This window comes from Ovis canadensis, chromosome 13 (assembly GCF_042477335.2).
Source record: "Ovis canadensis isolate MfBH-ARS-UI-01 breed Bighorn chromosome 13, ARS-UI_OviCan_v2, whole genome shotgun sequence".
NCBI classification, from domain to species: Eukaryota; Metazoa; Chordata; class Mammalia; order Artiodactyla; family Bovidae; genus Ovis; species Ovis canadensis.
Window position 1 is genome coordinate 97,012,233 of NC_091257.1, and position 70,987 is coordinate 97,083,219.

At 47.9% G+C, this 70,987-nt stretch overlaps 1 protein-coding gene and 1 non-coding gene across 2 annotated transcripts; one reads left to right on the forward strand and one right to left on the reverse strand.

Moving 5' to 3' along the window:
• The first annotated feature begins 814 nt into the window (after window positions 1-814).
• Window positions 815-13,324, forward strand: PFDN4 (prefoldin subunit 4). The gene is made up of 4 exons (XM_069548852.1): window positions 815-1,122; window positions 10,219-10,326; window positions 11,198-11,338; window positions 12,939-13,324. The coding sequence occupies exons 1-4, from the start codon at window positions 1,099-1,101 to the stop codon at window positions 13,068-13,070; spliced, it is 405 nt and encodes a 134-aa protein (XP_069404953.1). The 5' UTR covers window positions 815-1,098; the 3' UTR covers window positions 13,071-13,324.
• Window positions 13,325-24,285: 10,961 nt separating this feature from the next.
• Window positions 24,286-24,392, reverse strand: LOC138417956 (U6 spliceosomal RNA). Its single transcript, XR_011248367.1, has one exon. It is a non-coding gene; the product is annotated as a U6 spliceosomal RNA (small nuclear RNA).
• Between the last annotated feature and the right edge of the window lie 46,595 nt (window positions 24,393-70,987).

Genomic DNA, 70,987 nt, shown 5'->3' on the forward strand with positions numbered 1-70,987 from the left:
CCAGTGTTCTTGCCTGGAGAATTCCGCGGACAGAGGAGCCTGGCGGCTACAGTCCATGGGGTTGCAAAGAGTTGGACACGACTGAAGCAACTTAGCCCAAATCCCCATTTCCCAAAGAGGAAACTGGGGCTATGGGAAATGACACTTGTCCAGAGCAATTCTCAAACTTGTCCCTGAGATTTTTTTCAGGGGATCTACGAGGGCCTCCTTTTTCTAACTTCATATCTGTGTGAGATCAGGTTTTCTTCATCTGTGTCAATTAAACAACATTGCCAGGAAGTGCCCCTAAAGAGATTTGCAAGAATGTATATCTATGCCATTCTTCTTAATATTCCTTTTTCTCTTGGAAAATATGGTTCTTTTAAAGTGTTACTTATGATAAATATGGAAGGGATGTTTTATTATTTTAAATTAACAAGTACATTCAAAAATTCTGTTTTAATTTCTAATGTGGTAAGTATCGATGACTATAGAACAGAAGTTCTCTGGGATCGTCAACGACTTCTGAGAGTGTAAAGACTCCCCCTCTCCCCCCTCAAAAAAAAAAGGACATTGAAGAGCCGAGAGGCGCACGTGTGCACGTATACAGTAAGCGCAGAATGAATGAAGCCCGGCAGGGCAGGCCCCTCCCCGCGCCTAGCCCGGCGCTCGTCTGGGAGGCGGCTCCGCGCGTCGGGAGGCCGCTCTCCGGGGCCCGCGCCCGGCGCCCCCTGCTGCCCGGCGCCCCCTGCTGCCCGGCGCCCCCTGCTGCCCGGCGCCCCCTGCTGCCCGGCGCCCCCTGCTGCCCGGCGCCCCCTGCTGCCCGGCGCCCCCTGCTGCCCGGCGCCCCCTGCTGCCCGCCGGCCGCGCCGCAGCCGCGCCGCCCGCGGTTTCTGTCGGCCCACAGGCGTGCCTGCCCCTTTAATTGGCGCGTACCAAGTCCTTCCCGGCCGCAGGTCCCCCCGAGCCCGGGCGCGAGCAGCCGGAGGCCTGGTCGGGGGGATGCGGAGCCGGCGCTGCGTCCGCCGCGGGGCCGGGCCGAGGGCGAGCGAGGGCGGGCGCGGGGCCGCGGGTGCGCTCGGCCGCCGTCCCCGCCTCGCGCCGTAGCGCAGTCCCAAGATGGCGGCCACCATGAAGAAGGCGGTGAGGGGGCTCGGCGGGCGGCCGGGGCCGGGGCCGGGGGACGGGGGCCGGGGCGGCCGGGGCGGGGGGCGCGGGGCTCGGCGGGCGGCCGGGGCTGGGGGCCGGGGCTCGGCGGGCGGCCGGGGCCGGGGCCGGGGGACGGGGGCCGGGGCGGCCGGGGCGGGGGGCGCGGGGCTCGGCGGGCGGCCGGGGCTGGGGGCCGGGGCTCGGCGGGCGGCCGGGGCCGGGGCCCCGGGGCCGGGGCGGCCGGGGCGGGGGGCGCGGGGCTCGGCGGGCGGCCGGGGCCGGGGCTCGGCGGGCGGCCGGGGCCGGGGACCCGGGGCCGGGGCGGCCGGGGCGGGGGGCGCGGGGCTCGGCGGGCGGCCGGGGCCGGGGACCCGGGGCCGGGGCGGGGGGCGCGGGGCTCGGCGGGCGGCCGGGGCCGGGGCGGGGGAGGTCGGGGCGCCAGGGCTCGGCGGGCGGGCGAGCGGCCGAGCGGCCGGGGCCGGGGGCCGGGTTGGGCGCTCGGCGGCCGGGGCGGCTCCCGGCGCCGCGGGGTCCCCAGGCCCGGCCGCCCGCCCTGGAGGAGCAGGGTCCGCCCGGCGGCGCCGAGGGCCCTGGAGAGGCCGGGGCCCCGCCTCGGGCTGTGGCCGGAGGGGCCGACTGCGGCCGGCGTGCAGCCAGCCCTCGCGGGGAGCCCCGGGAGCCGAGGCCCAGGGCTGGTCGGCGCGCAGGCCCGGAGCCCGCAGCCCTGGCGCCCGTCCTCGCCCCGCGCCCCGCAGGCCCGGCCGCCCGCATGTGCCCTCCGCTCCCTCCAGTCTAGCCGGGGACGGACGGAGAAACAGAGCCGTGAGCGGCTTCCCGGTGACTCAGCTAATAAGCAGAACCCGTGTGCATACCCAGGTTTAATTTTGTCTTTCCCCAAAGCCCACCTTTTATCCTACTAAGCAAGCAAAGCGCCTGTTCAGGGCTTATCGCTCTGTAAGTCTACGGATGCTTGCTACCCGCGTGGAAAGAAATGGACACGGAGACGGGCAGGGCAGAGAGCATCTGCTGCCCGGAGGCTGTGCTGTGCGCCTGCCTGAGCACATTCCGCACGCTGTGTTAATCTTCTGTTCCTTTCAGGGTCATGCTGCGTTTATTTTTATTTTGCAAGGGAAGAACCTGAGCCACAGAGGCAAGGTTAGGGTTGAAATAAATAAACACGGACGTTCAGCCTCCAGAGGCCGTGCGTTTAACTTCCATGGTGTCTGATGCGAGTCCGCTGGCTGAAGGCACTGGCTCCGTAGGTTTCGTCTGGTTCCTTCAGTCCACTTCTGAGACCGCGTGGTAGTGTGCTTCGATTGCTTTCGGCTCCGCACCGCCTCACAGCCTTTAGCCACCTGCTCTTGGTGTAGGGTGACCAGTCCGTTCAGGGTTGCTGAAACCGGGACAGCTCCAGGCAAACCAAGACGAGTCGCTCGTTCTACTGGTCTGTCCTCCACAAATTCTTGTTGGGCTCGAGAGGAGAGTTTAGGGCCTTGGTGATTGAGAAACTGATCGGGATTCATCTGGCCTGTTTCCTGTTTGTATGGAGCCCTCTGTCTCGGATGACCTTTAACTCCACGGAAGATAGTAGTTGTGGTTCCCCCTCTTGACAGATGTAGAAACTGAGGTACAGAAAAAATAAGCAAATGTCGAGGAAATGGTCAAAGGATGCTTTGAACCCTGGGCTTGATCGCAGAAGTTCTGATGAACAGCACTTTCCTTTCATTCATTCAGTAGACTTTCTGAGGGTGGTCAGTGGCCGACTTTCTGTTCTGGTGACCGAGATAAGGCTGATGAGCAGTAATGACGTTTCTCTTTTCAGTTGGCTGTGGGGGCTTTGTTGCGGTAGCGGGCTTTTCTCTAGTTGCAGAGAACAGGGCTACTCTCTATGGCAGCGCAGGGGTTTCTCGTTGCCGTGGCCTTTTTCTTGTTGCGGAACGTGAACTCTACAATGTTGGGGCTTTAGTAGGTGCGACACCTGGTCTCAGTGGCTCTGGCTCCTGGGCCCCAGAGCACAGGCCCAGAAGTTGTGGCAAACGGGCCCTGTTGCTTCGAGGCGTGTGGGATCTTCCTGGACCAGGGATCGAGCCTGTGTCTCCTGCACTGGCAGGCGGATTCTTTACCAATGAGCCACGTGGGAAGGCCTAGCAATGATGTTTTATCTCCTTTTCCCTGTAGCTTTGTAGAATGACACCCTTGGAGAGAGGCAGGTGTTAATCAGCAGTCACACAGAAAGCTGTTGAATTTGCAACTCTGAGCAGCACTATGAAAGAAAGGGGCTTGTGAAATGAGGGCTGGAATACGTCTGTCTTGAGGTCAGAGAAGGCTTTCTTGAGAAGATGTGGTCTGTCGGATTCCATGAGGAGGGCAAGAGGAGGTTGGGAGTGCCTCCTGTCGAGGCCTGGGTGCATTCAGTGAAAAGATGGCCAGGAGGGAGGGAATTGGGCGGGAGCAGGCTGAACTGTGATGGCAGAGGGCTCTTGGAGGGGAAGGTGACGGCCCAGACTCAAGGCTCTTTATCTCAGGAAGGCTCTCACAGGTGCAGCATCTTCCTGTGGGTGTATCTGGCACTGGGGACAGTTTCTAACAGGTTAGCGACACGTGCGTCTTCCTCTCTGCTGACTCTCAGAGAAGACAGATGCCTGCCACATGGGTGAGAGCAAAGTATCGTAGGACAGCCCTCGGAGTTTAAGCAGAGCTCCTTGCAGTCTGGAGTGCTTTACGCTGAGCATTGTAACATCCACTGGGGCGTGACTGTTCATGGTGAGAAGTTGAGATGACGATTCAGTCTAACATCTCCAAAGTTCCCCTTTCTCAGACCTGGTTCTTGGCCTGGGTGGGGACTGCAGTCTGATTTTTGTTTATGCATCCTGAGGACAAATGTCTCCTCCTCAGAGAAGCCACTGTTGACATTTCAAAGAAGCCCTCCAACACTCCCCCCCCCCCCCCGAACTATTCTGCTTTCACTATCACAGGTATCGCTATCTAGCAGAAAGTCTTACTTCTCACCTAGCTCCTCTATTAGAATGGAAGCTTGCCAGTGCTCATGAGAGGGGACTCACATTACCCTGTTGCTAAGCTATGTTCGTCTCTGAGACCCCGTGGACTGTAGCCTGCCAGGCTCCTCTGTCCATGGGATTTCCCAGGCAAGAATACTGGAGCGGGTGGCCATTTCCTACTCCAGGGGATCTTCCTGACCCAGGGATGGAACCCAGGTCTCCTGCGTTGGCAGGTGGATTCTTTACCACTGAGGCTCCAAGGAAGCCCTCCTTGCGTTTAGGAAATGCTAAATTAATGAATGCCTGTTCATATGAAAGATGAAAAAAAATGCAAAATTTTGTACTGTAAAAACTGGGTAGGTAACCTTTAATAACCAAAAATTAAAGCAGATTAAAATTAGCCAGAGTTTCCCTGTAGGACTTTTGGAACCCTAGGGGCCCAGCTGTGGGTCCCAGACTCAGGGCGAGCGCGACTGAGGATGGGTCCCTTCCTCCCGGGCCCGGGCGAGGCTGATGCTCCCAGCAGGGGTGCAGCCCTACTGAGGGTGGTTAATTCTCACCTGAAGTCGTGAGCGGTCCCATTTCTCTTAGGCCTAGCAGGATTGCCTTGATCTGGGTCTGTTCTTTGTAATGATTTTTGGCAAACATTGTTCAGAAAATCCCTTAGCTGTCGTTCACGGGAAGGTGACTCCATCCCCACTCCCTCTGCTTGGTTCTGGCTCTTCTGGAAGGTGGGAATGGCTTCCCCGTTTCACAGATGACGAACCTGAGGTGGCTCCAGAGAGCTGAAAAAGTCACCCGGGGTTTGCGTCTGCTTGGGGTGAAGCCACTGCTACTGCTGCCACCAGTCTGCGCTGCTTCCGATACTAGGAAAGTCTGCTTCCTCCTCGAGTGATTTTGGCTTCGTGAACGGTAGTGACTACATCTGGCTTTTCTCCTGACCTTTCGGGGCGTGGGTCCCTGTAAGAACAGATGAAAGCCCCGAAGACCCTTCCAGAAGAATGCGCACGTCACACCGCGTGTCATACGCAGAGTCGGGGGGCAGATGGACACCTCGCAGCCTGCACTCCCGGTTTAGAATTCTTCCCTCCCTGCCGAAATGGGGCCTCCAGCGGCAGAGGAGTGGTCTAGATCAGTGAGACAAAAACAGGAGCTGCAGTCAGGGAAGGTGCTGACTTGCCTCTTTCCACCGCGGGTTAGGCAGTGGGTGTTGGCCTCACACCCTGGCTTCAGCCCTTAACCCCTGGAGAAAACCACTGTTACAGAAGTGAACGCTGGGGTCCGGTGTGCTGGGGGCTGCTGCTCGCTGAGGCTACAGCAGGAACCACCTGCTTTGGAAAGATAGAAGGCGGGTGGCCAGACTCTGCAGCTTTTTAGAAAGCCCTTGTCGGTGAGTCTGAACCTGCTTCAGATGCAGCCTCAGAAACTGTGTTAAGCCTCAGCTGTGTTCCAGGCGAACCCTGTGCGGGGTTTCCCGGGGATTAGCCTGTGAAAGTCTGCCCGTGATAGGTGATCTGTAAATACATCTTCACCCTTTTAAAGACTCAGTGTTTACATTCAGCAGAAGCGGGGACTCTAGAATCTCTGTTCCCTGTTGGCTCAGAGAGTTGAAACTTGTTTTTTTTAATTTAAATTTATTTATTTTTAATTGGAAGACGGTTTCTTCACAGTATTGTGATGGTCTCTGCAGTGCATCAACATGACTCGCCCACAGGTGCACACACGCCCCTCCCGCTTGAAACCACCTTCCCCCTTCCCTCCCCTTCCCGTCCTGTCCCACTGCTCCCGGTTGTCACAGAGCCCTGGGGGTGAGCTCCCTGCGTCACACAGCAGGCTCCCTCTGGCTGTCTAACTGAATAGATGGTAGGGAGTTGAGACTTCCTGTGCGGGGAGATGGCTTGAATGCCAGCATATCTGTGTGTGGACTTCGCTTTAGCTTCTATGTTGTGTAGCTCAGTGTTGCCCAGCTTCCGTATTCATAAGAGTCACGCACCAGGTTGAACATTCAAAGCAATGTGCATATCCCATTGTAAAGGACTTTTTTCCAAGATATCTACTGGGTCTCTGAGGAGGCTGATGCATGTTTATTGGGCGATGGGAGCCTGGCTTAGGGGAGGACTGAGTCCTAGGAGTCTGCATGTCTGTTCTGACCGCTAAGCTCCCTACTGCTTGAGACAACAGGTTGCCTGTCAAATGAAAGAAATAAAAGTCACTGGTCATAAGAGACCAGGTGGAAAGACAGGGTGTGGTGTGGTAGTTGTGAGCCGTTACTGGAGACGGAGCCCACAGTAGCCCTTGTTGAAGCCGAGGCAGTCTGTTTCCTCCTTTAAATTGTAACCGTGTGCCCTTGTTCCTGTCTTTTAAATGAGGGGAAACTCTAAGGAATAAAAATCTTTAAAAAATATGTGGTCCCTCGTTAATCACTGGACTATCCTCCAATATAAAATTAAAACATTTTTTATTTAATAAAATAAAAATTAAAAGAGATAAGTGAAATGGGGAAGGAAGCAAAAAAAACAAAACATGGTCCCCCTTTGAAACTCTGAAGCCAAGGACTTCCTGCCCCTTCTGGATATGTGTGGTTGCATGTTTAACACACACTCACACACACACACTTCTGCCTTTAATTTCTGAGTGCTGGTGGGTCTCTCTCGCTCTGGAGCCAGATGGCTCGGGTCGACGCTGAGCTCTGCCGCTTGCTCACTGTGTGGCTTTGGGCCCCTCGACCTCTCTCTGCCACACTTTCTGTAGAATAGTGGTGCTAAAGATCCTGCTTGCTAGGGCTGATTGGAGGACTGGCAGCGGCAATAAAGCACTCAGAAAGCCCTGGGCACGTGGTGAGGGCTCGGGGAACGTGGCTGCTTAGTCACTCAGGCGTGTCTGACTCTTTGCCACCCCGTGGACTCGCCAGGCTCCTCTGTCCATGGGATTTCCCAGGCAAGAATAATGGAGTGGGCTGCCATTCCCTTCTCTAGTAAATGTTAGCTATTACTAATGTGATTTCATACTTTGTCATGTATGCTGTCTAATTTTATTTACCGATTTAACCGCATGAATCACATCAGTTCAGTTCAGTCGCTCAGTCGCGACTCTGCAACCCCATGGACTGCAGCACGCCAGGCCTCCCTGTCCATCACAAACTCCCGGAGTTTACTCATGTCCATTGAGTTGGTGATGCCATCCAGCCATCCCATCCCCTTATCTTCCCACCTTCAATCTTTCCCAGCATCAGGGTCTTTTCCAGTGAGTCAGTTCTTTGCATCAGGTGGCCAAAGTATTGGAGTTTCAGCTTCAGCAACAATCCTTCCAATGAATATTCAGGGTTGATTTCCTTTAGGATTGACTGGTTGAATCTCCTTGCAATCCAGGGGACCCTCAAGAGTCTTTTCCAGCACCACAGTTCAAAAGCATCAATTCTTCGGCACTCAGCTTTCTTTATAGTCCAACTCTCACATCCATACATGACCACTGGAAAAACCATAGCCTTAACTAGACGGACCTTTGTTCATAACTTTCCTCCAAGGAGTAAGCGTCTTTGAATTTCATGGTGGCAGTCACCATCTGCAGTGATTTTGGAGCCCTCAAAATAAAGTCTGTCACTGTTTCCACTGTTTCCCCATCTGTTTGCCATGAAGTGATGGGACCAGAAGCCATGATCTTAGTTTTTTGAATGTTGAGCTTTAAGCCAACTTTTCCACTCTGACTTTCATCAAGAGGCTCTTTAGTTCTTCACTTTCTGCCATAAGGGTGGGGTCATCTGCATATCTGAGGTTGTTGATATTTCTCCCAACAATCTTGATTCCAGCTTGTGCTTCCTCCAGCCTGGCATTTCACAGGATGTACTCTGCCTATAAGTTACATAAGCAGGGTGACAATATACAGCCTTGACATACTCTTTTCCGTATTTGGAACCAGTTTGTTGTTCCATGTCCAGTTCTAACTGTTGCTTCTTGACCTGCATACAGACTTCTCAGGAAGCAGGTAAGGTGGTCTGGTATTCCCATCTCTTTCAGAATTTTCCAGAGTTTGTTGTGATCCACACAGTCAGAGGCTTTGGCATAGTCAAGGCAGAAATAGATGTTTTTTCTGGAACTCTCTTGCTTTTTCCATGATCCAGCGGATGTTGGCAATTTGGTCTCTGGTTCCTCTGCCTTTTCTAAAACCAGCTTGAACATCTGGAAGTTCACGGTTCACGTATTGCTGAAGCCTGGCTTGGGGAATTTTGAGCATTACTTTGCTAGCGTGTGAGATGAGTGCAATTGTGCAGTAGTTTGAGCGTTCTTTGGCATTGCCTTTCTTTGGGATTGGAATGAAAACTGACCTTTTCCAGTCCTGTGGCCACTGCTGAGTTTTCCTAATTTGCTGGCATTTTGAGTGTAGCACTTTCACAGCATCATCTTTCAGGATTTGAAATAGCTCCCCTGGAATTCCATCACCTCCACTAGCTTTGTTCATAGTGATGCTTTCTAAGGCCCACTTGACTTCACATTCCAGGATGTCTGGCTCTAGGTGAGTGATCACACCATCGTGATTATCTGGGTCATGAAGATCTTTTTTGTATAGTTCTTCTGTGTCTTCTTGCCACCTCTTAATATCTTCTGCTTCTGTTAGGTCCATACCATTTCTGTCCTTTATTGAGCCCATCTTTGCATGAAATTTTCCCTTGGTATCTCTGATTTTCTTGAAGAGATCTCTAGTCTTTTCCATTCTATTGTTTTCCTTTATTTCTTTTCACTGATCGCTGAGGAAGGCTTTCTTTTCTTTCCTTGCTGTACTTTGGAACTCGGCATTCAAGTTTTTTCATTTTACAGTGAATTACACCTTATTCACAGAGAAGGCAGTGGCACCCCACTCCAGTACTCTTGCCTGGAAAATCACATGTACGGAGGAGCCTGGTGGGCTGCAGTCCATGGGGTTGCTAAGAGTCGGACACGACTGAGCAACTTCACAACTTCACTTTCACTTTTCTGCATTGGAGAAGGAAATGGCAGCCCACTCCAGTGTTCTTGCCTGGAGAATCCCAGGGACGGGGGAGCCTGGTGGGCTGCCATCTATGGGGTCGCACAGAGTCGGTCATGACTGAAGTGACTTAGCAGCAGCAGCAACACCTTATTCATAGTGAAGACACGTAAGTGCTACATTAAAGCAAACGTGAGCTTTTACTGTGTGTGTGTGGACTGTAGTCACTGAAATGCATAGTGACCCTCATGCCAGTGTATCAGTCGGATTGAAAATTCAGTGCGTGAGCTCTGCCTGGTGCTCTGTGACAGCCTGCTGGGGTGGGAGGGAGGGTCACGGGGAGGCGGCGTCTGCATACTTGTGGCTGGTTCACGGTGTACAGCAGAAAGCAGCCCAACCACGTTAGGCAGCTGTTGCTCAGCCACTAAGTCATGTCTGACTCTGCCACCCCAGGAGTGCAGCACGCCAGGCTTCCCTGTCCTTCACCGTCTCCCGGAATTTGCTCAGACTCCTGTCCATTGAGATTGTTGGAACCATCTCATCTTCTGCTGTCCCCTTCTCTTGCCCTCAATCTTTCCCAGCATCAGAGTCTTTTCCATTGAGTCAGCTCTTTGCATCAGGTGTCCAATGTAAAGCAAGTATCAATCATCCAATTAAAAATAGATTCTAAAAAATTATGGAAATGGTCAGACTTCCAATAGCCTCAATAAGCTTGAGCAAGTTTTAACTCTTAGAGAATAAGCTAGTCTGAGGCATTTACCAAAATCAGCTAGCACATCACTTTTGCTCCCTGGATTATCTTGATGAAAGAATGTTCCAGCTTGAGAAATTCTGCTCCAGGTCAAAAGTTGACTGGCTTGATCCAGGATTTAGTCTCAGTTGTTTATATTTGAAATGTTTTTGCAGATTAGACATTCCATAGCATATCGAGAGAGGGCCTGGGCCTCACGAAGAACCCTAAGCTTGCGGCACTGCAGCTTGGTAGGGTCTGTGTCTGTGACAGCCGCTACCTCTTGTAGTCCTGAACTCCGAGGACAAGCAGTTTATCGAGACGTTTCAGAATTGTGCTAAAAGCTAACCTCTGATCTCTCCATTCGGATTAATTCTACAGAACATTTCAATGTTTTCTCAGGCTGCAGAAGATGTCCATGTCACTTTTGAGGATCAACAAAAGATAAACAAATTTGCACGGAATACGAGTAGGATCACGGAGCTGAAGGAAGAAATAGAAGTGAAAAAGGTATTGAAACTGGGTCTTATTTAAGAACCATGAAAGCTCTTCCTGCTGTAGCTTTTTATAACTAAGTTCAGTCATGTGTGGTTGTAGCAGTCCTGGGCTCCCCATTGTGAGTCACATAATACACTCCAGTTAGTTTAAGAGGGAAGGTGTTAGTTGAGGGAGGTGGGCGCGGGCCGATTGTTGATGGGCGTGCCTTCTGGCTGAGGGTCGAAGAGCAGGTCCCAGAGCCTCGCACGGAGGCCTGGGCCGGTGATGGGGCTGCTGCTTCCCCGCTGATGCAGAGCCGGCTGCGCCCTCCTCAGGGGGGTCTCTGCCCCGCCATCCTTGGGACTCTGAGCTGCTACCCACCCCTGGCCTGCGTGTCAGAGCCCGTTTCTCATGGCAGCTCGCCTGGGCTGAAGGCCAGGTCAAGTGTCTTTGATTAAGGGAATTTATGTCATTATTCGCTTGCATCAAGCAGAGCTGAGAAAGGCAAGTTTGTGTTCGTGTTTTTAGTCTGCTATTGGAAGGCAGAATCCCCACAGTGAGAAGCAAAGTAGGAGGCCTTCCGAGTGGCGTGGATTCCCCCATGGTGTGCTCGAGGGGCCGTGGAGACCCCCACGGTGCGCTCAAGGGGCCGTGGATTCCCCCTGGTGTGCTCGAGGGGCCGTGGAGCTATCTGGAGCTATCCAGAGGACAGTGTGTTCGTGTGCTCCTGTGTGCTTCTGTGGGAAATGCCGTCCAAAAATTGTGAGACACTCTTATTTCAGTGTGATAATTCCTTTGTGAAAGGGTCTCTTAGAGTGTGGGTGTCCCAAATGACAAGTGTGTTTTACCCTCTATTAGGTAATTTTGAATGCATTGTTCATTGCTATTCACTTCTGGTATACAGAAACAACTCCAGAATTTAGAAGATGCCTGTGAGGACATCATGCTTGCAGATGACGACTGCTTAATGATACCTTATCAGATTGGCGATGTTTTCATTAGTCATTCTCAAGAAGAAACACAAGAAATGTTAGAAGAAGCCAAGGTATGTTGAAATCTCTCCCTGGAGGGTGAAGTTGAACTCTTAAATTAGGGTTTTATGTCATTATAAAGAATGTGTAATTATAGGTGTAGGGAAGTAAGGAATGCTAGCTCACCTCTCATGGACCCTTCCAGTGTCCGAGGCCTTCTCTGAATGCTGGTGAACATGATTTTGTTTAATCTCAAGGATGACTCTGTGGCATATCTGTGGGAATCCCAGTTTAGAGCTGAAGAAGAATAGAGTCTTAGAGAGGTTATGGGACTCACTCAGAGTGACCAAGGGAATGCTCTTTTGAGCCCAGAAGCTGTGGCCTAAGTTAATAGTTTCCAGAAAGTACAGAATATCATACAACAGGGAAAGACGATCACTCGTAATCCCAGAGTTACTCACCCAGGACAAACAGTTGCCTGTGTTTCTTTTATGCTCTCTTCCTCTGCGTAGTTTTGCTTCACATTTTGGTCAGTTAGCATCCTAGTGGGAGTATCTCATTGTTCCACTCAATGTTCATTTATCCAGTAGGTCTTCCCCGGGAGCCTGTTGGGGCCACATGTGTGTTAAAAGCATCACTTTTGATGACTGTTTGATGTCGTGTTAGAGGACTTTGATTCAGCTCACTGTCCTCTCCTTACATTAATTTGTTTTCACTATTTTTCTGTAGGAATATTGTGGTGAACATTCTTATTAAATCTATGGTCACCTTTAGGAAGTTTCTTTAAGGAAATAATCAGAGAAGTGTAATTACTGGGTCAGAGTATGGATTCATTGACAACATTTGGGCTTGTTACAAATTCAGATTATTGAGTCCAGCGCCAAGAATTCCTTATTCTCGAGGCCTGGAGTGGCGCCCCGGTGACCTAGCGAGTGTCCAGGTGGCCTGGGGGCCCCCCTTTGAGAACCGCTGGCCAGGCGTCTAGCAGGCTACCAGTGCTGCTCCTAGACATTCGTCTTTCCCGAGGTTGACGGGTGTGTGTGTTCTTTGTGTGGTTCCATTTTTTCTTTGTCATATTTAGGAAAAACCCTTTGCCCCTGGCCAGGAAGGGATTTCTGACGTCTGTGCATTTTGTGTGGCGAAGCTCCTCTGTCACAAATGAGACTCTCATTGTGGGTCTTTCGGAGTCTGACTCCAGGGGCCTCGTAGTTAGGGGACCTGCCGGATTCTGACGAGTGGTTACTCATAATTATCAGTGGGATGTGGATTTTTATCCTTTCCTCTAGCTCCCTAGTTATTTTTGTGAAGTTGAAAGAGGCTGTGTCAGACGGCAGGCCCGTGGTAAACTGTTTCCCTAAAATATTTCTAGATCATTCTTTCTTTATTGGGATATGATCATCCATTTCATTTTACTCTGTTCTTTCAAGTCAGCGAGAACTGAGGAGAGCCTGACTTATTCTCTAATAAGCAAATACAGATCATACCCACAACCGGACTTCTGGTTTAGATTTAATCATTATCATTTAGTATCATCAGTATCATTTAGCTGCATGTCCAAGTTCAGGAAGCGTTTGACCTAAAATTCTTCCCAGATGTTACTTCATCCACAGATGCTCAGAAATCATCCAATTGAATAGAATCAATTTAAACTAATTTTTTTTTTTTTTTTGACAGAAAAATTTGCAAGAAGAAATTGACGCCTTAGAATCCAGAGTGGAATCAATTCAGCGGGTGTTAGCAGATTTGAAAGTTCAGTTATATGCAAAATTTGGAAGTAACATAAACCTTGAAGCTGATGAAAGTTAAACATTTTATAAAATTTTTTTAATTTGTTTAATAAACTTGAATATTGTTTAAAATGATAATTTCCCTTCTTCAAATGAAATGGAAAGCAAAACTTTTTTTAAAATTTTCATTTATTTAATGGAAACTTGCCTATTTTCACGTCTTGCTTATTTATTTTATATTTTTAAAAGAAGGCTATTCATCTATGTATTTTGCAGAACAATTATATCAAGTGTAGGGGCTTCGTGTCATGTTATTAAAATCAGTTAAGCAGACTTCCACGTTTCTATTTGTCATTTAGAATATTTGTGCCATTTTTACTCACAAGAAGATTCTAACAGTCACTCGCATCACGGTGTGTATCTGTGTCTGTTTCAGCCGCCGCTTTGAGATGATGAAACCACTGCTTTCATCCCATGGTGCATCTATAGCTGTCTCTTTTTACTCACTTCCCACTGACCCTTTGTCATATACTAAAACACATGCGTATGCTTTATTTAAATATGTGCAGTATATATCGCATCTTAGTATATGCATTTCTTACATGTATTGGTTTAAGAGTCCAGATGATGCAGAAACAAGTTGAGGCATGTTGAGCTTCATACATAGAGCAGAACAGCCGAAATGAACCAGAAGAAAGAGAGGTTAGGTTCTTTTTTTAATTACATTTTAGACTTTATTTTAGTGCTTTCTAATTAACTGTGGTTTATATTGATAATGATGTGGAAGTTAAGCAGCTGTGTATTTAAAAATAAGGCTTTTTTCCTTAAAGAGTACATTTACTCCCCCCCCCCCCCCCCCCCAAGGTAACCCTTTTGGGATTTAGAAGACTTAATTATACTAACTTTCCAGCAGATGGCACTGATATGCCAAAACACCAATGGAGGCCTCATAATGCAAAAATGAGCAGATGTCCAAGATTAACTGTCCAGAGTTTTAGAGGGAATGTCATTTTTTAATTCTCAAGGCTAAACACTGAATATGTATTTTTTGGTTAAATGTTTAGAAACAGTTCAGCCTTAAAAGTAGGGAGAGAGAGAGAGTGTGTGTGTGTGAGACTCAGTCACTCTTCTCAGCCTCATGGACTAGAGCCTGCCAGGCTCCTCTGTCCATGGAATTCTCCAGGCGAGAGTACTGGACTGGTAGCCATTCTCTTCTCCAGGGGATCTTCCCAACCTAGAGATTAAACTTGGGTCTCCTGCTCTGCAGGCAGATTCTCTATTGTTTGAGCCATCAAAGAAGCCCAAAGGTAGAATGCATAATTCTAAAGTTCTTCGTGACCTAAAGGCATACTTTCAAGTTGCTGCAAATTTTCTCAAATAGTATATTCAAATCCTAGAAAATGACTGTCACAAGGATATTTTTTCTTCTGTGCACTTGGTTGCAATTGTGAGACTCAGCAATGTACCAGGAAGTAGATAACACCCTGAAGTTCGAGTTTCCCTTGTGGCTCAGATGGCGAAGAATCTGCCTGCAGTGTGGGAGACCTGGGTTCAGTCCCCAGGTTGGGAAAGTCCCCTGAAGAAAGAAACGGCAGCCCCCTCCAGTGCTCTTGCCTGGGAAATCCCATGAACAGAGAAGCCTGGTGGGCTACAGTCCATGGGGTTGCAAGGGTCAGACATGACTGAGCAACCAACACTCACTCTCCCTCAAATGAGGAAAGTTGGAGAAACTTTGAGCCTGGTTCCAAAGCTGGAGGGTAAACACCAGGAGTGTGGTGTCCCCACGGGCGTCGGGGGAGGAGCAGCCACCACCTTCACTCTGGGACCCGAGGCAGGGCTGCCTTCGTTTGACGAGAGGTGCAGCTGGCCCGGGACATCCCTGCAGTGATGGAGCGTGGACTGGTCACTGACCTCACTCTCCCTCCAGAACCCAGCGGGCACCCACCATTGGCAGCCGGAATCCACAGGTGGTCCATAGAAGGCAGTCTGTTCCGGCGCCCATGGGGAGATGGATGGATGGGTCTGGAGGGCCAGTTGGAAGACCCAGCAGAGGCTGGCTGAAACTGAACTGTTCAGAAGTTTTAACAGCGAAGGCTCAACTGACTGATGTGCGGGAAACGGAATCGTGTAACCGGCCAGGATTGAGAATTTAGTCAGAGCGTTAGCAAATAAGCCTAACACGGGAAAACAAAGATTTCACGGTGGGGAGGAATGGCTAACTTTCTACCTTGTCTTCAAAGTTCACCTGTGAAGTAAATTTATAAAGGACATCAGAAATATTTGGCTCCCATTTTAAGTTCATTTCTGAAGTGTCCCTCAGCCTTCTCTTAGTTTTGTTAGTAACCTCACTGGGTTGGGTGAAGGCTGCAGACAGAACTCACTGCATCTCACGCTGAGCCCTCCCTCCACTTTAGACCTGTTGATCTGAATCGTCACCATGAACTTTTTTTTTTTTCAGTTGGAGTGTAATTGTGTCACAACGTTGTTAGTTTCTGCTTGCAACAAAGGGAGTCAGTTGTATGCAGGCATGCGTCCCCTTCCCTCCTGAGCCTCCCCCCACCCCACCCCACCCCCCAGCCGGCCCCACCACTGCCCTCCTCTAGAGAGAAATCCTGATTTTTATGTACAATCACTATTTTTAGAAAGTGCAACCTTTTTTTTTTTTTTTTTTTTAAAGCAATGCAGGGTAAACGAAAGATACTTGTGGAATAAAATGGACCAGCAGGCTGCCAGTTTGCAAACTCCTGCACAATATGCTACATCCTATCCAGGCCTTGATAGGAAGTAGAGAACAAGTCATTTGGTCTAGGAGATTGCGCCGCTGACTTTAGTTTTTAAATACTTCTCAAGTCTACCCATTTCTTTCCATCTCCACAGCCACCAGTAGCCTTGTCCAAGCGATAAGAGCTCTAGTCAAAACCCTGACTAACTGGGGGGTGATAGGGAGTTCAGGGGTTTTGGAGAGGAACGTCATTTGATACTGAGTTTTGACAGCTGGAAGCCAGGGGCAGTCTCCGAGGGGCTTTGAACAGAAAGGTGGTATATATGGTTGGAATGGGATTTTAGAATAATTGGGCAGTTGTTCGGTGGTTTTCCTACAAAGTCGTGGAGGAAGGGTTACCGGAAGTTCCTGCACTTTCTTTGGTACGTGGATCCAGTTGGCAGGGGAAGAAAGAGCAGGAAGCGGGACCTGGAGAGCGGTGAGAGCTGCCGCCTTGACAGTGGCTGGAGAGCTGAAGGGGCAGGTCGGAGGGGAGAGCCAGGGAGAACGTGGTTTTAGCGCGCAGGCTGAGCACAGCCTGCAACAGCTTTTCTTTGGCTCTCATAGTTTAAATTTTCTTCTTTAACGTTGCTGGCTGCAATAAAACCGAGATCTCGCGTGAGGATCCAGTTTGCCAACAGAGATACTTCCAGTTGCACCTGTAGCCGCTCACCATCGGACGGGGCGAGGGTCCAGCTAACCTGCCCCCCTCATTTGCACAGTTTGGGGTCCTGCTCGCGCTGACTCTGCAACGCTCCCTCTCAAGGGCGCACAATCCCCAGGGAAGCCTGTGCGACCCTCGGCTAACTAAGGCGGCCTAGTCGAGAGTGTTGGCTTATCCTGCGAGGAGGGGAGGAGAAGGTGCTGGCTTTGAACGCTTGGCTGTTGGAAAGGTGAGTTGAGACCTTTTTTTCCCCAGGGCCAGAGGGGCAGCACAATCCCGGGCCCTGCTGCCTCCCAGGAGAGGTGGGGCCGCCCGAGGTCGGGCCTTGGGAGCCGGGAGCCGAGGTGGGTCTGGGAGCACCTGCCCGGCAGCGACCTGCCCTGGGTCCTGGGAGGCAGCCGGGCTCAGAGGGGCCCAGGTACTGGCACAGAGGTGGGGTCTGCACTTGAGCCTCTACTTCCCGGGTCCCCATGAGCCCGGGGCAGTCTCTGGACCGCTGCTGATGCTGGTCAGTTGCTGAGTCACGGCCGACTCTTTGCGACCCCAGGGACTGTAGCCCATCAGGCTCTTCTGTCCGTGGGATTCTCCAGGCAAGAACACTGGAGTGGGTTGCCATTTTCTTCTCCAAGGGATCTTCCCGTCCCAGGGTTGGAACCTGTGTCTCCTGCTTTGGCAGGTGGATTCTTTACCACTGAGTTACCTGGGAAGACCTCCATGCAGGGCTGGGGAGGTGTACTTTAGGGCAATTTTCATCCTAGAGAATGCTTCTAATTGCGGTTACCAGGGATCTTGTTAAAACAGGTTCTGGTTCGGTGTGTTCAGGCTGGGGCCTGGGATTCTGCATTTCTAACAAGCTTCCAGAGCGTTCCGCTATTGCTGGTCGGTTGGCCATACACTGGTCAGCCTAGATGGCTTGTCGTGGAAGAGAAGAGGCTTAGAATTCAGGTGGGAGGAAAAGAACCAGGAAAGGAGGCAGAGTCTGACTGGTCACAGATGGAAAGTTTTCTGCAGGACTAAATCCTGAAAAATAGTTTTCTCCATTAGGCATGACGTTGAGCATGTGAAGGATAGAATAGTTGCCTTCAGCAACTATTTATAGAAACTGGGGGTGGACCTCAGTGGTTTAACAAGCGTTCCAGGTGGTTGTGATTCAGTTAAAGATCCCTAGGCTTAAGTACAGAGAAGGCAATGGCACCCCACTCCAGTACTCTTGCCTGGAGAATCCCAGGGGCAGGGGAGTCTGGTGGGCTGCCGTCTATGGGGTCGCACAGAGTCGGACACGACTGAAGCGACTTAGCAGCAGCAGCAGCACCAGCAGTGAGATACTGGAGCACCCAAGAAGAAGCTGACCGGCCTTGCCAGGGGTGCTGGTCGCTAGGGGTGTCCGGCTCGCTGGCTGGCGGTGAGCAGCTTATAAGGTTAAGCAGTGGGTCATGGAGGTGTGGAGGCAGAAATGAGAAGTGTTTTTACAAGAAAATGAACCGTGGAGGGAAGGTGGTAGACTCATTTAATGCCATTACTGTGCAGCCAGAAGGGCCATTTGGGGTTTTCGAAGATCAGGGAATATATGAGTTCATGTAGGAGTAGATGGGGAGGAATCCAGGAGAGAAAGTGATGAAAAAACCAGGGGACAAGAGATGAGGAAGCTCAGCAAGGGAAGGGTCCGTGCGAGGGAAAGGATGGCGTTAGGCTTCTCCAAACAATAACCTGGAAAGACGCCCAGTGCAGGTCGCACTTATGCAAGCTCTTCCTTGAGGAACAAATGACAGAAAAAATCAGGATGGTGACTGACTCTGGAGGGGAAGAAAGATGTGGTCGGGGAGACCAACCCAGGAAGCCGGTCATCGGTTGGTTGGTTTAGTTGCTAAATCACGTCTGACTCTTTGGGACCCATGGAATGTAGCCTGCCAGGCTCCTCTGTCCATGAGGTTTCCCAGGCAAGAATACCGGAGTGGATTGCCATTTCCTTCTCTAGGGGATCTCCCTGACCGTAGGATCGAACCCGAGACTCCTGCATTGCAGGCAGAGTCTTTACCGCTGAGCCACCAGGATACCTAGCTATTTACTTCAGTGTGTTATATTCAATGTGAATCCTTCGTGAAGTCATTCACAATAGCAAGTTTTTATAAAATTCTGTTAGTTCTGGCAAAAACCAAATATAATTATGTGTTGTAAGGTTGTTGGAAGTGAAATGAAAGTTGCTCAGTCATGTCTGACTCTTTGTGACCCCATGGACTGTGCAGTCCATGGAATTCTCCAGATCAGAATACTGGAGTGGGTAGCCTTTCCCTTCTTCAGGGGATCTTCCCAACCCAGGTCTCCCGCATTGCAGGTGGATTCTTTACCAGCTGAGCCACCAGGAAAGGCCTTGCAAGGTTGTTACTGATACTTAACTCCATCGCCTTCAGCATTTTCTTGTGTCATTTGACATAAAACAGAGTAGTGTAACTTGATTTTAAAAGGTAAAAAATAGTTTACCAACTAAAGGCACAGTTCTTTATTAAAGATTACATGTGTACAGATACACAGACATACACACCCACATGTGCTAGAGAGAACTTAACATTTGGCTTCAAGATTCGGTATAAGAATGTTGGAGAAGGGTAATTAGGGTCGGTTTGTTTGTAGGTGTTTTCCAGTAATTAATTTTCTGGTAGAGTCTGCATTCTGATCTCCGAGAATAATTCTAATGATACCAAGAACCAGTGCTGTGGGCTTATGTGCTGGCGCTGTTCTGAAGGCCTTTTATGTATTAAATCTTTTCTCATAATAATGCTGTAGATTCTGTTATCACTTCTTATGGTACAGATGTGGTAAAAGGTTTATGAAGAGTAAGCAGTTTGCCCCAGGTACTATAGCTTAGTGAGCAAACGGGCTGTTGTTAGTCAATGTACAGACTGTACTTCTGAGATTTCTTTGGTGGTTTTATTTGTGTCCTTTTACTGATGAAAAAGAATTTCAGAATTTTCACATTTCATATAAATGTATATGTGAGTGTACATATAAAATACAAAGATTAAAAAAAGAGGGAAGGGACTTCCCTGGTGGTCCAGGGGCTAAGACTCTGTGCTGCCAATGCAGGGGGCCAGGGTTCGATCCTTGGTCAGAGGACTAAGTCCTACATGCCACAACTAATTCCCAGCACAGCCAAATAAAAGAATATTCAAAGAGAGAGAGGGAAAAGAGGAAGGGTGGGAATGAGCAAAAACGAGAATAGTGAGTGCATTGGCACAGAGTCCACACATTAGGTTAACACACTTGAGATTCTGGCGGTTAAGGCAAAGAGAGAAAATGATGTGTGCTAACCACGTTAGAAAGAATGGAAAGAAATGAAAGAACGAAAACAAAAAAAGTTTTCAGAGGATTAAACCCTGACAAAAATCTTCCCCTTTGACTTTGAGCAATGCAATAGATGTTAACTTCAACACCGATTCAAAACAAATGCAGGAGCAAAATTCACATGGCCAACTCTCATAGCCACTTAACACTTAACCTCAGTCCACTGGAAGGAAATCTGAGAGAGGCTGTTGATAACCAGCCAACATCCGTAGAGCTGGCACAGTCTGAGCACGTGACCCTCTAAGGAACAGGCTATTGTTATCACTGCCTCCATTTTACAGATGAGAAAACGGAGGCCCAGAGAAATTAAATGCCCTGCTAGAGGTTCCCCGGTCTTCAGTGGAGCCGAGACTCAAATGCAAGCAGTGGGGCTTCAGTCGCTGTACCTAACCCCTCGAGGGCAGTACTGATACACAAGTGTATAATCTTGGAGCAGTCCCTGTGGATCCGAGGACACACGTAGGTCGTTTCACATTCAGAATTTCCCCTAGAAATGGGTAGGAATTAGAGAGCAGAGTACTGACAGCCTTGGCTCTGAGCCATCATAAAGGACCCCTCTCCCTGGGAACCCATTCCAGTGCCATCCTGTGAGATGAAGGGAGGTCTCTGGTTGCGCCCGTGGAACAGCTGCAGTCTTGGACTTGGCCTTGCCCACCCTGTGAACTTGGCCAGTGTGCACGGGAACATTGGGTGTGTGGGGAATGGGCATTGCTGTTGGCAAGGAACAGCGAATACCGGTCGTGATTTCTCATTTATTTTTAATAATATATGCAGCATTCACAATTGTGTCACTGTTTGGAATAACATTGGAATTGTTGGTAGAGTTTGTCTGGTGGATGTCAACAAAACTCATGATGACACAGATGTCGATAAGCAGAAGCATTAGGAAATGGAATTAAATCTTCCTCAGGACATGATGGCAGTGGGAAACAATGGGCCTGAAGAGCACTTGCGTTGAATTAACCATCTGCTAATTATCTTGAAAGTGATAAGTGAAAGGGTTGGTCACTCAGCTGTGTCTAATTCCATGTGACCCTATGGACTGTAGCCCTCCAGGCTCCTCTGTCCATGGGATTCTCCAGGTAAGAACACTGGAGTGGGGTGCCATCCTCTTCTCCAGGGGCTCTTCCAGACCCAAGGTCTGAACCTGGGTCTCCTGTATTACAGGAGTACTCAACCATCTGAGGCACCAGGGAAGCCTAATTTTCTTAAATCAGCTCAAACTCCTGAAGTCCAAATTACAGCAGCTGGCAGTGGCAAAAACAACTGTAATTAAATGAGCCCCCAAATCTGATGCGATGCTTCCACGATGCCTTGATTTGGCCCACTTTCTCCACCGTGGTCTCCACCTCGGTCCAGTGGTCATGATGGGTCACGTGGGCTCTTGCTCATTTCTTCTAATGAGACTCCCTGCCTCCATTCTTTCTCACACACACTCCCTTCTACCCATATTTTAACCCAGTAGCCAGATATACTTTTCAGATTACAAATCTGATTTCCCGCCCTTCAAAAAAAAAAAAGAGAGACGATTCTCTTGCAGAGTGTTCAGTTCAGTTCAGTCACTCGGTCGTGTCCGACTCTTTGCAACCCCATGAATCGCAGCACGCCAGGCCTCCCTGTCCATCACTAACTCCTGGAGTTCACTCAGACTCACGTCCATCTAGTCCGTGATGCCATCCAGCCATCTCATCCTCTGTCATCCCCTTCTCCTGCCCCCAATCCCTCCCAGCATCAGTCTTTTCCAATGAGTTAACTCTTCGCATGAGGTGGCCAAAGTACTGGAGTTTCAGCTTCAGCATCATTCCTTCCAAAGAAATCCCAGGGATGATCTCCTTCAGAATGGACTGGTTGGATCTCCGTGCAGTCCAAGGGACTCTCAAGAGTCTTCTCCAACACCACAGTTCAGAAGCATCAATTCTTTGGCGCTCAGCCTTCTTCACAGTCCAACTCTCACATCCATACATGACCCCTGGAAAAACCATAGCCTTGACTAGACGGACCTTTGTTGGCAAAATAATATCTCGGCTTTTGAATGTGCTATCTAGGTTGGTCATAACTTTTCTTCCAAGGAGTAAGCGTCTTTTAATTTCATGGCTGCAGTCACCATCTGTAGTGATTTTGGAGTCCAAAAAAATAAAGTCTGACACTGTTTCCACTATTTCCCCATCTATTTCCCATGAAGTGATGGGACCAGATGCTATGATCTTCATTTTCTGAATGTTGAGCTTTAAGCCAACTTTTTCACTCTCCACTTTCACTTTCATCAAGAGGCTTTTTAGTTCCTCTTCACTTTCTGCCATAAAGGTGGTGTCATCTGCATATCTCATGTTATTGATATTTCTCCCGGCGATCTTGATTCCAGCTTGTGTTTCTTCCAGCCCAGCGTTTCTCATGATGTACTCTGCATATAAGTTAAATAAGCAGGGTGACAATATACAGCCTTGATGTACTCCTTTTCCTATTTGGAATAGTCTGTTGTTCCATGTCCAGTTCTTCTTTTTTTTTTTTTAATTTTTAATTTACTTTATTTTACTTTACAATACTGTATTGGTTTTGCCATACATTGAGATGAATCCACCATGGGTGTACATGCGTTCCCAAACATGAACCCCCCTCCCATCTCCCTCCCCATAACATCTCTCTGGGTCATCACCGTGCACCAGCCCCAAGCATGCTGTATCCTGCATCAGACATAGACTGGCGATTCGATTCTTACATGATAGTATACATGTTTCAATGCCATTCTCCCAAATCATCCCACCCTCTCCCTCTCCCTCTGAGTCCAAAAGTCCGCTATACACATCTGTGTCTTTTTTGCTGTCTTGCATACAGGGTCATCATTGCCATCTTTCTAAATTCCATATATATGTGTTAGTATACTGTACTGGTGTTTTTCTTTCTGGCTTACTTCATTCTGTATAATTGGCTCCAGTTTCACACATCTCATCAGAACTGATTCAAATGTATTCTTTTTAATGGCTGAGTAATACTCCATTGTGTATATATACCACAGCTTTCTTATCCATTCATCTGCTGATGGACATCTAGGTTGTTTCCATGTCCTGGCTATTATAACCAGTGCTGTGATGAACATTGGGGTACATGTGTCTCTTTCAATTCTGGTTTCCTTGATGTGTATGCCCAGCGGTGGGATTGCTGGGTCATATGGCAGTTCTATTTGCAATTTTTTAAGGAATCGCCACACTGTTCTCCATAGTGGCTGTACTAGTTTGCATTCCCACCAACAGTGTAGGAGGGTTCCCTTTTCTCCACACCCTCTCCAGCATTTATTGCTTGCAGATTTTTGGATCACAGACATTCTGACTGGTGTGAAGTGGTACCTCATTGTGGTTTTGATTTGCATTTCTCTAATGAGTGATGTTGAGCATCTTTTCATGTGTTTGTTAGCCATCCATATGTCTTCTTTGGAGAAATGTCTATTTAGTTCTTTGGCCCATTTTTTGATTGGGTCGTTTATTTTTCTGGAATTGAGCTGCATAAGTTGCTTGTATATTTTTGAGATTAGTTGTCAGTTGCTTCATTTGCTATTATTTTCTCCCATTCAGAAGGCTGTCTTTTCACCTTGCTTATATTTTCCTTTGTTGTGCAGAAGCTTTTAATTTTAATTAGATCCCATTTGTTTATTTTTGCTTTTATTTCCAGAATTCTGGGAGGTGGATCATATAGGATCCTGCTGTGATTTATGTCGGAGAGTGTTTTGCCTATGTTCTCCTCTAGGAGTTTTATAGTTTCTGGTCTTACATTTAGATCTTTAATCCATTTTGAGTTTATTTTTGTGTGCGGTGTTAGAAAGTGATCTAGTTTCATTCTTTTACAAGTGGTTGACCAGTTTTCCCAGCACCACTTGTTAAAAAGAGATTGTCTTTACTCCATTGTATATTCTTGCCTCCTTTGTCAAAGATAAGGTGTCCATATGTGTGTGGATTTATCTCTGGGCTTTCTATTTTGTTCCATTGATCTATATTTCTATCTTTGTGCCAGTACCATACTGTCTTGATGACTGTGGCTTTGTAGTAGAGCCTGAAGTCAGGCAAGTTGATTCCTCCAGTTCCATTCTTCTTTCTCAAGATTGCTTTGGCTATTGAAGGTTTTTTTGTATTTCCATACAAATCTTGAAATTACTTGTTCTAGTTCTGTGAAAAATATTGCTGGTAGCTTGATAGGGATTGCATTGAATTTGTAAATTGCTTTGGGTAGTATACTCATTTTCACTATATTGATTCTTCCAATCCATGAACATGGTATATTTCTCCATCTATTAGTGTCCTCTTTGATTTCTTTCATCAGTGTTTTATAGTTTTCTATTTATAGGTCTTTAGTTTCTTTAGGTAGATATATTCCTAAGTATTTTATCTTTTCGTTGCAATGGTGAATGGAATTGTTTCCTTAATTTCTTTTTCTACTTTCTCATTATTCATGTATAGGAATGCAAGGGATTTCTGAGTGTTGATTTTATATCCTGCACCTTTACTATATTCATTGATTAGCTCTAGTAATTTTCTGGTGGAGAAAAATACGGAACGTTTCATGAATTTGCGTATCATCCTTGCTCAGGGGCCATGCTAATCTTCTCTGTATTGTTCCAATTTTAGTATATGTGCTGCTGAAGCGAGCACCATGTCCAGTTCTAACTGTTGCTTCCTGACAGACTTCTCAAGAGGCAGGTCAGGTGGTCTGGTATTCCCATCTCTTTCAGAATTTTCCACAGTTTATTGTGATCCACCCAGTCAAAGGCTTTGGCATAGTCAATAAAGCAGAGATAGATGTTTTTCTGGAAGTCTCTTGCTTCTTTGATGAACCAGCGGATGTTGGCCATTTGATCTCTTGTTCCTCTGCCTTTTCTAAAACCAGCTTGAACATTTGGAAGTTCACGGTTCACGTATTGCTGAAGCCTGGTTTGGAGAATTTTGAGCATTACTTTACTAGCGTGTGAGATGAGTGCAATCGTGCGGTAGTTTGAGTGTAGTGGAAAAGAAAACCCCTCTCACAGCCCACGTGGTGTCCACCCTGCCTGCCTCTCCCTGCCCCGGCCTCTCTGCACGAGCCAAACCGGCCTTCCCGTTCCCCATGTCTGTCAGTTCCTTTCAGTCACAGAGCCCGTACGTCGCCCAGATCACATCCCCTCAGTCGCCTTCGCAGCCCACCCCCTCTCCTGTGTAGCACGTGTGGCCAAAACACTAGTATTAGTAGTTCTCTGTACAAACTGTTGGTGTGTCTTCCTTCTCAGATGAAGTCAGGAGCCATATTGATCTTGTATCCTCAGCCCAACCAACTGTGCAACCTGGCCCACCCTGGTACTCAGTCTTTATCACGGCCCAGCAATTCCACTCCTCGGGAGGGATTCAATAGACAGGAGAGGTTGTGTCCCTCAAAAGACATGAGTAGAAATGCTCATAGTGACTTTAACAGCCAAACCTCGGCAACAGCCCAATTGCCATCAACAGGAAAATGGATACATAAACTGTGGTCTATTCAAATTAATACAATGAAATACTACACAGCAATTTAAAAAAGAGCAAATTAGTATGACATGAAAGCAAATGGATGAATCTCACAGACACAAAGTTCTGTGAAAGAAGGAAGACACAAACAGTGTATTTTTTGTGATTACTCTCATAGGAAGTTTAGCAATAAGGGAAGTCACCTGTTAGAGAAGGAGAATGGTTAGGAAGCATTTGCTAAACACAGGCAGCCTGTAGAGCCCTTGGCAAGCCTTGACTCACACACAATCCCCAAACCCTGTGACGCTGATTCTTTTTGGATCCCGTTTGTCAGATGAGGGAAGCTCTGTGAGGAGTGTCAACTTAAAAAATAGTCACCACCTGAAAGCTGAGAGTGACGTTTTATCTGGAGGGGTTTTTAAGACTTCAAGCCTGGGAAACCGCATCTCAAGGGACCCTGAGAGTACTCTCCCCAGGAGCTGGGGGGCTCAGCTTACAGAGGAATCTGCAGGGAGGGGCAGGCAGTCTGAACATCAAAATAGTACTGTTAACTAAAGAAAGCCAGTTATCTCACGGAATTTAGCTCTCTTCCATGTGTGCTAAGTGGCTTCAGTAGTGTCCGACTCTTGGCAACCGCAAGGACCGTAGCCCGCCAGACTCCTGTGCCCGTGGGATTCTCCAGGCGCAAACACCGGCGTGGGTGGCCAGGCCCTCCTCCGGAGATCGAAGCCGTGTCTCCTCATGTCCTGCGTTGGCAGCTGAGTCCTTCCGCACCAGCACGGCGGGAAGGTGGAGTCGCGGCTGCCTGAGATCTCTCCTTCCACAGGCACCTCGCCTGTCTGGGGCCAGCGCCCTGCTTTCACATCCTCAGCTCCCTTTCCTCAGGGCTCCTGGAGGCATGGCTGCCGTGACGGCTGTAGGGCGGCAGGCTCTCTCCTCCCTGAGCTCGCGCAGGGCTCGCCGGCTGCCTCCAGGGAGGCTCGAGGCCGTGGCGCCCTCGTGTGCTCCGCCTCCCGGGAGGGACACCGGCCGGGACCACACGTGCTGAGGGCGGAGCCCCTGCTCCTCCCGGGGCCCGGGCTGCCCGCACGATCACATGCGCTGCTGCGCAGGAGCACGCCGCGGGGCCGCTGGGCCAAAAGGCCGCGCGAGACGGCGAACGGCGCGCGTTCCCGCCCGGCCTGCGGTCCCGCAGGGCTCGGGCCTCCCGAGATTCGTCCCGTGGGGAAGCGGAGGCTCAGAGCGGCCGCTCGAGGCCGTGTAACTACGCAGCATTGCCTCTGCACGGTTTAGACTGAATTCTGCTGTGCGGGTCGATTCTAAGTGACTTCCATAGTTTCCCTGAACCACCGCGCTGTGTAATGATGTTCATGGTCGCTGAGCCCGTTTGCCTTTCTGAGCCTTTCCCTCCATTAGACATATGATAAAGTATAGTTTATGGTTGCCTTGGCATAAAGATAAATGTAACTCAGGCTGGATTAGTACATTCAGTGTATATATTTTTTCTTTCTAATTTTGAAATAATTGAAAATGTTTTCGTGGGCTCCTAAGTTACCATCTAGTCCCCAGGCATTGTGTCCACTGGGCCTAATTGGGTTGGATTGTCCGTGCCAGTGGTGAAGATGGTGGGTTTCTTTCGGTGAGTAAGGGAGGAAAATGCATTTGAAGGCAGAATTCTTTTTGGATGGGAAGAGATTCTACTTCTTTTTTTAAAATTACCATAGTTAGTATAAAAGATTTAGTTATTAGCATGAAATGACATTTGAGTTCAAATGATAGTGAAAACGATGTAATAATGAAAAAGCAGAAAACGGCCTTTAAAAAAAGAGACCACAGCTTACTGAAATGGTGTTTTGTGTCATTTTATCTGATTTGGAATGGGGGGGGAGAAGCAATTGATGAAACACTATAAAATGCTGGTGTTTAAATAGGCCTTGACATAAATAATGAGCCACGCTTTCCGCCTTCAGAATATACGATTCTAGTTTCAGGTTGAATAATAGTTTATTGGAGCCAAATAAATACATGGAAGACGATCGCATCGAGTATTGCTCAGAATACAGGTTTCCCTGAAAGTTTTGTGTTACCCATTTGCCTTGAGTCTGACCATTCTAGAAGGCCTTTGAAAAACCACAGAAGGAAGAAAAGAAATCCCTCAGGCAACTTAGATGGTATTTGTCCCTGGGACTTGAATAGCTCTTAGCTAGTAACCGGTGTTTGTAACTGCTTGTGGAGGTCTTTAAAAGCGCACAAGCACATAGGAATGGGGCACTAAGGTAACAGAACGCACCAGCTCTGACCGTTGCTCGGCAGGGTCCTCACGCATCCTCATTCTGCGCACTCACCCACGGCCATGTGCGGCAGGACAAGGGGAAAGTATGAAATATGGGTGAATTTTGGGGTTACAGCTGCCATGGACGCAAACCAGGACGGCAGAAAGGCAATAACGCGCCTTCCACTCCGTCAAGAGTGGTGGGTGTAGGGCTTCTGAGGAGCAGGTCCTGGGAGAAGAGATGAACGTGAGCCCAACAGGAGGCCGCTGGGAAGGCCCAGCAGACGGGTTACCCCACCGCGCAATTGTCCCAGGCTTCTGGCCTCATGGTGATGAGTGAGGTAGTCTCACCCCGAACTAAGGTGTGTTCAGACTGGAAACGGTGGGCCTGGGTCTACCCTGGATGGCCCCTCAGCAGAGCTCCTGCAGGTGGAGGAGCAGCTGCTCTCTTTAGAGGCGGCAGAACTGGCTAGATCCCCAGGCCTTATTATCTCCTCAACCATCAAGTCACTGAGGCTTTTATGGAAGACGGATTTCTAGCCGCCTTGCTTTGGGCTAACACTGTCATTGTTAGAACGCTTGGGAGGTGGGGAGGTGTCTGTGACAGTTGAGGGCATGCCCCATGTCGGGGAAGAAATGACTCAGCTTCAGCCAGCTGTCACCATGTTGGAATTTGGGCAAGGGTTGTGAAGTGTCTGATGGTCCAAAAAAAAAAAAAAAAAAACCCAGAAATCGAATTTCTTTCAGTGTGAGATCTTCCTATTTAAAATGTTTCCAGGTCATTGGTCAATTTAAAAGCCAGTCCCTTGGACAGCAAGAAGATCAAACCAGTCCATCCTAAAAGAAGTCAACCCTGAATACTCATCGAAGGATTCATGCTGAAGCTGAAGCTCCAATACTTTGGCCACCTGATGCAAAGAGCTGAATCACTGGAAAAGACCCTGATGCTTGGAAAGATTGAGGGCAGGAGAAAAAGATTGAGGGCGATGGAGGATGAGATGGTTGGATGGTGTCACTGACTCAATGGACATGAATTTGAGCAAACGCTGGGAGATAGTGGACTTTCCTGATAGCTCAGCTGAAAAAGAATCTGCCTGCAATGCAGGAGACCCTGGTTCGATCCCTGGGTCAGGAAGATCCGCTGGAGAAGGGGTAGGCTATCCCCTCCAGTGATCTTGGGCTTCCCTTGTGACTCAGCTAGTAAAGAACCACCTGCAATGTGGGAGACCTGGGTTTGATCCCCAGGTTGTAAAGATCGCTTGGAGAAGTGAAAGGCTACCCACTCCAGTATTCTGGCCTGAAGAATTCCGTGGACTGTATATCCATGGGGTTGCAAAGAGCTGGACGTGACTGAATGACTTTCACGTCACACTGGGAGATAGTGGAGGGCAGGGAAGCCTGACATGCTGCAGTCCACACCCTGCAAAGAGTTGGGCATGACTAAGCAACTGAGCAACAACAACGAAGGACAGAACCGTAAGGCACAGACAACCATTGTCTACAAGCCCCAGTGCAGAGGCTGTCAACTTGTGGCCAATTCCTAGGGGAACGGAGACATCACTGGGGCCTCCTGAGGGCTGACGTAAGCCCTTAAACTAATAGCGGAAAAGAAAAAAAAAGTCTCATCTTTCCTTTGGAGGTTTACACTCCACAGTTTGAACATTCTTCAACAACGTGTTCCCTTTCTTCAACCCGAAGAAAAAGTTGGTAAATATAAATGGCAGGGATGTTTTTTGCAACATGGCTAAATTATTTAAATGTGGTTTTAGTGGCTGACTTAGTTTCTGTGATGGGTTAAAAGTGAGTTCACGTTGTTCAAAAAAAATGACATTTCTCCAGTAGATGAAAAACCAGTACTGGACAGAGATTTTAAAAAAAAAAAAAAGGTCAAGAAAACAGCTAAATGATCTCGAATACTACCGGAGAGTGTTCGCCAGCAAGTCAATAAAGCAAAAGGGTTATTAACCTCGGGACAGAGCTGCTGTTGTGATCCCAGGAAAACCATCTGCCATGCACCGCTTTTTTATTGAGACTTCAGGGTAAACTAATAAAACTCTCCATTTCAATTAAATTTTGGAAACTCATGTTCCTTCTTCTCAAATGCTGCAAATGGGCGCAAAAGTGCAGAGACACTTTTCCCCTCAAAGTTCACCTTGCCTCCAGACCTGGAGCCGATGGCACATTCTGGCGTTCTCTTCACCGCAGTCCTCGAGCTGTACCTACGAGATCCGTGTCGACGAGAAGTGATGTTAACAGAAGTGGGGAAGGTTAAAACCTTTTTTGATTTTTGCAGGAGAGCTGGTAGGGCTGTTTTGAATTTAAATGCGGCTTTAAATTATGTTTTTCTGTTTCTTTTCAAGACCTCCTAGAACCATAGGTTGAGCTGGAAGGGGTCTTGGGAATTAAACACTGCCTTTATGGAGAGGAGAAGTGAGGTGCATGATGGCTGAGTCGGTCAGGGTCTGAGGGCGAAATAAAATCCACTTCGATTCCATGTCTGGCATAGTGTGTGCTAAGTCACTTCAGTCCTGTCTGACTCTTTGGGACCCCATGGAATGTAGCCTGCCAGGCTCCTCTGTGCTGGGATTCTCCAAGGAAGAACACTGGAGTGGCTTGCCATGCCCTCCTCCAGGGGACCTTCCGGAGCAGGGGTTGAACCCACGTCTCTTGTGTCTCCTGCACGGGCAGGCGGGTCTTTTGCCGTCAGCACCACCTGGGATAGGCAGCCTTCTAAATCGGCTCCCAGTGCTCCCTGCCCCCTGGCAGTCAAGCTCTTGTGTAACCCTCTCCCTTTGAATGTGGGCTGGACCCAGTGAGGTGCTTCTGATGGACAGAGCACAGCTGAGGTGGCAGGATGTCGCCCGTGTGACATGGCGCAGCGCCACAGAGGTCACAGAAGGCTGCCTGCTCCCATTCTCGCTGGCTCTCTGTCTCTTTCTCTAGCTCTTCTCACATGCTTGCTCTTGATGAAGCCAGCTTGGCGGGCAGAGCACTGAGGGAGCCCACTCACCAACCACCGGTCAGGCCAGGGACTTCCCTGAAGGTCCAGTGGCTGAGACTCCACGAGCCCAGCACAGGGGCCTGGGCTTGATCCCTGCTCAGGGAACGAGAGCCCACGTGCACCAACAGAGCCGGTGGCTCCAGTGCAGCCAAGTACATTTTAGAAACTATTAAACAACAGAATTAAAAAAATAAGAACCGAAGCCCTCAGGCCAGTGGCCCTGGAAGCACTAAACCGTGTTAGCACCAGGGGACCCGGAATCAGACCCTTCAGCCAAGGCCGCCCCTCCTGAGGGGCGCTGAGCCAGAGGCCCCCAGACCAGCGGTCGACCCCCGACCGTAGGATCTGTGCTGTTCTCAGCTGCTCAGGTTTGGGGAGATTTGTGACACGGCCATGAATGGCTCATGCAGCATCCCAGGACTCTTGGCTCCCAGGCCACAGTTCTTAGTCCGGTTGGCTGACTTTCTTTATATTCTTTGTGTATGTTTTTTTCAGTTGTTTTGTCCACATCCTGTTATCAGTCACCGCTGCTCGGTAATGTCTGAGAAGCAAAGGTGAGGGTGTCAGAGTCCTTATTCTCACAGAATTGCTTCAGTAATAGAACTGCATTTCCTTTTAAAGAAGCACATTTTAAAATGGCCATCTTGGTAGGACACAGAGAGACTTCCGTAAAGACCAGTAAAGGCCAGTTTCTTTGCTGGGGGAATGAATGCAACAATGCCTCCATTACTGGGCTGTTGTAAGAAACAAGAGAAGTCAGCGGAGGCGGCACCTTTTGTGCCAGGATCACACTAATACCTTGTGGATGTTAACTTATTTAGTTCTCACGGCTTGATGATGAAGGTGTAGCATCAGGCTCATCTTCATAGACAAGGAAACTGAGACACAGAGATTTTAAAGCAAGGTCACGCTGGTAGGAATTGGCAGAAAATTTCCCATCTTGGGTGTTTGGGGTCGAGAGTCTGTATTTTAACTACTTGACCCTCCTGTTCCTGGAGATAAACGAAGAGTGATGGATAACATACATAAAATGCTCAGCGCAGTACCTGATGTGTTTGAAGCGCTCCGTGTGTGGTTGCTATGGTGATGGTTATCAAAGATATACTCCTGTTGCATTGGCAGGCAGCAGCAGCTCCTGGATGCAGCAAAGGTTTTATGAGTTTTTGATGAAAGTTGACCCAAAGCACTCAAACCTTCTAGGATGTCTGTCAAGAGAAAGAGGCTAATATTTTTAAAATGTTTGCACCTGAAGGCATTAAGATACTTTTCTATTGAATGTGATCTAAAAAAAAACCCCAAATAACCAGCTACCAAATTTACCCTCTAACTGGTTTAAGCTAAAAAGAAAATTCACTGGTGCGTAATAACTAACATTCAGAGGCAGGCTGGGTTTGGGACTCACATGTGACTGGGGTTTATTCCCAACGCTGTCTTCTGTGCTGGCTTTTTCCTAAGACCCCAGGCAGTGGTGCCAGGCATCTCCAGTCCACGCCCTTCTGTCTTCAGGGAGAAATGACCTCAGTGGCTCTATCCTCGTATCTTTTCAGGCTCAGGCCCCAGGGGAGGATGAAAGCCTTCTTTGTAGCAGTTGTGAGATATAGATTCTCGCTGACAGGAGCCGCTGAGCTCACACACCCATCTCTGACCTGAGTCGGGAGCCTTGGTGGGCTGACGGGCGAGGCTGGGGCCAGGTCCCTGTGCTGGCCACGCAGGTGCAGCCACACCCAGGTCCATGAATGAGTGGGAGGGGGGTCCTGCCGGAGAAGTGGGCTTTGGAGTCCAGAGCCTGTTGGAGGATGCTCATTCCAAAGTGCTGAAGCCTTGGAGTATCTCCAGATTCCACGTCCAGTCCATTTTATTTATGTATTTATTTTTTAATCCATTTTAGACAGAGTAAATGGATGAACCTTGTGTCATTCTGATCCCTGCTTTTGTTCGGTGTACTCTCTTTTGCTCATTACCTTCAACAGTCAGCTTTCTTGTACGACTCTACACGTACTGTGTTATTTTAGCAAATCTTTTTTTAACATGCAAAATAAAATCTGACTGCTTTTTCTGGGGATGTGCCCACAGCAGACGTGTCGACTTTGTAACTGTCCCTCCGTTTTCTTGTTTTACCTTTCCAAGCATCTTACAGCTCTCTCTCCTCTTATATTTATATCTCATTTGAAACAAGAGAAAAATGACATAAACTCGTGGCATCAGAAGAAAGTGAGTACCTAACAAAATTGCATCCCTTTGGAGACCAGTGCAACGGATGACCACACTTGGGCATATTCATAGTTGAATCCTTTATATGGTTGACACGCCTCGGATGTCATCCCAGGGGTTCCGTTGGATCTTGTGTTAGTTATCTGCAGCTGTGTAACAAATCACACTAAGACACAGCAGCTGGGAACAACAAGTATTGATTATCCCACAGTTTCTGAAGCTTGGGAATCTGGGTGCAGCTCATTTGATCACCTCTGGCTCAGCATCTCCCACAAGACTGTAACCAAGACCTCTGCCCGGGGTGCAGTCATCGCAGGTTCCATGGGGGATGGGCCTGCTCCCAGCTCACTTCTACGGCCGCTGTCAGGCCTCAGAAGGTCTCCCCCACGCTCACTCACACGGCCCTGCACTGGTCTGCCTTTCAGCACAGCACCAGCTTCTCCCCGAGCAAACGGAGCAGGGGAGAGTGGGGGAGGGACTGCCCTGGCGGCCCAGGGCTTAGGACTTCACCTCCAGGGCAGAGCTGCGCCCTCACATGCCTGCCCGCCCCAAACCAGAAATAGACAGCAGAAGCAATGTTGTAGCAAGCTGAACAAAGACCTACAAGATGGCCCACATTAAGAGAGAGAGGAGAGTCTAGAAGACTCAGGCTTTTGTAACATAATCTCAGGTGGGAGATGACCTCCCATCACTTGGTCCCGTGGTGTGTTCATGAAAAGCAAGTTGGTGAGTCCAGCTCACCCTCGAGGCGGGGGATTTCCTGCGGGAGAAAATCCTGGAAACCAGGAGGTGGGCTCCCTGGCGACCATCTCAGAATGCTGCTGACTCACCCGTCTGCGGGAGGACCGCACTGTAAGAGTTTAATCACCAAGGTAACCAGAGAACCTGACCGATTAAGTAAGGTGTTGTTTAGTCCTTAAACAGTGTCTGGCTCTTTGTGACCCCATGGGCTGTAGCCCTCCAGGCTCCTCTGTCCATGGGATTTCCCAGGCAGGAATACTGGAGTGGGTTGCCACTTCCTTCTCCAGGGGATCTTGAGGGATGGAACTCGTGTCTGCTGCATTGCAGGCAGATTCTTTACCATCAAGCCACCATAAAGTGAATGCTTTTATAAAAGCCTGATGTTGACTGTATGAGTGTTAGTTTTTCAAAATGGGATTGACATTTTTTTTTTTCTGTCTAGTGAACCACACTGACCCACTTTGGGTTAAAAAAAAAAGTACTAGTGGAATTATTGGTTTCATTTGAAAAGATTTTTTAGTATTTGGTGACTTCTAGGCGCAAGAGACGAAGGTCCGATCCTTGGGTCAGGAAGATCCACTGTAGGAGGAAATGGCAACTCACTCCAGTATTCTTGCCTGGAAAATTGCATGGACATAGGAGCCTTGCAGGCTTACAGTCCACGGGGTCCCAGAGAATTGGACATGACTGAGCGCACACACAGTTATACTTTGGGAGCAGGAAAAAAAGGAGACAACTGCGGATCCCCTACTGAAGAAATGACTTTCAATTTTCCAAGATTCACTTTATAGCTTTGTGCAAATAAAGTCTCTTGAAACAAAACCGAAAGGAAGCAACTGGAAATGTCTGAAAAAGTTAACGAAGGCTGTACAATTTGAGAAAAACTGCTGTGTTTAGTGTTACAGAAAGTGAGGTTATAGAGATGAAAAATGCTGTATAGATGGCCGGATCCGTGTGCCGTTTTCACTTTGGCATATTAACACACTTTTGATTCTATTCAAAGTCTGATTTTTCTAGGAAAAGAAGGAGTAGGAACAACCAGAGAGTTATGCATTCTTCTTTATGCTTAAGAGTCAAAGAAAATGTGTTCCTCTTTCTAAAGATGTGGGGGGTGGGGCAGGGCGCGTGCACACTTTTCTTTTGATCGAGGTTACTTATAAGGCACATGGAAATAATGGAATTAAATTTCCTCCTTTTCTTAAGCTATACACCTTTATAAAGGTTGCTATAAATGTCATAACTACTTAGTTTCCTGAAAAGTAATTTTCCTGTCAGTCTGGTCTCTTCCTTGGAGATACCGTATTATTAGCCTGTGATGATTTCTTTAAAGTGCATCAGAAGTATATGCTTCAGTGAGCTTTTATCATTTCACTGCCTTCCAGTGAATTTTTCACTAACTTCAAGGCTTGTTTCTAAGTCACCAATTATTCATAAAGATGGTGAAATTGCTTTATTTTATCCTCCAAATGAAATGCATTAAACTTTAAGGCGAACCCTTAACAGAGCTTAAAATGCCAAAAAGAGCCTTGGAAATGGAAAGTCAGCCCCAGCTGGAAAGTGAAATGAAAAGAAGGAAGAGGTGGGGGAGGGGGGAGGGAGGGAAGGGACGGGCTGCTCAGAAACGGTGACCCGTGAGGCCTGCAGGGAAGTCGGAAGAAGGAAAAGCTGGAGAAGCTGTGGCTGAACATTCATCATTCACTGAGTGTTATGGTCACACAGTGCATTCACCAGCAAGCCCGGAGGTGAGCAGGCAGTCAGGTAGCAACAGGGGTTGTCACGCTCTAGGACACCTAAACCTCCGCTTTCTCCAGCGCGCCTCTAACAGCGGGGAGAACGCTGCCTAAGGAGGAGAGGTGCCTGTGGGGAAGAAGAATGTTACAGCTGAACATCAGGGACTGATTGGCTCGAGCTCACAAAATGCAGTCGTGTTTTATTGTATTTTCTAGTTATTCAAGGTTCAGCAGGTTCTTCTGAACAACAGTTTAAACAGAATGGGCATCTGTTGTGTTACACAGGTAATGTAATTGATTTAGAATCCATAAGAAAACCCAGTTTTCCCTTTTTTGTGTGTGTGAGACATGTTGATGTAAGACCAAAAGCAGTAATTGGTCATCTCCTTGGAGGACAGAGGTGACCGGATGAAAGAGGAAACTGATAGGACAGAGAAGGAAAAAATACAAAACGCGATCTGTACCTAAACATCTACTTCTGAGATTTCATTTACTGTCTTCGAGCTTTATTTCCCCCAAGTGGTCATCTTCAAGGACAGAATTCATTCAAATTCAGATATACATGCAAAGAATCAGTATGGTATCATGGGGCCTGAGTACCTCTGTGAAATGAACAAGAAACATAGAGCTATTAACAAATAAGATGAAGCAAGAATTACAGACACAAAAGCATCACCCTCTTTTTAAAATGTTTACACTAAGTCTTCTTAAGCACTGAAAACCTTGAAAGGGCTTTAAGATGCTTCCCAGTGCCCTTTGTTTAATTGGATATCGAGGAATGCAATGACTTCTTAAAGAATACATTAATTCAAAGAAAGCTGGAAGTCATTTGTAATTATAATGAGTAGGTTTCTCTGCCTCCTTTCAGAATTGATGATGAGCTTGCTGGCACAATTCCTCCTTGTACGCATCTTTATCTCTCTTTTAAATCTCCTTCACTATCAGCTATTTATTTTACCAAAGGTAACCACTGCTTTATTAATCACCGCTTGACTACAGTGGGATTTGAAATAAGCTTGTTTGGACTGTAAAAACCAGGCATTGCAGGTAGTGGCTCAGACTTGGGCCACTTGAACTTTTTCGTTTCCGCTTGGCTTCCACGGGAACTTCCCTGTGCTCTTGAAATGGCTCAGGTGCCCTTGAAAAGAAGATGTGTTCTGCATCCCTGGGAGGAGTGTTCTAATATGTCAGTTAGGGTCCGTGGGTTGGTTTTCTGCCGACTTACTCTATTCATTTTTGAGAGAGGGGTTTTGGAATCTCTGATTGTGATTATGGATTTATTTCTTCTTTCAACTCTATCAGCTTTGCTTCATGTATTTTGAACCTCTGGTACTAGATGCATAAATATTTAGAATATTTAGGTTGAAGGTCAGCTCCCCATTCAGAGTCAAATTCCAGGTTGTATATTATTACCTACTTCTGTTCCAAGAACCCTAGTAGATTCCTGAAACTGCGGATAGTACCGAAACCCATATACACTATGTTTTTTCCTATCTATACATATCTATGATAAAGTCTGATTTATAACTTAGGCACAGTAAGAGATTAGCAGCAATAACTAGTAATAAAATAGAGCAATTATAACAATATACTGGAATAAAGAAGGGTGAGTGCCAAAGAATCAATCCCTTTGAATTGTGTTGCTAGAGAAGACTCTTGAGAGTTCCTTGGACTACCAGGAGATCAAACTAGGCCATCTTAAAGGAAATCAACTCTGAATTTCATTGGAAGGACTCTTGCTGAAGCTGAAGCTCTAATACTTTGGCCACCTGGTGCAGACAGCTGACTTGTTGGAGAAGACCCTGATGCTGGGAATTATTAAGGCAAATTGAGAAGGGGGGCGGCAGAGGATGAGATGATTGGATAGTATCACTGACTCAATGGACATGAGTTTGAGCAAACTCTGAGAGATAGTGAATGACAGATGAGCCTGGCGTGCCGCAGTTCTAGTGAATGACAGATGAGCCTGGCGTGCCGCAGTTCGCGGGGTTGCAAAGAGTGGGACAGGACTTAGCGACTGAACAACATCAACAACTGCTGGTGTGAATGCAGTCTCTCTCTCAGAATATCTCGTAGAAATGTAACGCCTTTTCCGTCTTTCCTAAGCACTTACCACACGCTGAGGCTGTGACTTTTCAGGTGGAGGGGTAACAGAAAAACTAGCGTGAATTTCTTTTCCCTTCACAACTTCATGGAGAGCGTATTTGTTCTGTCTACAGAAGTAATCAATAAACACTCTATAACAGAAATAGAAAAGTGTGTTGTTTGAGCCACACTGAGTACGGCAGCCTGGGAGACACAGGTTGAAGAGCACTTGGACTGTGCTCCACTAGCCTACAACATGAGGGAGGCGGACGGAGGCTGACACCGACATGAAGGGAGGGCTTATGGAGGCTGACACTGACTCCACTAGCCTACAACATGACGGAGGCTTACAGGGGCTGACGCTGATCCCACTAGTCTACAAAATGAGGGAGGCTTACGGAGGCAAAAGCTGCAAGATCACAGCTAGTTTCATGAGCTGTTTATCGAGAATTATGGCTGGCGCTGGTAAGAGGTAAGGGTGCTGGTCAAGCAAGGATCGGCGGGAGTCTGGAATGGCGGCATGGTTATAAGTGGACACCTTCAGTCCTTAAGGCTGCAGCTCGCAGCCCCCAGGAGACACTGGCTGCTGGTGGCCAGGAGTCTGATACCGTCCAGAAAATTCCCATTCTCAGTGATGCAGGAAGTGTCTGAAACCACATCTGCAGTGGCTGCCCAGCTCCATTCTGAAGGCCTGAAGCACAGTTACTCTATTTTAATTTATCAGTGTGTTCTTTTCTCTAACAGTTAAAGCTGATGTAAGGCACGTTTGGGCTTCCCAGGTGATTCAGTGGTAAAAAGTTTGCCTACCAATGCAAGAGACCCGGGTTTGATCCCTGGGTTGGGAGGAGCCCCTGGAGAAGGAAATGGCAACCTACCCCACTATGCTTGCCTGGGAAATCCTGTGGGCAGAGGAGCCTGGTGGGCTACAGTCTGTGGGGTCACAAAGAGTCAGACATGACTTAGTGACTAAACAGAAACCAACACGTTGCCACAAGGCAGACTGTTCCAATTATCGCAAAGTTCAGACAAAATCACGGATAAGCCAGAATGACCTCCCCCGCCCTCAATGTGTCAAAGAAATGTGAGGAAAAGGAACAAGAGGAAAGGCATGGGGGTTTGAATTCTAGTGACAGTGGTGACGTGGAAATCGAAAGGCAGGATGAAGTGGGTTGAGACAAGAGGTCTGGGAGTAAGGCTGCAGACTGCGGATGTGGCCCGGCACTTGGTGCTGATGTGGAAACAGCCTCTGACGCGGCCGCGGTGAAAGCAGAAGCAGAGCTGGCCGTCTTCCTGGTGTAACGTGTCAGTCTTTTGCCCTCCATCTCCCCCAGAAACAGATGTCATATTAACCTGCTACACTGACGTTCGGTCTAAAGGATTGATTCCAGACACGCATGGTCCTGCCTTCATGGAGATTTCACATCGAGGAGCGGAGAATAGGGTAGATGTTCACGGAGCATTCCCACACATCACCAAGAACTACGGAGGAGAGAGGGAGGGTTCAACAGAGCTGGCAGCTGAAGGCCCTTCTCTAATCTACCGCAGTGAGAAAGCAGTCCTTGAGAACTGGCTTTTTGGCTGGGCTGCACTGCATGTTGGAGAGGGCAATGGCACCCCGCTCCAGTACTCTTGCCTGGAAAACCCCATGGACGGAGGAGCCTGGTGGGCTGCAGCCCATGGGGTCGATAAGAGTCGGGCACGACTTGAGCGACTTCACTTTCACTTGTCACTTTCATGCTTTGGAGAAGGAAATGGCAACCCACTCCAGTGTTCTTGCCTGGGGAATCCCAGGGACGGGGGAGCCTGGTGGGCTGCCGTCTATGGGGTCGCACAGAGTCAGACACAACTGGAGCGACTGAGCAGCAGCAGCAGCAGCAGCTCTGCATGTGGGGTCTTAGTTCCCTGACCAGGGATGGAACCCAGGCCCCTGCAGTGGAAGCGGGGATCTTAAACACTAAACTCTCAACATTTATACTCGGACTTCCTCAAGGAAGTGCAGGGAAGTCAAGAGTTAGCCTTGTGAATGGAGATTTAGAGGAGGTTTGTTGGCAGCTCAGGCTGCCATGAAAGAATACCGGGCAGTGGGTGGCTTCAGCAGAAACTGATGTTCTCACAGGCCTGGGGGCTGGAGGTCTAAGGCCAGAGCTGCAGTGTGGTTGGCTCCCATGAGAGCTCTCTTCCTGGCTTGCAGAGGCCCTTCTCGGCTGTGCCTTCACATGGTGGAGGGAAAGCGCAGGCTGTCTTGGGTCTCCCCTTGCTGCTGTTCAGTTGCTCAGTCGTGTCTGGCTCTCTGTGACCCCATGAGCAGCTGCCAGCCTCCTCTGTCCTCCACTGTCTCCTGGAGCTCGCTCAAGCTCATGTCCATCGAGTCGGTGATGCCATCCAACCATCTCATCCTCTGCCACCCCCTCTCCTTTTGCTTTCAGTCCTTCCCAATGTCAGAGTCTCTTCTATTGAGTTGGCTCTTTGCACCATGTGGCCAAAGTATTGGAGCTTCAGCATCAGTCCTTCCAATGAATACTCAGGACTGATCTTCTTTAGGATGGACTGGTTTGATCTCCTTGTAGTCCATGGGACTCTCAAAAGACTTCTCTAACACCACAGTTTGAAAGCATCAGTTCTTTGGTGCTCAGCCTTCTTTATGGTCCAAGTATCACATTGTATGTGTCCCCACTTATAAAGGCACTAACCCCATCATGAGGGTCCCACCTTCAGGACTTCCTCTGACACCAGTTACCTCCCAAAGTCCCTGCCTCCAAAGAAGCACGTTGGAGGTCAGGGCTTTAGTATATGAATTTTGGGGGGACACAAGCATTCAGTTCCTAACAGGGCCAAAGGGAGAGTTTTCCAAGAAGGAAGCCTGTGCTCTCCTCTCTCCTCCTCACCACTCCCTGCTGACTGTTCCAAAGGTCAGCTTCTCATCTCAGACCCAGAAATGACGGCATGCAAGGTGCCAGCCTCCACCACGACCCCCCCACCAATGGTAGACTCTTAGACGCGCCCACCTGTCCTCCCACCGGCGGCCCTGCCTCTGCCCCCCGCCTCAGACACGTGCAGAGTATGCTGGAGTTCGTGGAGGCCATCCATACAGAATGCACAGCTTCACGCTGGGGCCAGACTTTTTCCCATCCACCTCATTCTGCGTCTGGTTCAAAGAAAGCAGAGCACAGCAGACGGCCGGCCTGAGTGGGCGAGTGTTTGAGCTTCTTGCCAAGAAGTTGCCTTCTGTGCCAGCCGCTCTTCCTCCCTCTCAGCGTAAGCAGACATCCTCATGGCTCCCTGGCTCCCTGGCCGACTTTGGAAACTGCAAAGGGATCTTTTTTGGTACCTTTGTTTTGTTTTGGCCACGCTTCATAGCTTGATCTCAGTTCCCGACCAGTATCGAATCCAGGCCATGGCAGTGAGTCACTAGGCCCCCGGGGACTCCCTGGTACCTTTTAGAGAGATCAAGTCTTGGAAGAAAATCGCAGAATCCAAGTTGTGTTCCAGAGGAAGCTTACCCGGTTAAGAGCTCTTGGACTGATGACCTCTCGGTGAGACTGTGACGTGATGCAGGGATGGCAATGGCAGCAGCGAAGAGTCGCGCTGAGCACGCGAGCATCAGGCGCGGCGCCCAGAGCTGTGGGAGGTTTTCTTCCTGCTGCCACTCGGTCAGGCTGATAGGCTTATTTTGAGATCAGAGTAACTTATAACCAGCTAGTAACTTACGTATTCCCTCCCTCTCCCTGGAATATTCATGAAGTATCTACTGGACTTAAGGTACAATGCATACAACTTGTTAAAGACTTTTGAAGAGCTTTTAGCCTTAACTAGGGAAAAATTAAAACAACTAACATTTGTCGCTTTCATTGACTGAGTTCTTAACCACATCTCAGACGCTGAGCTTTTCAGTCTTTAGTTGTTTAATGCTCTTGACAAATCCTCTGATACAGATTCTGCTTTCTGCCCCACGTTCTTCAGGCAGCGGAATGAGCGTACGTAGGTTAAACGAGATGCCTCTAAGTAGCAGAGTTCAGATTTAACCCCTGGAAGCCAGTCTTTAGATCTCTAAATCTTGCCTACCCAACCATGTGCCGTGCAGGCTTAGCTTATATAATTATTATTATTTTTATGTCTTTTTTGGCTGCGCTGCGTCTTCATTGCAGCACATGGGGCCTCTCACTGCAGGGTGATCTCTTGTTGCAGAGCAGTCTCTCGGGCGGTCGGGCTTCAGTAGTTGCAGCCCTTGGGCTCTGGAGCACAGGCTCAGAAGTTGTGGCCACGGGCTTAGCTGCCCCGTGGCGTGTGGAAACTTTCCGGACCTGTGTCCCCCGTGTTGGAAGGCGGACTTTAAATCACCACCACCAGGGAAACCTGGGCCTGGTTTATTTCAGTTACACACACAGGCACCGAAATGTACAATAATCTGTAGCGTGAGCTAGTGCAGACCGTCCCCTTTCCTTTCTTCCTGCAAAGAGACTGTCAGTTTGTGCCATCATGGAGGTGCCCTCATCCGTGTCTCAGTGTCCCTGGGCAAAGATTGAGGCGCTGCTGCTGTTGATTTTGTTCCCAAGGAACGTTTGCAACGTCTAGAGACGTTTTGGGATGTCACAACTGGGGAAACGGCATCTAGTAGGATCCAATGAGATCCACTGGGATCCAGTGGGTGGAGGCCAGGCATGCTACTCAACAGCCTCCGGTGCACAGGACAGACCCCACAGAGAACTCCTGGCCCCAGAGGTCGGTAGCAGCGAGGCTAGAAAACCTGCCCTAACCTGAAGCTTAACACAGAGTAGCTGCCCAGTACATATTTTGTTGTGTGGATTTCAAATCACATACAAGACCCTCCACCAAAGTTGCTGTTCAGTCGCTAAGTCACGTCTGACTCTTCACGACTCTGTAGACTGCGGCACGCCAGGCTCCCTTGTCCTTTACTCTCAGAGTTTGTTCAAACTCGCGTCCATTGAGACGCTTTTAATATCGAACCATCTCATCTTCTGACACCCTCTTCCCCTCTTGCCCTAATCTCTCTCAGCATCAGGGTCTTTTCCGATGAGTCAGCTCTTCACATTAGGTGGCCACAGTATTGGAGCTTCAGCTTCAGTCCTTCCAATGAATATTCAGGACTGATTTCCTTTAGGATGGACTGGTTGGATCTCGTTGCTGTCCAAGGGACTCTCAAGAGTCTTCTCCAACACTACAGTTCAAAAGCATCAGTTGAAGAACTCAGCCTTCTTTATGGTCCAGCTCTCACATCCATACACGACTACTGGAAAAACCGTAGCATTGACTGTATGGACCTTTGAGGGCAAAGTGATATCTCTGCTTTCTAAAATGCTATCCAGGTCAGTCATAACTTTTCTTCTTTTGCCTTTTAATTTCATGGCTGCAGTCATTTTGGAGTGCAGTGATTTTGGAGCCCAAGAAAATAAAGTCTGACACTGCTTCCATTGTTTCCCCTTCTATTTGCCATGAAGTGATGGGACTGGATGCCATGATCTTAGTTTTTTAACATTGAGTTTTAAGCCAACTTTTTCACTTTCCTCTTTCACCTTGATCAAGAGACTCTTTCAGTCAGTTCAGTTCAGTCGCTCAGTCATGTCCGACTCTTTGCAACCCCATGAATTGCAGCACGCCAGGCCTCCCTGTCCACCACCATCTCCCGGAGTTCACTCAGACTCATGTCCATCAAGTCAGTGATGCCATCCAGCCATCTCATCCTCTGTCTTCCCCTTCTTCTCCTGCCTCCAATCCCTCCCAGCATCAGAGTCTTTTCCAATGAGTCAACTCTTCGCATGAGGTGGCCAAAGTACTGGAGTTTCAGCTTCAGCATCATTCCTTCCAAAGAAATCCCAGGGCTGATCTCCTTCAGAATGGACTGGTTGGATCTCCTTGCAGTCCAAGGGACTCTCAAGAGTCTTCTCCAACACCACAGTTCAAAAGCATCAATTCTTTGGTGCTCAGCTTTCTTCACAGTCCAACTTTCACATCCATACATGACCACAGGAAAAATCATAGCCTTGACTAGACGGACCTTGGTCGGCAAAGTAGTGTCTCTGCTTTTGAATATGTTATCTAGGTTGGCCATAACGTTTCTTCCAAGGAGGAAGCGTCTTTTAATTTCATGGCTGCAGTCACCGTCTGCAATGATTTTGGAGCCCAACTTTCTCATTCACTATGGTCAAGAATCTGCTTACAATGTGGGAGGCCTGGGTTCGATCCCTGGGTGGGGAAGATCCCCTGGAGGAGGGTGTGGCAACCCACTCCAGTATTCTTGCCTGGAGAATCCCATGGACAGAGGAGCCTCATGAGCTGCAGTCTACAGGATTGCAAAGAATCGGACATGACTGAGTGACTAAGCACAGCACTTGCTATTCAGTGGATCTTGAAGCTGAAGCTCCAATACTTCATCCACTTGATGTGAAGAACCAACTCATTGGAAAAGACCCTGATGCTAGGAAATGTTGAAGGCAGGAGAAGAAGGGGGTGAGAGAGGATGAGATGGTTGGATGGCATAATTGACTGAGTGGACAGGAGTCTGAGCAAGCTCCGGGAGTTGGTGAAGGACAGGGAGGCCTGGTGTGCTGCAGTCCATGGGGTCAAAAAGGGTCACACACAGCTGAGCAACTGAACAGCAACAAGCCTAGGGATGATGCATCTGGGCCAAAATCTGTTTATTAAAGAGCTACGTAGCACATCTGAAAGTGAAATAAAACCATCTGTGGGTTTTCTGTGGCTCTGTAGGTAGCAAGATCAGGATGGGATTTAAATGTTAAGTTTTCAGCCATAAGCAGTTATGCAGCTTTTAGTGAAATACAAACCCTCTATCCAGTTGCCAAACCTCAGGAGGTGATTTCTGTGTTCTTTAGTTCTCAGTAGGGCATTAAAAATATTTTTTTAAGTCAGGTTTATTGAGGTAAAATTTACACACAGCAAAATTCACTCTTGTAAAATACATAGTTTTATTTATTTTGACTAATATATGCACTGGTGCAAGGGTAGGGAAAAAACCCTAAACACACACAGCTAATGTTTTTTTTTTTTTTAGTATGTATTTTAGTCTTTTGTAAGAAACATGCATTAGCTAGTATTTTCTGTCTGATGTATTGAGGTGTAATTTACAGGCACTAAAACTGACCCTTTGCAATTATGAGAGTTTTGACAGGTAGATGGTATTGCGTGGGCCTCCCTGGTGGCTCAGACGATAAAGAGTCCATGTGCACTGCAGAAGACCCGGGTTCGATCCCTGGGTCGGAAAGATCCCCTGGAGGAGGGCATGGTAACCCACTGCAGTATTCTTGCCTGGAGAATCCCATGCACAGAGGAGTCTGGCGGGCTGCGGTTCATGAGGTCGCAAAGAGTTAGGAACCACCAGCAGCTCACACTTTTCCCCATGGGGTCCTGTAGTCACCACAGTCCTGATAAAGAACACCTCCATCACGTCTGAACATCCCCCGTGTCCGTGTGTTGTCAGCGCTCTCCCTCCCCACGCCACCAGCGCTGGCCTCTCCTGGTGAGGTTTTGGTCCCTGTCCTTGTGCTCTGCCCAGACTGTCCTATGAGTGGAACCTAGGGCTGTCAGCGACATTCTGTGCCTGCCTTCTCTGATTTCACATCACACTTTCGAGACTTACCCATGTCAGTAGTCTCTTCCTTCCATTGCCTTTTACTCTGCTGTGTGGCAGGATTCGCACACAGGGTTTCACGTGGACATGGACGTTTTCCAGAGCAAATTCTAGGAATAGGATTGCCTGGTCCTATGGTGAGTGTGTGTTTGTCCTGGTGAGAAACTTCAAAACTGTTTTCCAAAGTGCTGGTGCTGCTGTGTTTTGTCTTCCCGCTGGCAACGCAGGGCGGGACCGCGTGCCTTAAGTCTCCCTGACACTTGAATTCTAAAAAAACACAACATGTTATTTATTTTTGGCTGTGCTGGGTCTTTGTGGCTGCTCCGGCTTTTCCCTAGTCGGGGCGCACGGGCTTCCCCCTGTGGAGGCTTCTGTAGAGCCCGGGGTCTAGGCACAGGGCCTGGCGAGTCGCAGCAGGAGGATTTCGCGTTAGGGCTCCGGGCTCCAGAGCTCCTGGGCTCTATGGTTGCAGCTCCCGGGCTCTATGGTTGCGGCGCGAGGGCTTAGCTGCTCGGTGGCCTGTGGGATCTTCCCGGATCAGGAGTTGAACCCGCGGCTCCTGCACTGACAGGCAGATTCTTTACCACTGATTTCACGGGGGAAGCCCTAAACGGTCAGTTTTCTAAAGCCATCTTACTCGGTGTCTTGCGGTATGGCGACATTCTTCTAATCTGCCTTTCTCTGCTGCCGGATGCTGCTGAGTGAGTGTCTTTCTTGCGCTTATTTGCCATCCGTGTGTCCTCATGTGTCCCTTGTGAGGGGATGTGAGCCCGGTTGACTGGTGGGCTGGACCAGGGCGCTGGGGGCTCCTCGCCCTGTCTGCGGCGGCTCTCGCTGCGCCCGGGTGGGGCCACCTGGGGAGAGGGAGGGGCCGCCTCTGCGGGGCTCTGTACAGTCAGCGTGGAAGGCGCGGGCGGAGGGCGTGGGCATCTGTTAATAACTCCTGCAGAGCCCAATTCAAGCCTCCGCGTGAGTCCTTTTCGTTATTTAAACCGTCAGCTACGTCCCGGATCAGCCGCCTCTCCCTTTGGCCTCTCCTTGCCCTTCTGTGTTTTCTGGTTTCTCCTATTCTTTCATTCTCTTAATGATCTTTCAAAGGCAGATGTTTCTACTTCTGATGAAGTCTAATTTGTTTTATTGTTTGTATTTTTTATGATTTGTGTTTCTTGTGTCCTGTGTAAGAATGATTGCCAGCCACGAGGTCCTAAGGATTTTTCTAAGTTCTCCCCTAGAAGTCTTATAAGCTTAGACCTTATTCTAAGGGCTGCGGTGCACTTTAAGTTTTGTATGTTGAGTGAAGTGTCAGTTGAGGTCTCCTTTTCTGGTGTATAACAACCGTCTGTTGAAAAGACGATCTTTTCTTCCTTGAATTACCTCGTGCCGTTGTCAAAAATCAAATGACTGAAATAAGTGTGGTTTATTTCCGTGTTCTCTGATCTGTTCATAGCAGCCTTTTACTTCATTTTCTTGAGCAAACGCTTACATGTACAAACCCCTCTTCTAGTATTCATTACAAGTTGCGTGGTAGGTGCTTTCAAGAGTTCTGCTTTATTGACAAGGAAACTGAGACACAGAGCTTAAGTAGATTTCCCAAGGCCACGCAGCGGGTCCCTGAAGATGCCTGGCTTGCCTTTTCTTTCGTCATTGTCAATCACGCGAGTATAATCCTCGCTTTGGTTGTCTGTGCACTCTTTGGGGAGTAGAGATGGGGTCTTTTATTTTTATTTATTTACCTTCATGATAACATAGCAGAGCCTCACAACACAATCACACACCCTGTCCTGTTTATATATACATATAATTAATTTATTTCTTCTGACTGTGCTGGTTCTTCGGAGCCACTCTCTAGCTGTGGTTGGGGCATCTTACTGCAGCGGCTTCTCTGGGTGTAGACCGTGGACTCTAGAGCGCTGGGGCCTCATAGTTGCAGCTCCCAGGCCCGGGCTCAGCTGTGGGCTTGTTGCTTCTCAGCCTGTGGGATCCGCCTGGACCAGGGATGGAACCTGTGCAGGCAGGCGGATTCTTTACCACTAAGCCACCAAGGAAGCCCGAGATAGTGTCTTTAATTTTGTAGCCTGAGCCTCGACACGTCTCGTGAAGTTGTACAAATTCCGGAATGCGCGAATGAAGGGCTGAAGGAGCACAGAGTGTAGGCCACACCGAAGCTTTGACCTTTCTGCTCTTTGGGGCCCCCGCCTCTGCGTCATCCCCAGAGAAAACCGCTGGACAGCCAGTCAGAAAGCTAGCTCGGCCTCAGCGAGAAACAGACACCCCTGTGCCCGGGGAGGCCCATCACCCACACACCTGGCTCACGCCACAGATCAGCTTTTCTGGGCTGCTCAGAGGCTGTTATTAGCAGGTCCTAGTCTCGCCAGAGGTCTAAACCAGAGAGGCAACGACTGCCAACATCTCGAGTGGGAATTAAGTCACGGAGGAGCAAGGTGAATTGGAAAGTGTTCAAAGATGTCGAAGCTGGAACAGGAGGAGGGGGCAGAATTGTGAGGATCACGTTGGCCTTGTCTTGGGGAAGAATGGAGGCTTAGGAGCGGGCGAGGAAGATTACGCCACAGCTAACAGGGGTGTGTGGAGGGAGACCTAGACTCCAGCCGCTGAAGGTGGCCTCTCTTGTGTCCTTTTGTGAGTGAGACACAGGCGTGCGTGCTCGTGGCTAAAACTGTCAACGGAAAAGGGAGTGGGAAATACAGAGGAAAGGCCCTCCGAGCTCCCCGGCACCAAAGGGCTTACCAGGCTGTACTTGGCTCTGGAGGGTTTCCTGGGCGTGTGAAGGAAAGGCCCTCCGAGCTCCCTGGCACCCAAGGGGTTACCAGGCTGTGCTTGGCTCTGGAGGGTTTCCTGGGCGCGTGCAGTGGTCTGTCCTTTGCGTCCGAAGACCAGGCCTTTCTGTTGTTGTCCCTCCCCTCACCTTAGAGGGCCACGTCACTTTCGAGTCTTCCCAGAGTCTCTTTCAGAGAGCACAGAGAGCGCAGTTCCCGTGTTTTGTTTTGAATAACAAAGAGCTCTTTTCTGTTCACCTTGGCTGCAGATTACCATCACCTTGGAGCTTGGTTCTGCTTTTCAGAGATGGATGAGGACGCTCAGGCCACACCCCTGGGAATTCCATTCGGTCTGAGGCCTGGACGTTGGAGGGGCCCCACGTGATGCTGTTGTGCAGTCAAAGTCAAGTAGAAGTGGTTTTCAAGCCTGGTTGTAGCAAATCATTTTCTTTTCTTTGGCTATAGCTGACCAGGCCCTAGTTTCACCTAACTGATCCTTTGGGGTGGGGATAAGGAAGCGGTATTTTGTCAGTGGTCCCTAGGAACAGCTGGCGTGGAGCTTCCTGCTGTCAGAAATGTTTGCAGTCAGTGCAGTGCAGCGTGCCTGCCTAGGGGCCCTGCCATCATCGGGGTGTGTGTGTGTGTGTGTGTGTGTGTTTATGTGTGGGCGTATGTGTGTAGGGGTGTGTGGGTTATGTGTGGGTGTGTCAGGGTGTGGGTGTGTGTGTTTGGGTGTGTGTGTGGGTGTGTGTGTGTGGGTGTGTGTGTATGTGTGTGTGAGTGTGAGTGTGTGTGTGCATGCGCTTAAGCCCTGTAGTGTCTCACTCTCTGGGATCCCGTGGCCTGTAACCTGCCAGGCTCCTCTGTCCATGGGATTTTCCAGGCAAGCATACTGGAATAGATCGGCATTTCCTCCTCCTAAGGATCTTCCTGACCCAGGGATGGAACCTGAGGCCTTGCAGGCGAACTCTTTATCATTAGTGCCGCCATAATCGGTATAAAAGGAGGCAAAGACATTGAACAGAGCTTCGTCACTATGCTCAGTAGGAGCTCACAATTGTAATTAGTGACTGCTGTAACAAGCCATTTAAAGATTGCCTTAACAGTCCAAACAGCAAGTTGTGACTCCACAGTACTCAGGCAGGTTAAAAGAGAAAAGTAGTCTCATTAGTGGTGTGTGATCGGTCACTTAGGCGCTGGCGGCTCCAGAGTCCTTCTCAACAAACAGCATCCCTCACGTGGATGAAAGTGAGGGTCGCCTGCACTTGCATCACGACGTTCAAGCAGCATCGCAACCTGAATGTGCACAGAAAGCACGGGATTTTATTTATCTATTTGTCTTTTTCACTTTTTAAATTATGAAAATATGCTAACACTTTTACAAGAAGACTTGACTATACAGAACGCAGTTATATACAGTTCCACTATATATCACAGTTATTTTTAAAATAGATAAATTAAGATTTTTAGCTGGTGTTTCAATATCAAACTTTCAAAATCAATAGAATGAGTAGACAGAAAAGTGGAAGGATGTAGTAGACCTGAGAAGCGTTATGAACCAAAATTCAACATAATTGAAATGCACACAATTCTCACACAACAGTAGGATGCAAATGCTGTTCAAGGATTATAAACCAGGAAAGGCTTTAAACCAGGAAACACTGGAACATATCCAGTGATGTAAAATCAGGTACAAAAATTTCATGGTCGAAAGGTATTGAAATCATACAGTCCGTTCTCTTATCACTGTGGAATTCTGTTAGAAATCAATATCAAAAGATATTTGAAAATAACCCACATGTTTTCAAGTGTGATGGGACATTTGCCAAGAGAGATCTCTTACTTAGCCACTGAAAGCCTCAATAAAGTTATAAGACTGAAAAAAACCCACAGAGAGTGATTGCAGAGAAGAAAGCATTTAAGTGAGAAATTAATATCCAAGATACTTTAAAAACCTGTCCGAGGATTTTATAAAAAATGATGTTTCTGATTAGGTGGGTCTGGGGTGGAGCCTGAGGATCTGCATTTCCAGGAAGCCCCTGGGGGATTCCAGAGTGGGTCCTGGGACGACACTTTGAGTAGCAAGGTGTCGCTCACTCAAAACATGGTCCTGATGTGAGAAGAGTTTGAGCAGAGTTGTGCAGTCAGAAAGTGGAAAATATTTCAAGTTGACTTTATTATTTTATATAGATGAACTCAAATGGGTACATACCTAACATAATAAATGAATAGATTCTGGATCATTCAGCTAAATGCCAAGTTTATGTTCTGGCCCCAGAGCCTCTTTGTTTATTTTTAACTCTTCACTAGGAATGGACCTTTGCTTTGCTTGGTGTGTGGGGGTTGGACTTGCCTCATCCTGGCACAGGAGCCAGCATCTGCAGACCCAGATGATTCTCTGTCCGTGCTGAGCAGCTGACATCAGGCCGTAAAAAGTCAGTGACGGAGAAGCGTCTGGGCTGGTTGGCAGCTGCCTTCATCTGCATAAATGGGGATGACAAGAATACTTACCTTACGGGATTGTTGTGCAGATAGAAGAGGACGTGTGTGTAAAGCGTATCGCATGATGCCTGCTTCCTTGAAGTCCCTGGAGCTTTGCTTCTTTCATTATTGTGTTTTCCAAACAATTCAGGAGGGGGTGGGCTGTTTAGAAGCATGGTTGGTCACTTTTTGAACAAAATGGCTAAAAACTTTTTCTTTATTAACTCATTTAATCACAACTGGTACTTTTTGAGGCAAATAATATTATCCGTATTTTACAGAAATGAGGCTGATTCATAAAGAGATTAAGCCTCTTGCCCAAAGTCCTGTGGGAGTAAGTGGCTAGCTGGGCTTTGAAGCCGGTCTAGCTGCAGAACTTGAAGTTGGTGGCACTTATGCCTCACAGCCTACCCTGCAGCTTGCTTGGTATTACTTAATAATGCATCCTGGATGTCCTTTCACAGTAGCACATAGAGATGATCTCATTCCATTTTTCAGCTATATTGTCCAATGTACCGGAATATGCTTCTCTGGTCTCCTATGGATGGACGTCCAAGTTGCTTACAGTGGTCTCTGCAGTTACAGACAACTTCACAGTGGCGTCTTTGAGTACGCGCATGGTAGGTTATCTTTGGGAATTTATGTAAGTGTGTCTGAAGGATAAGCTCTCAGCAGTAAATGTGTTCATTCAGCAGTGTGCGCCTGTACATTTCTGCTAGATGGTCACCTCTGCCCGCACCTACAGAAATGAAATCCACTTATACATGTAACACGCAGCAGCAGTGTAATCGTGGGAGAGCAATTTTTAAAGGATATATATACATTTAAAATGCTATTTTTTATTAGGCTGCCCCAGGTCTTAGCTGTAGTATGTGGGATCTAGTTCCCCAACCAGGGACTGAACCTCTGCATCAGGAGCCCGTGGTCTTAGCCACTGGACCACCATGCAAGTCCTTGAAAGGCTATTTTAAAGGATGCTCTGGCCTTGACTCACATGGTATTTCAAAATGACTGATCATTGTTTTTCCTCTCAACTTCTTCTCTTTCATATTTCAGCATGAAAGTAAAAAACCCAAGAATCCTATTCCAATTAAAAATGCCAGATACATCAGTAGATTTTTCAGAGACATTGCCTTAGTCATTTGGACGTAGCAGTGATGTCAGCTGGGAACTGGACCCAGGCTGTTGGCTCCTCCTTATGTGTTCCGTCATCATGGGGAAATGGGAACATTCCCAATTTCCTTCAGGAGCACAGAGGTTTGAAGAGTCTTGGGAAAGTGACAGCTTTCCGTTTCTATAACATCTGAGGTACAGCCTCCCCAGCTGAGCTCAGAGCCCTAGCCTCAGGGTTAGAGGCTCAAACTGATACCCTCTCAACCCCAGCTGTCTTCTCTTCTCCTTGCCTTTCCCCCAGGACAACGTCTGTGCTTGGTAGACGAGGGATAAACAAGACGCTTCCCTCCCATCCACACTGTGGAGAGATTTCTCCTCTCTTCGTCTCTCCAAGGTGTCATATCACGTTTTGTTGAAAACACTTACTTTCCCTGCCTTGGCATAATTGAGTATTGCACAGTTCATGCAAATAATAAATCCCCCTAACTTTACACACTTCTGACCTGAAATAATAAACCTGGCCAATAATAATAATGACGGTAGAGCTGAATACACTCAGAGGGCCACTCAGCAGGAAAGTTTAGCCAACGGCCCTTTGCCAACAGACTGTCTTTCTTAGAAGCGCCACAAGAATAATTTTGGGGAAAATAAAAAGGCATAATCTGTGAAATGCTAAGTGCAAACTGTACCACATGACCTTATTAAGAGGACTGCTGTGGAGGCTATTTCTGAAATATTCAGTGAAATGAGCCTCATTACAGCAGTTTAGGGGAAGGAGGCCTGTTTGTTTTCTGAGGTGCGCAGTCCAGGTCATCTAATATTAAAAGGGATTCCCAGGCGGCATAGTGCTAAACAGTCTGCCTGCCAATGGGGGAGACACAAAAGATGCGGGTTCAGTCCATGGGTCGTGACGATGCCTTGGAGGAGGAAATGGCAACCCACTCCAGTATCCTTGCCTGGAAAATCCCATGAATGGGCTACAGTCCATGGGCTCATGAAGAGTGGGAGTTGACTTAGCAACTAGACAACAAGAAACAAATGGTGAGAAGGAAGATAAAGCCTGCTAAAGGGATAAAGCCTGATGGAGACTGTGTGTGTGTGTGTGTGTGTGCATTTGTGTGTGATATTTCAACAGAAACTGGAATGAAATCAGGGAGAAAAGTTAGAGGTTTCCTGAGGGAAGACCTGTGGGATGGGGCGAAGGTCCTGAGGTAGAATGGGCTTGAGACGCTCAGGAGTAACAGAGAGGCCAGTTGGACTAAAGCAGAGTTTTCAAGAAGGAAAGCTGTCAGAGTCTAGAGCAGAGGGGTGGCTTGCAACAAGACTATGTCCTCTGGGCCTTAAAGGAAGTGGATTTTATTCCTAGAAGGATAAGAAGCCCATAGAGGGTTTTGCGTGCTTAGTGGCTTTATCTGGTTCATGTTTTTATTTTTTAACTTGTTTACTGGGCTGCGTTGGGCCTTCGCCACAGCGCGTGCTTTGCTGGGTCAGGAAGGATCTTCCCCTGCAATGCTTGCACTGTCTAGCTGTGGCACGCTGGCTCAGGAGCTGAGCTGTGTGGACTTACTTGCTCAGCGGCCTGTGGGATCTTAGTTCTCCCACCAGGGACTGAACCCATGCCCCTGGGATTGCTAGGTGGATTCTTAACCACTGGCCCAGTAGGGAAGCCCCTGATGGATGTTTTTAAATGCTCCATGCTGTACTTTTAGATGTGGCGGTAGTATCCTGAACCATGATTGCTCTGCTAGTTACAGGACTGTATGTGTTTGTCAAACCTTATGGAAGTGAACACCTGAAAATGGTCAATTTTACTATGTGTAAACCGGAGCTCAGTGAGTCTGACTTTGAAAACACTCCGTGTAAGATGCAGACATAGAGGAGAGAACGTGGACACAGATGGGGGAGGCAGAGGGTGAGCCGCATTGAGACAGCAGCATGGAAACATATACGTCAGCAGATGTAAAATTAGAGAGCCGGTGGGAATCTGCCGCTTGACCAGGGAGCTCACACCCGGGGCTCTGTGACAACCTGGAGGGGTGGGATGGGCGGGAGGTGGAGGGTGTTCAAGAGGGAGGGGACATGTGTATACTTGTGAGTGATTCATGCTGATGTCCGGCAGAAACCGACGCAGTATCGTAAAGCAGTTATCCTCCAATTAAAATAAATAAGAGAAATGCTCCCTATCAGTGGAAGTGGAAAGACTAATTAGTAGCAGCCTGCAGTAAAATTTGGATGAAATACAATGACGCTTTCAACTAGACTGGTATCCAGAGATATGGGGCGGAACAAACGGGTTCGGGCTGAGCTTTAACACAGAGAGCCGTTGGGAGCTTGGATCGATTGTGTGTGCGTTCTCCTGGCGCCCTTCACTCCTGCAAAGCTCAGCAGATGCGCCCGCTGTCAACCGGTTACTCAAGCCCGAATCTCATAGCCCTCTTTGACACCACCCTCTTTCTTATTCCCCAGCGTCTATGCCACCTCGTTCCGCTAGCTCATCTTTTAACTCATGGCTTGAGATCTTCCGTTGTTATCCATCCTCACTGTCCAGTCCGAGTCGCACCATTTCTTGCCGACCAACAGCTCTGCCCACTGGCAAGTCTCTGCGTCTGTATTCCTCCTCCGCTGAAATCCATTCTCTGAGCAGAAGTCAAAAGGTCATTCTGAAGCTTTTGTTTGACACTCGTTTTTTCAGCCCCTATTATTTTCCTGGCTGGTTTAGAACTAGGAGCTCTACCAGGGAACAAAGCAGATCAAAGTCTTTATATGAGCCATTTAAGTGGATTTATGTATCAAAACACCTGACCTCCTATTTTACCCTTTAAATGGCGAAAAAGCGGCTTAAAAATATCCTTGCCAGGAGCCTGTGAGGATGCGGAGAAGAGGGCAACCTGCAGACCTGTCAGTGGGAATTTACGGGTTGCCCCAAAAGTTTGACTGGCTTTCCTGTAACATTTTGCAGAAGAACCCGAACGGACTTTTGGGCCAACCCATAAACTTGGACAGCCCCAGTGGAGACAGTATGGAGGGTCCTTAAGAAACTCAAGTTCGATGCCCAAAGCAGGGCACTCAAAGCCGGGGCTCTGGGGCAACCCAGAGGGGTGGGGTGGGGAGGGACGTGGGAGGGGGTCAGGATGGGGGACACGTGCGCCTGTGGCTGATACACGTCCATGTACTGCAGAAACCACCATGATACTGTAAAGTAATTAGCTTCCATTAAAACAAATAAATAAATGAAAAAACCTAAAACTAGGTTTGCCATATGATCCAGCAGTCCCCCTCCCGGGCATCTGGACAAAACCGTAATTAAAGAAGATGCACGCACCCCAGCATTCACAGCAGCACTGTTCACAATAGCCCAGACATGGAAGGAACCTAAATGGATGAAGACCTGGTGTATGTAACGCACAACGGAATACTGCTCAACCGTAGGAAAGATTACGTCATGCCATTTGTGGCAACATGGATGGACAGGGAGGTGATCACACTAAGGGAAGCGAGTCAGAGGAAGGCAAGGACCACACGGCATCCCTTACCTGTGGAATCGAAAATACAGAAAGGAACTTATTTATAAACCAGCAAGAGACTCAGACACAGAAGACAAACACATGGTTACCAAAGGCGATTCGGGGGCAGGGAGGGAAGGATAAAGCAGGAGCCTGGCATCGGACGATGCGCACCGCTACATCTATCACGGCAGTGGCGCGGCCCTCCTGCGCAGCGCAGGGGACTCTACCCAGCAGCCCACATGCTCCATCGCTCTCGCGAGCCTGCGGACTGCGGCCCGCCCGGCCCCTCTGCCCACGGACTCTCTGTGACCCCGTGGACCGCAGCCCGCCCGACCCTCTGCCCACGGGACTCTGTGACTCCGCGGACCGCAGCCCGCCAGGCACCTCTGCCCACGGGACTCTCGCAGGCCCGCGGACCACAGCCCGCCCGGCCCCTCTGCCCACGGACTCTGTGACCCCGTGGACCGCAGCCCACCCAGCCCCTCTGCCCACAAGACTCTCGTGACCCCATGGACCGCAGCCCGCCAGGCCCCTCTGCCCACGGGACTCTCTGTGATCCCGTGGACCATGGCCCGCCAGGCCCCTCTGCCCACCGGAATCTCCAGGCAAGAACACTGGAGTGGGCTGCCATCCCCACCTCCAGGGGATCTTCCCAAACCAGGGATTGAACCCAGGTCTCCCACTTTGCAGGCAGATTCTTTACTGTCTGAGCCACCTGGGAAATGATTCAGTTATATTTCTATTCTTTTTATAAATAGCAGGTATATTTATATAAATAGCAGGTATATTTATATAAATATAAATAGCAGTTATATTTATATTCAGTTACATGTATTCTTTTTCATATTCTTTTCCATTATAGGCTATTACTACAGTACCTTATAGTACTATATATGAAAAAGAATATATATAATCTGTACATGAAAGAACACATATGTAACATATGTATGTACATGCATGTGTATGTAAAGGCATAAATGTAACTGAATCACTCTGCTGTACAGCAGAAGCTAAAGAAACACTGTGAATCAACCACACGTCAGGACATGAACGCAGAAAGTCCGGTGCCGAGGGTGAGACTTGTTTCTGTCAAGGCTTGCAAAGAGAAACACCCTGTCTCTCCCGGTGTGAATTTCCCTTGATCTTCTGTAGAATTTACAGTATATCACTTTTGGAAAAAAGGCAGAGTCTTGCTTGGGAGGAGACTCGCTTAGGGCTGTCGTTTGTGGTTTAGGATTCCCTGACCTTGAGGCGCGTGAATCTGGGCAGCGGCCTCAGTGAGCATCCGGTGCCCTGATAAATACACATGACACTTGCAGCCCACGGGGTCTCCTTCCCTGAGTGGGAGACAAGCCGTGCGTCTCCCCCTGTGTTCATCCCCAACTGCAGGAGGTGTGTCAGCAGGCCACCAGCTCATCCACACCTCCCCTCTTTCCAGCTTCCTCCCTCAAGCTTGCAGTCTCAGCTACTGCTGTCACCCAAGCTGATTTTCAGGGCAGGACTGGAGGAACTGGTATGTGATGGATGGGCATCTTGATTTTGGCCGGCATGTTTCTGAACAGGAAATAGTGCCCATCCATTTAAGGGTGTTGAGTTTCCTCTCCCAAGAGCAGCCGCTTTTGCCTTAGTGTATGGTCCTGTTGACAGCTGGAGATGGCTGAGTTAGATTTTCTGCTCTGCAGGTGCCAGAGAAAGAAATAGAAACACAGTTATATTGGATCCTATAACTTTTGCCTGCCTCGAGGAGATTTAGCTGCTCATGCCCAAGATTGGACCTTTGATATAGTAACTCTTTCAGGTTAGCCAACAATGTCTTCCTTTTTATCTATCCTTTTATTTTCTGCAGAAGTCTCTCATTTCTTTCAAGAACTCTGCAAAGTTTGGGATTTTATTCTGCTTGCAAGCCAACCACTTAGTCTGCCCAGCTTCTTAGACGCTGGCACAACACTGGAGAATGCTGGGTGAGAGACAAAGAGCTTTCATTACAGCACCGCAGGGGCAGGGGCATCACGCTCCCGTCAAGGCTGCTTCCCCAAGTTCCGCAGGGGCGATGGGGAGCCCGCCAGGTAGATGCCCCACTGTCTCAGGAGGGCTCCATCGCGGCTCAGGAACCGTAAGCTGAGCGAAGCCCAGTCTCATGTGCAGGCTGCTGGGAAACCTGTCTGGGCTTCCTCAGTGGCTCAGTGGGTAAAGAATGCCTGTAACGCCAGAGACACAGGAGGCTTGGGTTCTACCCCTGGATCAGGAAGATCCCCTGGAGAAGGAAATGGCAACCCACTCCTGTATTTTTGCCTGAAAAATCCCATGGACAGAGGAATCTGGCAGGCTACAGTCCAAAAAGGTGGAAAAGAGTCAATGCGACCAGGCACACACAACAAACCTGCCCAGCCTTTGCCTGGAGAGATTCTTTGTTGCGTTGGTCAGAAAGTACCTCTTGCCCCCTGCCCGAGGGAGCTACAGCCTCCACCTTCCAAGCCCATTTGTTGCCCAAACATCCTTGAGAAGATAGTCTGGCACAGAAGCTTCTCACATGCAGTCAAGTGAGAAGCCCCATAGTTACAAGAAATAATTCCGCAAGACTTGTTTACTAATAATACAAAGCATACCTCCATCTCAAATGTGGAATACTGACATTTTAAAAATTTATTTATTTTTAATTGGAGGATAATTGCTTTAGGGTGGTCTGTTGCTTTCTGCCATACAGCAACAAGAATCAGCCACAGGGATACATGCACCCCTCCCTCCCTCCCCTCCCTCCCTCCCCTTCCTCCCCTCCCTCCCCTCCCACCCTTTTAGGTTGGCACAGAGCCCCAGTTCTGAGCTCCCTGTGTCACACTGCAAATTTTGAATAAAAACAAATTTTAAGACATTTTCTTTGGCTCAAATGTTGAACAGCATGACATTTTGCCTGTAGAGTACAATCTGGGGTAACATCCTATCCTTTTATTTAATGTCCCTTCAATTAAAATGCCAATTAAAGTATGAGTTATTTCAAATAAATGTCCTATTTGTTTTAATTACATTTTGCTGTATCAGTGTATTCCTATTGAAAACAAAATTATTAAAAACAGTATTTGAAGTTGAAGCATTAGTTACTTAGTCGTGTCCAACTCTTTTTGACCCCATGGACTGTAACCTGCCAGGCCCCTCTGTCCATGGGATTTCCCAGGCCAGAATCCTGGAGGGGGTAGCTGTTCCCTTCTCCAGGGGATCTTCCCAACCCAGGGACTGAACCTGGATCTCCCTCATTGCAGGCAGGTTCTTTACTGTCTGAGCCACCAGGGAAGCCCCCCTTATTTGTCTTATACATTGTTAAATAAGACCAGGCCCCATAGTTTCTTCCAATTTGAGAGGAGCTGCAAGGAAAGAAAATAATGGGATGTTTTTTTTCTGAAAAGTGGAGGTTCATCCAGAATATGACTATTTGAATTGCTCTCTCACTTTTGTGAACTGCTGCTTTATTTTTATAAAAGAAAAAAAGTTTCCTGAAGAGATGAACAGAAAGCCTCACTTCCCTGTCTCTACACTTAAGACTTACCTCCATGCCTTTTTTTGTGTTGAATATTGTGATTATATGATTCTTTCAGGCTGATCAGTGTAGCGTGTAAGAAGCATGAGTTCTCTCAAATATCTTTTGAACTTTATTCATCTAACTGTGGTTCTCTTTTTCTTTTAAAAGTCTCTTTCTTTTACCGGCTCTAAATTAATCTCAGTAGTCATTCTTATTTGACGGTCTATCATGCATATTGGCACAGCCGTCTTTCCAAAAGTCAGATTTCCAGAATTCAGGAAACTGGAAAAAGCCTCAAGCTTATTCTACCAACATCTTGAATGTTTTTGAAGGATTAATTGACAACCTCATGTGATCCTTTGAGGCTCTGATGAAAGAGCCTTTTTTTCCCCTGTCCTAAAAACCATCCACAAATTCCAAAAACTTGCAGCAGTTTTTGTCTCCTTGATATTTCATTTCTCTCTATGGAAGTTTAGGGAAAAGAGAAAAACATCTTTGGGACGATACGTTGTAATTTTCTTTTCAAGATGGTTGGTCCTGATGCAATTCCTGGCCCCTGACGGTAATATCTGCTAGACTTAACATCTGCTCTGAAGCTGGTGTGTACCTACAGGACCCCAAGCAGCGCAAACCACAAACAAGATGTCAGGCAAACACATGGGGCTCCTTGTCTCTTCAAAACACATCATGTAAGTGGTTAAGAGCTTGGAGGGTACCCTCGCCAAGCCTCAGTTTTGCTTCTGTGTCTTTGTGTTCATTGAACAATATAACAGAGAACCCATAGTTATGATACGCCTGAGAACCAACCATGTCGACTGGAGGCCAAATAACTGTGAGAATGATTTTCATCCTCATTAGGTTCCTGTTGTGCTGAAAAGTAACAGGCAGATATCCCTGTTTTGCTGCAGTTCTAACGACCTTCTTGAGATGGTTCTCTCTCTCTTCCTCTGTCTTGCTCTCTCAAGAGGAAAGTTTGAAGGTCTCAGATTCGCTTTCTTTAGGGCTTTTAAAGAGCGGTCGGCATTTGGTAGACAGACTCATTTGTGCCGTGTTAGATTCCACATATAAGTGATATCATGTGATGTTTGTGTTTCTGACTCACTTCACTGAGTAGGACAGTCTCTAGTTGCATCCATGTTGTTGCAAATGGCATCATGTCATTCTTCTTTGTGACTGGGTAATATTCTACTCTAGATAATGCATCTTCATCCCTTTGTCTGTCGACGGACATTTAGGCTATTGTCCAGCTGAGACTGGCACAACGTTGCTAATTAACTATTGTTAATTCATTCTTAATAAATGAATAATATAATTAGTAATAATTTATTAGTCATTGTTATTCAGTTACGAAGTTGTGTCTGACTCTTTGTGACCTGATGGACTGCAGCAGGCCGGGCTTCTGTGTCCTTCACTGTCTTCTGGAGTTTGTTCAAATCATGTCCATTGAGTTGGGGATGCTGTCTAACCATCCATCCTCTGGCGTCCCCTTCTTCTCCCACCTTCAGTCTTTCCCAGCCTCAGGGTCTTTTCCACTGAGTCAGCCCTTCACATCAGGTGGCCAAAGTGTTGGAGCCTCAGCTTCACCTTCAGTCCTTTCGGTGGATATTTAGGGTTGATCTCCTTTACGCTGGGCTGGTTTGATCTCCTTGCAGTCCAAGAGACTCTTGAGAGTCTTCTCCAACACCACAGTTCAAAAGCATCAGTTCTTTGGCACTTAGCCTTCTTTATGGTCCAGTTTTCACATCTGTATATAACTACTGGAAAAATTAGCTACATTTTAACTTAAAAAAGTAAAGTGGAATAAAAGGGCCATGACTTTGATTTTTTAAAAGGTATCACTTCTTGCTTTGTTCCATTATTGAGCAGAGAACTGTAAAATGCTCCTAACAAGGGTATAGGGGACTAGATATAGTCAAAAGCCTCTTGCTTATACTAAGGTGATGGTGTCGTGTTCGCGCGCTCACATTCTGTCTTCCTGGGCAAGTGACCAGTCTCCCAGGAAGAAATAGACCCCAAACAGTAACACCACTTCTCCGTGCTGTGTCTGGGAGTCCTGCCAGTTTATGGCGGTTAATAGGACCAATCAATCTGAAAGGAAATCAACCCTGAATACTCACTGGAAGGACTGATGCTGAAGCTCCAATACTTTGGCCACTTGATGCGAAGAGCCGACTCATTGGAAAAGACCCAGATGCTGGGAAAGACTGAAGGCAAAAGGAGATGGGGGCAGCAGAGAATGGGGTGGTCAGACAGCATCCCCGACTCAGTGGACATGAACTTGAGCAAACTCTGAGAGCCAGTGGAGGACAGAGGAGCCTGGCAGGCTGCAGTCCATGGGGTCACAGAGTCAAACTCGACTTAGAGACCAACATGAGGACCAGGGCCGCAGCTTCACTTTGGCGCATAAGCTGGATGGAGAGACAACACCACCAAGATAGACAGTTCTGCGGCTCTGAGTCATTTTCCTGATTGATCTAATTTACCTTGAAGGTTAATGTATTCTAAACTAATTCCAAGATTAATAACCACTTAAAGACACAGGAGAGACATTTCACTCTCTGCGAGCACTGAGTCATAACTTCACTCATTGCCTCTCCAATGACTTTGGGAGTTATCTGATGAGACTTAAAGGGAGATTTGATGGCAGGATATGGACACTGACAGGTGCAATGCATAAAAGGCTTTAGAACTTATTCCTGTTAATAATAAAAACAAGCTTGTAATTTGATTTTCAGTAATAGGATCTTTGGAAGCAAATATTTATTTTCGGGGTGGAAATCATTTTTATTTATCAAATGAGATAATTGAAATGCCATTATGCAAAAAGGGAAAGATTGCTTTTAGGATAAAAAGTGACACACATGTTTTTATTTCACCTCATTTCATTTATTTAGTCCAAACGCAGATCCCTGCGTGCGGGCATCTTAAATACAGGTTCATCAAGAGTGTTTTCTCTCATTTTCCGTCAGTTGGAACGTAGTATTTACCAGTCTCGTGTGGTTCACATCATTTGGGCATCGTTAAAGTCGAGGCATTTCTTGCTGTTGCATATTTGCTTAGTCCTGTCTGACTCTTTGCAATCCCACGGACTGTATCTTGCCAGGCTCCTCTGTCCATGGGATTTCCCAGGCAAGGACACTGAAGTGACTTGCCATTTCCTCCTCCAGGGGCTATTTCTGACCCAGGGATCAAACCCACGTCTCCTGCATTGCAGACAGAATTCTTTACCACTGAGCCACCAGGGAAGACCCCCAGCCCAATAAATGGCAAGATCCTGTCAACAAAGCTTTCTCCTCTACCAAAGGCAGGCAGAAAAGGGGACGACAGAGGAGGTGTTTGGATGGCATCACCGACTCCATGGACATGAGTCTGAGCGAGCTCTGGGGGATGGTGAAGGACAGGGAAGCCTCGTGTGCTGCAGCCCATGGGGTTGTAAGAGTCAGACACGCCTGAGAGACTGGACACCGCTCCTTCTGGTATTTCCCCTCTGCTTTTCTCGACCTTCTTTTTTCGTCATTGGTCTCCTTTTCCATTGGTCTAACTCAACTTGCAATTCCCAAGTTTAAAGTGAACGCTGATATGTAGTCAGTGAGATTATATTGGAGGGGAAGAAGTGGGAGAGAAGGGCTGTTAGGATTTATAGTTATCAGAGTGAACGGAATGAAAACTAGTACTTCCCTCACCTCCTCTTTGAGCTGTGATCTGCAGCTACTTAAGAGAACCGAGTTGAAAGTAGGCTTTTGGACAAGTCCCCGTCCTTTTCCTTCTCATCATCCCTAGTTCAGCATATGTGAGAGATTTCCTAGACTGTTTCTCTTTTGCTACTTAGAGCTCTTCCATGAGGGAGGCGACTTTATTGTCCTCCATTTTACAACAAAGAAAGCCTTCATTTTCTGTTTCCCTGCAAACGTGTCTAAGTGAGACCTAGAGTTGCCATATGCGCTCCTAGTCTTTCCTCACCCAAACAAGTGAGTTCTTCAAGGAAATCATGAGATGAAGGATAATCCTTTGTTTTATTTCCTGTTTGGAAGCTGCTCAGGCAGTAAACTTTTAGTTTTGTGTCTCCACCCAAATAGGGTCGTGAAGGATGTGGAGAATACTCATAGACTAAGCCAGGCCTGGTCCTGCACTCTTGTGTGATGCTGTAAAGATGTGGGAGTTTCTCTTAAGCCCCTTGGGCAGGAAGGAAGCCCGGCTGGCTCTTTCTCACTGGTGTTTCTCCCCAATGGCCGCCAACTAGACAAAGCAGCTGTGGGAAGTGATAGACAGAAGGCATGTCATGGACGGACCCCACAGAACCCTGGGAAACTCCCTGTGACCCATGGAAAGTGGCATTTAGATGGTGCTATGCAGAAAGTACTGAGGGCCAGTAAGACATCAGAGAGGCAACATCACCCCTGATGGAGGGGGGAGCTCAGCTCACTAGTGAGACACATCCCAGCCCAACCCCAGAGAATGACAGTAAGGGAGTGCAGACAGGGCCACGCGCCCTTCTCCCACTCCTGGCCGCTCCATCCACAAGGCCGGCACGCGCTAGGGGAGGTGAACTTGGAATTGGTGTGAGACTGAGACTTTAAGTGGTACAGGACAAAGTCTTAGCAGCCAACGTGGCCAAGAGTTTTTGAACGTGCACAACGTTGTTAAGAGATTTGGAAAGAGGGTTTCAACTACTCAGAGAAAAGGAGTGATTGTGGGGAAAAAAAGTTTCCTGTCTACACCCACCTTAGAGAGTTGACTCCACCCTACGTTGTAAATTGCTGTATATATGTCAAGATCAGTTACTGCTCAACAACAGTGATATCATTTATGGGCTATCAGCTGTTGCTTTAACACAATGCACAAAATAACATACATGTAAAATATACTTGAATTCTGAAGCATGATAATGAAATAGACAACTGTACCTTACCACCCACCTTAAGAAGTCAAGTACCGCCTTTACCATCAGAGTCCTTGCATGTCCCTCTGGGGCTTCCATACTGGCCCAGATGGTAAATAATCTGCCTGCAATGCAGCAAACCCGGGTTCGAGCTGTGGGTGGGGAAGATCCGCTAGAGGGAATGGCTGATCACTCCAATATTCTTGCCTGGAGAATCCCATCTGCAGAGGAGCCTGGCGGGCTACAGTCCATCGGGTTGCAAAGAGTTGAGTATGACTGAGCAACTAACACTTCACTTTCATTTCTTAAATGTCTCTCTTTGATCTCATCTCCTCTGCTTAGTTTATTTACCCTTCTGAATTTTTTTGCTTATTATTCCCTTGATTTAGAGAAAAAGTAGCTCTCCTATGTCAGGTTGCTGAGGGCAAGGGACACAGTTGACATCTCTGTCTGTCGAAGTCAAAGCTGCCTTGCTGGAATGTAAGCTGCATCCCACCTAGAACATGAGATGTTATTTGCCTGATTCTCTCTTTAATCTCTAGCTTGTTGCCTGGCCCCGGGAGTATCCAACGCACCTCCACATGTGGGATGCAGAGATTTGTGATGACTGCTGTGACTGATTGCCTCTATGGAACATATGCTCTGGGCCAGGCTCTGTTTATCTTTTTCTCTTTTTCTACAATATCCTTTAAAGCAGTTTGTATTAATATTGCTGTACATATGAAGAAACCAAAGGAAGTATGGTCATTTATTAAAGCTTCACTCAGCCAGTTAATGCCTGGACCAGACTGAAAGCCAGCTCTTTCAGGTGGCCAAACTTGCCCTCTTTTCACAGTGCTAACTCGAGCTGGTCCACTTCTCCGTGTCTCTTATAGGATCAGGTGTGAGCATGTGTGTGTTCAGTCATGTCCGACTTTGTGACCCCGTGGACTGCAGCCCGCCAGGCTCCTCTGTCCATGGGATTTCCCGGGCAAGATACTGGAGTAGGCTGCCATTTCCTCCCTCAAGTGGTCTTACGACCCAGGACCTGAACCTGTATTCTTGAGTCTCCGGCATGGGGAGGCCGATTCTCACCACCATTGCCACCTGGGAAGCCTGGAGTCGGGTCTGAGGCATGTTATATAACTGAGGTCTGGAGCGTTCCAAGTGGTCTGATGACCGACATGAGTGTGGTGTGACTTCCAGCACTGCCATCCTGGGGAGTCCAAGGTTTTCTGTTGTTCTCCCTGCACTTCCTTACGTTATATCTTTGACTGGTAACTACCAAAAAAATGATTTACAGGAAAAGTTGCCTCAGAAACTACACCTGGTTATTTATCTGTAGCCATTGTGGCATAAACATTGGATGAACAGCGGGAGTTGTGCTAAGAAATGATTTATCTCCATGTGCTATAGATTCTCTCATGAGTCAGGAATGGTGCAATTGAGCAGAGTGATGTGTGATTTATGAAGAGGTATCAACAAAGAATAGAAACCGGCTGTCTCCATAGCTGAGTCCATTTGATTTCCCCTCTTGTTGCACTGAACACAGAAACATTTCACAATTGAATCAGGTACCTACTGCGGGTACCAGGTCTCAGCCAACTGTCCAGAAAGGCAGGTTTAACTCTCAACAAGAAGTTTATCATTGATAAGACCCTTTAAATTGTGCTTGTCAACCAGAAAGTGTTCTTTGCAAACGCCATGAGGGTCATGTCTCCTCGTTCACAGTGCACGCTCAGCGTCTTCTCAGCTTGAGCCTTTTTAGTTGGAAGTTCTTGCTGCAGGACTTGTCACATCCCCAGACGTTTTAATCTCTTGTTTAATCTCCTTGAATCTTTGCTGATTTGACATATATGTGTAATTAGTAATTATTAATATATAACACGTAACATGTATCATGTTAGTAATATGACATGATATGAGTTCCTGAGCCAAAACCCTCCAACAAAACTGTGTTTTCTTAACTCTCAGAGACTGTGCAGAGCAATATGTGCTTGCCATTTCAAGTTGCTGAGCTTGGGGGTAATTTGTTACACAGTGATAGATACTTTACGAGGGGAGCCTGGGGGGCTGCCATCTATGGGGTCACACAGAGTCGGACACGACTGAAGTGACTTAGCAGCAGCAGCAGCAGCAGCCATTGCAAACCCTGCTTTGGCCTTTGCCATTCCTAGCCTCTCCGCTCTTTTTTCTTTTCTTGCCATCTCCTCTCTCTCTCCCTTTCTTTCTTTCTTGTTCTATAGCCCTTGGCGTTTGCTTCTTCATTACTTGGGTTTATTGTCTACCTCTCTCCTTCTAAAATGTAAGTTTCACAAAGATCAAGGTTTTGATTTGTGTTGTTAAGTATGATAGCTTCAGTGCCTGCTAACGAGGGACACGGTGAATGCCTATTGAAAGAGTAAATAAACGCAAGAGGCATGCGATTGTCTTGCTTAATTATGGTTTAGAGAAAAGTTTAATATTCAGGCTTTTGGCTTTGTTTCATTTAGTTTTGGTCCCAATTCAGATCTGCCCTAGACTTGGAACATTTTAGAAGTTTAGGTTCATAGAGCTAAGAGATAAGATTCCCCCTGTTTGAGGGAATTTTTTAAAAATGTCATTAAAAATCTGATTCTTTTTTCTAGGTGGTTATAAATTTTGGTAAATTTGCCTGCTGGGGAAAGAGGGATGAAACAAATGGCCTTCTGTTTAAATGACTTTCGCTTGAGTTTAATTTCATTTGTGCACAGCTTCAGTATGAAGTTGATTTAGGATTCTTCGGATAAGAAGCAATGCTGAAGAAATGGTAGCAATCACAGTGGCTGTATGTGTGTATAGGGGGTGGGGGGCACCCAAGGCTTCGGTCTTTCTCTTTTTCCCTTATTAATCAATAAGACAGCTTTTCTTCTTGTCTGCCTTTCCAAAGAGATGCTGCATTTGTGTTTCTCCCTCTTAGACACACTGAGTGGGCTCCAGTTGTCCTGTCCACCCTGACATGTGTAGCCTGCAATTCCTATGATTCAGCTCAGTTCAGTCGCTCAGCCACGCCCGACTCTTTGCAAGCTCATGGCCTGCAGCACACCAGGCCTCCCTGTCCATCACCAACTCCCAGAGTTTATTCAAACTCATGTGCATTGATTCAGTGATGCCATCCAGCCATCTCATGCTCTGTCGTCCCTTCTCCTCCTGGCCTCAATCCTTCCCAGCATCAGGGTCTTTTCCAATGAGTCAGCTCTTCCCATCAGGTGGCCAAAGTATTGGAGTTTCAGCTTCAGTATCAGTCCTTCCAATGAACACCCAAGACTGATCTCCTTTAGGATGGACTGGTTGGATCTCCTTGAAGTCCAAGGGACTCTCAAGAGTCTTCTCCAACACCACAGTTCAAAAGCATCAATACTTCGGCACTCAGCTTTCTTCACAGTCCAAATCTCACATCCATACATGACCACTGGAAAAACCATAGCCTTGACTAGATGGACCTTTGTTGGCAAAGTAATGTCTCTGCTTTTAAATATGCTATCTAGGTTGGTCATAACCTTCCTTCCAAGGAGTAAGCGTCTTTTAATTTCATGGTTGCAGTCACCATCTGCAGTGATTTTGGAGCCCCCAAAAATAAAGTCTGACACTGTTTCCACTGTTTCCCCATCTATTTCCCATGAAGTGATGGGACCAGATGCCATGATCTTAGTTTTCTGAATGTTGAGCTTTAACCCAACTTTTTCACTCTCCTCTTTCACTTTCAGCAAGAGGCTTTTTAGTTCCTCTTCACTTTCTGCCATAAGGGTGGTGTCATCTGCATATCTGAGGTTATTGATATTTCTCCTGGCAATCTTGATTCCATCTTGTGCTTCCTCCAGCCCAGCGTTTCTCATGATGTACTCTGCATACAAGTTAAATAAGAAGGGTGACAATATACAGCTTTGATGTACTCCTTTTCCTATTTGGACCCAGTCTGTTGTTCCATTTCCAGTTCTAACTGTTGCTTCCTGACCTGCATACAGATTTCTCAAGAGGCAGGTCAGGTGGTCTGGTATTCCCATCTCTTTCAGAATTTTCCAGAGTTTATTGTGATCCACACAGTCAAAGGCTTTGGCATAGTCAATAAAGCAGAAATAGATGTTTTTCTGGAACTCTCTTGTTTTTTCGGTGATCCAGCAGATGTTGGCAATTTGATCTCTGGTTTCTCTGCCTTTTCTAAAACAAGCTTGAACATCTGGAAGTTCATGGTTTGTGTATCACTGAAGCCTGGTTTGGAGAATTTTGAGCATTACTTTACTAGCATGTGAGATGAGTGCAATTGTGCGGTAGTTTGAGCATTCTTTGGCATTGCCTTTCTTAGGGATTGGAGTGAAAAGTGACCTTTTCCAGTCCTGTGGCCACTGCTGAGTTTTTCAAATTTGCTGACATATTGAATGAAGCACTTTCGCAGCATCATCTTTCAGGATTTGAAGTAGCTCAGCTGAAATTCCATCACCTCCACTAGCTTTGTTCGTAGTGATGCTTCCTAAGGCCCACTTGACTTCACATTCCAGGATGTCTGGCTGTAGGTGAGTGATCACACCATCGTGGTTATCTTGGTCTTGAAGATCTTTTTTGTACAGTTCTCCTGTGTATTCTTGCCACCTCTTCTTAATATCTTCTGCTTCTGTTAGGTCCATACCATTTCTGTCCTTTGTTGAGCCCATCTTTGCATGAAATGTTCCCTTGGTATCTCTAATTTTCCTAAAGAGATCTCTAGTTTTTCCTATTCTATTGTTTTCCTCTATTTCTTTGCACTGATCTCTGAGGAAGGCTTTCGTATCTCTCCTCGCTATTCTTTGGAACTCTGCACTCAAATGGGTGTATCTTTCCTTTTCTCCTTTGCTTTTCACTTCTCTTCCTTTCACAGCTATTTGTAAGGCCTCCTCAGACAGCCATTTTGCTTTTTTGCATTTCTTTTTCTTGGGGATGGTCTTGATCCCTGTCTCCTGTACAATGTCACGAACTCTGTCCACAGTTCATCCGGCACTCTGTCTGTCAGATCTAGTCCCTTAAATCTGTTTCTCACTTCCACTGTATAATCATTAGGGATTTGATTTAGGTTTAATTCCTAGGATTAAACAGGCAATTAAGACTTAAGTAAAAGAAGCTACATTAAAATTTGCAGCTCGAGGAAACTGTGACACTGGTGACAGATTTGAAAGTCAACACCTCCCACTGGAATCAGAAGTGGGGTTTCCCTCTTTCAGTGTTGAGTCTGGAAAACGCTGTTCCGTGTTGCTAAGCAAGAGCAGGTGAAACAAGAGCTCAGTGTACTGATAGCGCCTCCTCACAGGCTTATAATGGGTTTACTCGGGCTAATTTTTAGAGCGACCTGTAGGCTTTCAGGGTCCACAGGAAGCAGCACAAATGATATTATTTTAGCTTGTTTATCAGTGTATCCTAGCATCTCGCCCTTCTTTCTTTTTTTTTTTAACTTTTTATTTTGTATCAGGATATAGCCAGTTAACAATAAGTTAATGTTTACAAACAATGTTGGGACAGTTCCATGTAGTAAAGCGACTCAGCCACAGGCACACATGTATCCAAACTCCCCTCCCAGTCTCTTCTTGTCTAGGCCTTGCCTTGTAAATCTTCCATTCACAGGCGAAGTCTCTCTGATCCATGGGCCGCCTGGAGTTGCAGCAACATTATTGTGAAAAACACATTCATTTTTCCACATGGAGAGGACTTAAAGGTTGCTGCATTCATTTTTTACCACAGTCTGAGTACTTAATCACATGGACGTTGTTCAGCAAGAAAAGGATCTCTTCCTCTCTTTCCCGTTAGCAACATTCTTGCAGTCTAAAGAAATAAATATTGAAGCCTATTAATGAAAACGACATCCAGCACTGATATATTAGAGCTCAAAAAGTGTGGTTAAGCATGCAGTTAATTAACTCTTTTTGCTAGAATCATCTTAAATGTGTTCTCATATTTTAGAGCTGTTTTAACTGCCGGGAAAAGGTTAGTGGACTGGCCTGAGATGTTGGAAGTCAGACACCATTAGTTTAATTAAATTCTATTAACATAACAAAACAGAGTTTGCATCTTCAGTTTGAAAAGGTGGTTGCAGTAGCAGCTGGAAGTGTGGCAGCGCCCCGTTTTCAGTCCCCAGCCTCCTCACTGCTGCGGTGCGCTTGTGGTCTCTGTCATCGCTTGTTTGCCACCAAATACTTATCGAGCAGGTGCTGGGTTCAGGCCCTGTTCTTGGTGTTGGGGTAGAACAGTGAGTGAAGTGGTCAAAGCCCTTTCTCCCATGACACTTCCATCCTGGTGCGGGGGGCGGAGTATAAAACGGATAAATGGGACTTCCCTGGTAAGACTCCGCCTCGCAATGCAGGGGATGTGGGTTCCATCCCTGGTTGGGGAACCAAGATCACACACGCTGCGCAGCAACTAAGCCTGCGCTCCGCAACTCCTGAGCCCACGGGACACAACAAAACATCCTGTGTGACGCAGCACAGCCAAATAAACAAAAATTGATAAATACTGAAAATACAGTGAAATTGACAAACCAGATAATTATGGGGGGTGATCAACATTATGAAGGCGCCCGGGAGGTATGCGAATAAGCAATCATTTTACTAAACCGTCATGATTAAGCCATCCTCTTTAGACTGGAAGGCTGCATACCCACTCTCTGAGGAGGGGGTTTGTACGCCGAGCTCCCAGTGAAGTGGGAATGGAGGACTTGACAGGGGAAGGCAGGCAGGCGTGGAGAGGACGGGAGCCTACTGGCAGGCGGGCTCTGAGGGGAGGGGGCTTGATGACAAGGCGTCTGGGCGTGAAGCCGGGGCTGCAGGCTTGGATTTTGCTCCGAGGGCGGTGGAGGCCATCACAGCAGAGGGCTATGGTCTGGTTTAGATGGTTGCTGTTGTCTTTGGTGCCACTGTTTGGGGGAGGGACATAGAGGCTCAGGGGGCGAAGTGGTTGGACCATTTAGGAAGCTGATGAGTGCTGAGTCACTTTAGTGGTGCCTGACTCTTTGTGAACCATGGACTGTACCCTGCCAGGCTCCTCTGTCCGCGGGATTCTCCAGACAAGAACACTGGAGGGGCTCCTCCAGGGAATCTTCCCAACCCAGGGATGGAACCCATGTCTCTTACGTCTCCCGCCTGGGCAGGCAGATGCTTTACCACTTGCGCCCCCTGGGAAGCCCCTGGAAGCTAATGCATCGTCACCGCGGTCGAGGATGGGGCCCTGAGTGCGGTGGCAGCTGCCTGGAAACAGTGTGATCTTCACCCTGGATAAACCGCATGATGGCCTGAGGCTCCCACACTGCGTGACCCCTACCTTTTTCCCCAGCTTGATTTCCTGTGACTTCTCATCACCGCAGTGGATGAAGGTCATTCAGACTCCTTGATGGCCTCATGCATTTGTATTTCTCACCTCTGCTCAGGGTATGGCTTCTGCCTGAAATGTTCCACATTCTCCGTCATCTGCGTCCGCCCTCCGCTTCAGCGTGGAGTTGGGCTCTGCTACCTCCAGGCGGCGCTAGTGTTAAGAATCCCAAGGCAGTGCGGGAGACAGACGAGACGCAGGTTCCAAACCTGGGTGGGAGGATCCCTTGGAGGAGGGCAAGGCGGCCCACTCCAGTGTTCTTGCCCGGAGAAACCTGTGGACAGAGGAGCCTGGCGGGCTGCAGTCCTTGGGGTCGCAGAGCGTTGGGCACGACTGAAGTGACAGCGCACAGCACACCTCCCGGAAAGGGTTTCCCACGTGGCTCAGTGGTAAAGAATCCTCCTGCCAGGAGGAGGCGCGGGCTCAATTGCTGGGTCTGGAAGATCCCCTGGAGAAGGAAATGGCAACCCACTTGAGTGTTCTTGCCCGGGAAGTCCCATGGACAGAGGAGCCCGGTGGGCTTTAGTACCTGGGGACACC

Coding starts and splice junctions, on each gene's coding strand:
- PFDN4 (XM_069548852.1), top strand. CDS start 1,099: ATGGCGGCCACCATGAAGAAGGCG. Junction 10,327..11,197: donor AAGAAATAGAAGTGAAAAAG/GTATTGAAACTG, acceptor TCTGGTATACAG/AAACAACTCCAGAATTTAGA. Junction 11,339..12,938: donor AAATGTTAGAAGAAGCCAAG/GTATGTTGAAAT, acceptor TTTTTTTGACAG/AAAAATTTGCAAGAAGAAAT.